This window comes from Saccoglossus kowalevskii, chromosome 3 (assembly GCF_978046115.1).
Source record: "Saccoglossus kowalevskii chromosome 3, keSacKowa6.1, whole genome shotgun sequence".
Classification (NCBI taxonomy): domain Eukaryota; kingdom Metazoa; phylum Hemichordata; class Enteropneusta; family Harrimaniidae; genus Saccoglossus; species Saccoglossus kowalevskii.
The window spans coordinates 28,722,931-28,780,506 of NC_140643.1; the positions used below are offsets into that span (position 1 = coordinate 28,722,931).

The 57,576-nt window shown below is 38.9% G+C and overlaps 2 protein-coding genes across 4 annotated transcripts; both read left to right on the plus strand.

Moving 5' to 3' along the window:
• Positions 1-10,886: 10,886 nt before the first annotated feature.
• Positions 10,887-39,846, plus strand: LOC102807779 (uncharacterized). The gene is made up of 6 exons (XM_078013316.2): positions 10,887-11,103; positions 31,727-31,840; positions 34,630-34,770; positions 37,097-37,252; positions 37,956-38,165; positions 38,266-39,846. Exons 1-6 carry the CDS (start codon positions 11,004-11,006, stop codon positions 38,577-38,579), a joined length of 1,035 nt encoding a protein of 344 aa, XP_077869442.2. The 5' UTR covers positions 10,887-11,003; the 3' UTR covers positions 38,580-39,846.
• A 7,076-nt stretch (positions 39,847-46,922) lies between these two features.
• LOC102807669 (uncharacterized) lies at positions 46,923-56,002 on the plus strand. 3 transcript variants are annotated; one of them, XM_085496553.1, is made up of 6 exons: positions 46,923-47,180; positions 48,851-48,957; positions 49,292-49,420; positions 52,302-52,424; positions 54,394-54,594; positions 54,963-56,002. In XM_085496553.1, the coding sequence occupies exons 2-6, from the start codon at positions 48,891-48,893 to the stop codon at positions 55,364-55,366; spliced, it is 924 nt and encodes a 307-aa protein (XP_085352679.1). In that variant the 5' UTR covers positions 46,923-47,180; positions 48,851-48,890; the 3' UTR covers positions 55,367-56,002. The 3 variants fall into 3 exon arrangements, with proteins under 3 accessions (XP_085352679.1, XP_006822551.1, XP_085352680.1); XM_006822488.3 differs by having other exon boundaries at positions 48,866-48,957; XM_085496554.1 differs by lacking the exon at positions 46,923-47,180 and adding an exon at positions 47,714-47,783.
• Positions 56,003-57,576: the final 1,574 nt, after the last annotated feature.

The following is a 57,576-nucleotide window of genomic DNA, read 5'->3' on the forward strand; positions in this document are numbered from 1 at the left end:
CTATGATTGGCTGTACTGCACGGTACAACGCCGGTATTTGTGTTCACCGATGTGAGATTGGGTAATCTTTGTGAATTCGTTTCAGATAGTATCAAATTGTTGCATACAAGCCAATTAATTCGAAATTAATCGAGATAAATATAAATGTCGGAAGAGATCGAGTCTCGTCACACTGTTTATTGATATATCGAAATGCATATATGTTTCACAACATAAAAGAGCGTGTTCTACCAGTTTTTATGCAAGTGGTTGTCGTGTGGTGTCTGGCTGTGTGATGGTGGTGGTGGTTTTCATATTTGCTATGCTCTTAGCATGTATGCTTTTCTTTCAGATTTCATATTTACGTACTATTTATGGGACTCTCCTAGCTTTCGCATTTATTGGGCGGCCTCATGGTGCACTACATAATCTGACGGTTTTTAGTGTTCTTAACAATGCTTAGTCTGCGTAAATGGAATACAATCCAAGCGTTAAATTTTGTGAATAATATAGATGTTTACGTTAGTTTAGTGTGTAATTCGAGTAATTTTTTGCTAATTTTATGTTTATGCTAATTTAGTTTGGCTAAGGTGCAAGGTTCGACATTGGAGTGGGATTCTTCCTTGGCTAATACAAATCATGACATATAAGTGCTGTTGCAACCCAGATTTCATGGAGTACGCATCTAACATCTACTGCGGCCGGTTGAAAGTGCGGTGTACATAATGACAGTATTTAACTAAGGCTTTCAATGGACGTCATTGGTATTTAATTATTACAGGAAACGTGTTTTTTTTCTGTTTACATTTATTAACAAGCTGGTGAATCATTCTCAAGAAAAATAAAAGCATTACACCTTCCCCTTCCTGCGTAAGGGGTCTCCCAATTGAAATCAGGGGTCGATGCATTTGCCAGTTATTGGAATATTGTACGCACATATACGAAAGAACACATTTCTATTCATCTTCTTTCTTCTTTTTCTTGGCAATTTTAGTATAATAATTTTTACCCTTCCTCCACATAAATATCGTCCTCCGAATCCTGCAAGCCCCCTAAAATAAACCGCGTGTTTGTACGGCAGTTTTGGCGAGAGGCAGACCTAGACTGATAGCCGTTTTATAGTCGATTGGTCATTTGCCTCGTACTTTACTCATCCAAGAGTACATCCTTCAAGGAACACTGTAAGTAGATATGCTGTAATGCTCGTGAAAAGCTGGTCATCAGTCTGGCATATTTGCTACCTATACATATAGGGTTATCCGGTCATTATAATAATTATGATAAAGCACTACGCGCACTCCAACCTCTTAGTCGCGATAATCACACCTGAATCCTAGCTAGATTGGCTATTTTACTTGTACGTTCAGCAGACATCGATGATACATCGTTTTTTACTGTACTTTTAATTCCACCTACGTTTTAGATCAAGATGTAATCTTGTAGCGAATGCTGATTATTTTGCTATAGATAAAAAAAAGTTACTAAATCAACATCCGATAACGATGTATTGGTAAATGGACCAGCATTCAAACACAATTTGTACATTTCGATTCAATGAAACGTGATCGGAATCTTTGTATATATATTCATGCCATTTAACCGGAGGGCGCAGATTATTTTTTGGAACACGACTCAGTGTTCAACGTTTTCATTTTGTTTCAGTGAGAAATATGCATCCCTTCTTTAAATGAGAAAATGTCATTTTCAGCATTGAGAAAGTTGTGTAATTTATCAGTGAAAAGATTATGTCTTTCCCATCAGAGAGACACCCAAGTCATGTCTACCAATGAGCAAGCTATGTCTTATCTGTTAATTAGAAAGATAGTTCAAGTTCATCACCGAGAAAGCTGTGCCATTTCCATGCATAAAAACTGATGTCATTTCTATCAATGATGTAATTTGTAATTTCGATGATTGAAAAAACTAGGTGAAGTTTATCAGTGATAAAGCTGTATCTATAAATAAATAGCTGTTATTTCTGTCAACAGTAATGAGACAGCTATGTCTTCTGTCAGTGAGATATCAACGCCACTACTATTATTGAGTAAGCTGTGTCATTTCTATCCTTGAGTAAGCTATGTCATTTCTATCCTTGGGTAAGCTATGCCATTTCTATCCTTGGGTAAGCTATGCCATTTCTATCATTGAATAAGCTATGCCATTTCTATCCTTGAATAAGCTATGCCATTTCTATCATTGAATAAGCTATGCCATTTCTATCATTGAATAAGCTATGCCATTTCTATCCTTGGGTAAGCTATGCCATTTCTATCCTTGAGTAAGCTATGTCATTTCTATCCTTGAGTAAGCTATGCCATTTCTATCATTGAGTAAGCTATATCATTTCTATACTTGAATAAGCTATGTCATTTCTATCCTTGAGTAAGCTATGTCATTTCTATCCTTGCGTAAGCTATGTCATTTCTATCCTTGAATAAGCTATGCCATTTCTATCCTTGAATAAGCTATGCCATTTCTATCCTTGGGTAAGCTATGCCATTTCTATCCTTGAGTAAGCTATGTCATTTCTATCTTTGAGTAAGCTATGCCATTTCTATCATTGAGTAAGCTATATCATTTCTATACTTGAATAAGCTATGTCATTTCTATCCTTGAATAAGCTATGCCATTTCTATCCTTGAATAAGCTATGCCATTTCTATCCTTGGGTAAGCTATGCCATTTCTATCGTTGAATAAGCTATGCCATTTCTATCCTTGAATAAGCTATGTCATTTCTATCCTTGAGTAAGCTATGCCATTTCTATCCTTGAGTAAGCTATGCCATTTCTATCCTTGAATAAGCTATGCCATTTCTATCGTTGAGTAAGCTGTGTCATTTCTATCCTTGAGTAAGCTATGTCATTTCTATCCTTGAATAAGCTATGCCATTTCTATCCTTGAATAAGCTATGCCATTTCTATCCTTGAATAAGCTATGCCATTTCTATCCTTGGGTAAGCTATGCCATTTCTATCCTTGAGTAAGCTATGTCATTTCTATCGTTGAATAAGCTATGTCATTTCTATCGTTGAATAAGCTGTGTCATTTCTATCCTTGAATAAGCTATGTCATTTCTATCGTTGAGTAAGCTATGTCATTTCTATCATTGAATAAGCTATGCCATTTCTATCCTTGGGTAAGCTATGCCATTTCTATCGTTGAATAAGCTATGCCATTTCTATCATTGAATAAGCTATGCCATTTCTATCGTTGAATAAGCTATGCCATTTCTATCCTTGAGTAAGCTATGCCATTTCTATCCTTGGGTAAGCTATGTCATTTCTATCCTTGAGTAAGCTATGCCATTTCTATCATTGAGTAAGCTATATCATTTCTATACTTGAATAAGCTATGTCATTTCTATCCTTGAATAAGCTATGCCATTTCTATCCTTGAATAAGCTATGCCATTTCTATCCTTGGGTAAGCTATGCCATTTCTATCCTTGAGTAAGCTATGTCATTTCTATACTTGAGTAAGCTATGCCATTTCTATCATTGAGTAAGCTATATCATTTCTATACTTGAATAAGCTATGTCATTTCTATCCTTGAATAAGCTATGCCATTTCTATCCTTGAATAAGCTATGCCATTTCTATCCTTGGGTAAGCTATGCCATTTCTATCGTTGAATAAGCTATGCCATTTCTATCCTTGAATAAGCTATGCCATTTCTATCCTTGAGTAGGCTATGTCATTTCTATCCTTGAGTAAGCTATGTCATTTCTATCCTTGAGTAAGCTATGCCATTTCTATCCTTGAATAAGCTATGCCATTTCTATCCTTGAATAAGCTATGCCATTTCTATCCTTGAGTAAGCTATGCCATTTCTATCCTTGAATAAGCTATGCCATTTCTATCATTGAGTAAGCTATGCCATTTCTATCCTTGAATAAGCTATGCCATTTCTATCGTTGAGTAAGCTGTGTCATTTCTATCCTTGAGTAAGCTATGTCATTTCTATCCTTGAATAAGCTATGCCATTTCTATCCTTGAATAAGCTATGCCATTTCTATCCTTGAATAAGCTATGCCATTTCTATCGTTGAGTAAGCTGTGTCATTTCTATCCTTGAGTAAGCTATGTCATTTCTATCCTTGAATAAGCTATGCCATTTCTATCCTTGAATAAGCTATGCCATTTCTATCCTTGAATAAGCTATGCCATTTCTATCCTTGGGTAAGCAATGCCATTTCTATCCTTGAGTAAGCTATGTCATTTCTATCCTTGAGTAAGCTATGTCATTTCTATCCTTGAGTAAGCTATGCCATTTCTATCCTTGAGTAAGCTATGTCATTTCTATCATTAAGTAAGCTAAGCCATTTCTATCATTGAGTAAGCTATGCCATTTCTATTCTTGAGTAAGCTATGCCATTTCTATAATTGAGTAAGCTGTGTCATTTCTATCCTTGAGTAAGCTGTGTCATTTCTATCCTTGAGTAAGCTATGCCATTTCTATCCTTAAGTAAGCTATGCCATTTCTATCATTGAGTAAGCTATGTCATTTCTATCATTGAGTAAGCTATGTCATTTCTATCATTGAGTAAGCTATGTCATTTCTATCCTTGAATAAGCTATGTCATTTCTATCATTGAGTAAGCTATGCCATTTCTATCCTTGAATAAGCTATGCCATTTCTATCCTTGAGTAAGCTATGCCATTTCTATCCTTGAATAAGCTATGCCATTTCTATCCTTGGGTAAGCTATGCCATTTCTATCATTGAGTAAGCTATGTCATTTCTATCATTGAGTAAGCTGTGTCATTTCTATCCTTGGGTAAGCTATGCCATTTCTATCATTGAGTAAGCTGTGTCATTTCTATCCTTGAGTAAGCTATGTCATTTCTATCCTTGCGTAAGCTATGTCATTTCTATCCTTGAGTAAGCTATGCCATTTCTATCCTTGAGTAAGCTGTGTCATTTCTATCCTTGAGTAAGCTATGCCATTTCTATCATTGAGTAAGCTATGTCATTTCTAACCTTGAGTAAGCCATGTCATTCCTATCCTTGCGTAAGCTGTGTCATTTCTATCCTTGAGTAAGCTATGCCATTTCTATCCTTGAGTAAGCTGTGTCATTTCTATCCTTGAGTAAGCTATGCCATTTCTATCCTTGAGTAAGCTGTGTCATTTCTATCCTTGAGTAAGCTATGCCATTTCTATCATTGAGTAAGCTATGTCATTTCTAACCTTGAGTAAGCCATGTCATTCCTATCCTTGAGTAAGCTGTGTCATTTCTATCCTTGAGTAAGCTATGCCATTTCTATCCCTGAATAAGCTATGTCATTTCTATCTTTGAGTAAGCTATGTATGTCCTTCCTTTCTATCATTGAGTAAGCTGTGTCATTTCTATCCTTGGGTAAGCTATGTCATTTCTATCCTTGAGTAAGCTGTGTCATTTCTATCCTTGGGTAAGCTATGTCATTTCTATCAATGAGTAAGCTATGTCATTTCTATCATTGAGTAAGCTATGCCATTTCTATACTTGAGTAAGCTATGTCATTTCTATCATTGAGTAAGCTATGCCATTTCTATCCTTGAGTAAGCTATGTCATTTCTATCATTGAGAAGCTATGCCATTTCTATCATTGAGTAAGCTATGTCATTTCTATCATTGAGTAAGCTGTGTCATTTCTATCCTTGAGTAAGCTATGTCATTTCTATCTTTGAGTAAGCTATGTCATTTCTATCCTTGAATAAGCTATGCCATTTCTATCCTTGAGTAAGCTATGTCATTTCTATCCTTGAGTAAGCTATGTCATTTCTATCATTGAGTAAGTTATGTCATTTCTATCCTTGAATAAGCTATGCCATTTCTATCCTTGAGTAAGCTATGTCATTTCTATCCTTGAGTAAGCTATGTCATTTCTATCATTGAGTAAGCTGTGTCATTTCTATCCTCGAGTAAGCTATGTCATTTCTATCCTTGAATAAGCTATGCCATTTCTATCCTTGAGTAAGCTGTGTCATTTCTATCCTTGAGTAAGCTATGTCATTTCTATCGTTGAGTAAGCTATGTCATTTCTATCGTTGACTAAGCTATGTCATTTCTATCATTGAGTAAGCTATGCCATTTCTATCCTTGGGTAAGCTATGTCATTTCTATCCTTGAGTAAGCTGTGTCATTTCTATCCTTGAGTAAGCAATTTAATTTCTATCCTTGAGTAAGCTATGCCATTTCTATCCTTGGGTAAGCTACGCCATTTCTATCCTTGAGTATGCTATGCCATTTCTATCCTTGAATAAGCTATGCCATTTCTATCCTTGGGTGAGCTATGTCATTTCTATCCTTGAGTAAGCTATGTCATTTCTATCCTTGAGTAAGCTATGCCATTTCTATCCTTGAGTAAGCTATGTCATTTCTATCCTTGAGTAAGCTATGTCATTTCTATCATTGAGTAAGCTATGCCATTTCTATCCTTGAGTAAGCTATGCCATTTCTATCCTTGGGTAAGCTATGCCATTTCAATCTTTGAGTAAGCTATGCCATTTCTATCCTTGAGTAAGTTATGTCATTTCTATCATTGAGTAAGCTATGCCATTTCTATCCTTGAGTAAGCTATGCCATTTCTATCATTGAGTAAGCTATGTCATTTCTATCATTGAGTAAGCTATGCTATTTCTATCCTTGAGTAAGTTATGTCATTACTTTCATTGAGTAAGCTATGCCATTTCTATCCTTGAGTAAGCTATGCCATTTCTATCATTGAGTAAGCTATGCCATTTCTATCCTTGAGTAAGCTATGCCATTTCTATCCTTGAGTAAGCTATGCCATTTCTATCATTGAGTAAGCTATGTCATTTCCATCGTTGAGTAAGCTATGTCATTTCTATCCTTGAGTAAGCTATGTCATTTCTATCATTGAGTAAGCCATGTCATTTCTATCATTGAGTATGCTATGTCATTTCTATCGTTGAGTAAGCTATGCCATTTCTATCATTGAGTAAGCTATGCCATTTCTATCCTTGGGTAAGCTATGCCATTTCAATCTTTGAGTAAGCTATGTCATTTCTACCATTGAATAAGCTATGTCATTTCTATCCTTGAGTAAGCTATGCCATTTCTATCCTTGAGTAAGCTATGTCATTTCTATCGTTGAGTAAACTATGCCATTTCTATCCCTGGGTAAGCTATGCCATTTCAATCTTTGAGTAAGCTATGTCATTTCTATCATTGAGTAAGCTATGTCATTTCTATCCTTGAGTAAGCTATGTCATTTCTATCATTGAGTAAGCTATGTCATTTCTATCATTGAGTAAGCTATGTCATTTCTAGCCTTGAGTAAGCTATGTCATTTCTATCCTTGAGTAAGCTATGTCATTTCTATCTTTGAGTAAGCTGTGTCATTTCTATTCTTGAGTAAGCTATGTCATTTCTATCGTTGAGTAAGCCATTTAATTTCTATCCTTGGGTAAGCTATGTCATTTCTATCCTTGGGTAAGCTATGCCATTTCTATCCTTGGGTAAGCTATGCCATTTCTGTCCTTGAGTAAGCTATGTCATTTCTATCATTGAGTAAGCTATGTCATTTCTATCATTGAGTAAGCTATGCCATTTCATATCCTTGGGTAAGCTATGTCATTTCTATCATTGAGTAAGCTATGCCATTTCTATCCTTGAGTAAGCTATGTCATTTCTATCCTTGGGTAAGCTATGTCATTTCTATCATTGAGTAAGCTGTGTCATTTCTATCCTTGAGTAAGTTATGCCATTTCTATCCTTGAGTAAGTTATGCCATTTCTATCCTTGGGTAAGCTATGCCATTTCTATCGTTGAGTAAGCTATGCCATTTCTATCCTTGGGTAAGCTATGCCATTTCTATCGTTGAGTAAGCTATGCCATTTCTATCCTTGGGTAAGCTATGCCATTTCTATCATTGAGTAAGCTATGTCATTTCTATCCTCGAGTAAGCTATGTCATTTCTATCGTTGAGTAAGCTATGCCATTTCTATCCTTGGGTAAGCTATGTCATTTCTATCATTGAGTAAGCTATGTCATTTCTATCCTTGAGTAAGCTATGTCATTTCTATCCTTGGGTAAGCTATGTCATTTCTATCATTGAGTAAGCTATGTCATTTCTATCATTGAGTAAGCTATGTCATTTCTATCATTGGGTAAGCTATGTCATTTCTATCATTGAGTAAGCTATGTCATTTCTATCCTTGAGTAAGCTATGTCATTTCTATCATTGAGTAAGCTATGCCATTTCTATCCTTGAGTAAGCTGTGCCATTTCTATCCTTGAGTAAGCTATGTCATTTCTATCCTTGAGTAAGCTATATCATTTCTATCATTGAGTAAGCTATGTCATTTCTATCATTGAGTAAGCTATGTCATTTCTATGATTGAGTAAGCTATGTCATTTCTATCATTGAGTAAGCCATGTCATTTCTATCATTGAGTAAGCTATGTCATTTCTATCCTTGAGTAAGCTATGTCATTTCTATCATTGAGTAAGCTATGTCATTTCTATCATTGAGTAAGCTATGTCATTTCTATCCTTGAGTAAGCTATGTCATTTCTATCATTGAGTAAGCTATGTCATTTCTATCCTTGAGTAAACTGTGTGATTTCTATCCTTGAGTAAGCTAAGTCATTTCTATCCTTGAGTAAGCTATGTCATTTCTATCCTTGAGTAAGCTATATCATTTCTATCATTGAGTAAGCTATGTCATTTCTATCATTGAGTAAGCTATGTCATTTCTATCATTGAGTAAGCCATGTCATTTCTATCATTGAGTAAGCTATGTCATTTCTATCATTGAGTAAGCTATGTCATTTCTATCCTTGAGTAAGCTATGTCATTTCTATCCTTGAGTAAGCAATGTAATTTCTACCTTTGAGTAAGCTATGTCATTTCTATCTTTGAGTAAGCTATGCCATTTCTATCATTGAGAAAGCTATGCCATGTTTATCAGTGTGAAAGCTATCATTTCAATGAAAACGTAAGCTGTCATTCGTATTAATGAGACAACTATGCCGTTTTTAATATCATTAAGGCTGTATTTACTGTCAGTGAGAATGCTGAGTGGTGTATATAATTCAGAAAACTGAGACATCACAATCAAAGCGAAAGCACAGTCAGTGAGTAATTTCGATCAGTTAAATATTTGTTATATCTATTAATGCGAAACCTGTCAGAGAGAAAGCTGTATTATTTTCATCAATGAGATTGCTACGTAATTTCGATCAGTGAGGAAGTCATGCCAGTTAAATCAATGAGAGCCACGTCACTTCTATCAGAGAGAAAGCTGTTTCAATTCTACCAATGGCAAAGTTATGCCATTTATATCACAAAGTTGTTTTATTTCTGTCAATGAGAATCGTGTAATGTCGATCGGTGACAAAGTTATGTAATGTCTATCAATGATACGTATGTGTATTAGCGTCACCGCATCTAAACAGCGTGGAAATGAAACCATCATGGAATTATTCATAGTCCGGGGCAATGTCTGTCGTTTTGCAAAAATAATGACTAAACTCTGTGTATATCGGGTCAGGCATAGTATTAATATAACACGCATACTTTGATGTGAAATGTGTGTAACATAAATAATTAACCATTATACTAAATGTCAAGTGGCTAAATTATGTCTGTTGTGTATGCCTATGGCATATACCTAAATGTACTAATCAGTAACTCAGATTGCATAGTAAGTATATGTACAGTAATACTTTTTTAGAACTGTTTTGGAATACATATTAGAATTGTTTAGTTACTAACGAGTAATTCAATCATCAATAATTTGACATGTTATATCCATACAGGCAATATTACTAATAATGACATTTCATACGACATTGATATATTTATGACACACACTGGGATGAGTAATTCTAAATATTCAGCGAACAACCGTATTATGGCGTGTTTATTTGTCAGTGTTTATTTATTTCTTAGTTTGATAAAATGAGAATTGTTCATATCGTACATGGTTGTGTTCACCTGCAGTTAATGAATAATTTTTATGAAGTACGATATACTGAGAAGTTTACATGTCACACGTGGCAGACGATCAGGCGTATTTGATGAACAATTTGTATGATGTGTGAATATTGTCGTGCGAGAATATCATACTTGACATGCATTTAGCTATATTTGACGATTAATTTGAATGCAGTGTGATGTATTGTCGAATGTACATAATGAACACTCAGACAGTCGCCGGAGAATTGCCACCTGTGCAGCTAGGCGTTCATACTTGTGAATGTTCTCGTGTTATACGCCGTTGTACATATATAGTGTCAGCAAATGCAAATGTGGACACGAGCAGTGTCTTGTTAAAATGAGAAATTCTCTGTTTATATTACCAATACAAAGAAGCGTTGTCTTAGATTTCATCTGATGTATCAAATTCTGACGCTAATATTTCGCAGCGTGTTTTACTCAAACATCGCTATCAAAAGCTAATATTTATTTTGCAACAATATTAATTTGATATATGAAGCCATATAGAGTACGATGAAAAACGTGGCACATCCACTGCACTCTCTCTCTCTCTCTCTTTCTTTCTCAACTATTTTGCAGTCGTCACACGAAGTGCATTCAAAATGTGTACACAGCAAACATGAATTATATATTTTTTAAGAAAATGAGTATTTCAGTGTTAATGACTGACGAATATACTCTGCTGTGTAGATACGATCAGACTATTATTTCGAGAGATTATGCCAGCACTTTCTATGTGACTTTTTTGCACCTTAGTCGTAACATGATTGCAGAGATGTAATCCATCTCGAACAAGGTACGTCGCAACGACCCCCGTGACCGGCCTTTAACTTTAATAGTAATTATGCACGTAATCCCCTCTTTCTGCGCTGCAAGATACTTCATATTACAGCTGGTAATACTAAATGTTCAAATGTTCTTCTTTTTTTTTCCACAGGCAAATTAGCCCTGGAATCAGCATAATTTAACAAGGTCGGCGGTCATGTGACGAGGGATGGACGTATCCATGCACGTTGGAACTGACATTCTAGTATTTCTCACAGCAAATAACTCGTCTTTGTACATGACTTGATTTCATATATGGATATAGTTTATGCGTTTGCAGGCGACTCCATGTTTGCCAGTTTATGTATTTGGCTGCTGTTTATAGCCACCGGCATCTCATTTGTGTACACTCAAGGTAAAGCAATTCTTATTTATTCAGTTTATTGATTATTGTGCGGGGAAAATCGATAGTATGAGAAATCGATGGTTTGTGAATTAAGTAGTTAATATATACTAGTTCAGTGTTTGACATTATCCAACAACATATCAACGTGTCATTTTTATAGTGAAATACTAGATAATTTTAGAATATTTTCCCCAAAATCTATTTTGAGTGATTCATAGTAAAACAAATGCTCATTTGTCAAGAGTATAATTCAACTTTACACTAGCAAACTATTATGGGCAGATTTTTAAAAAGATAATATTTTTCTCAGATACAAAATCTCAAAGATTCTATGGTGAGTGTTTACCTTTGTCATTATTGAACTGGCAAACGCCGGGTATATCATAAACATTGTCATTATTATTCCAGTCATCCCGAGTACTATCACTGCATACTTGACATTATTGAACGAAGGTCTCCATGTATATCAATGTAAATCTAATTTGTTCATTGACCAGATCATCACTAATTTTCATCACTGCAACTTGTCATTATAACAGCAAACATCGTAAGCTCCCCGATTGCAGACGTATACCCATGATACAAATGAGATGAACCAGCTACCAGGAACGATTACTCCACATTTCTATTTGGAATTCATTTAGTGTTAATCTGCTATACAGACATAGTTGCTGGTCAAAGACCCCTCTCCACCTTTATTTCCAAACATGACCATTCACAATTAAAGCAATAATAAATACTTTCACACATATCAAATGTTTTAAATGACTACACATATGATAATAACTTGTTTGGTTGAAACTAACTCGTTAATTTCAATTAGTTCACACACTATATTCAATACGTAAAGCAAAGCATTAACAATAGGATTTAACTCAATACGTCTGTTACACCAAGAACCAACGTGGTTTTAAACTCAGCCAGCAATGTAGTAGATATCATAACCAGCAGTCCTACCCATGAAAGGAATTATGGCTGTAACAAAGTTGCTTTGTTAGCTTTACTGATTGGTGGCCTGCAAATTGATAGTATGTGGAATCCACTGAGACACATTTGCCAAAACTCTATCTACATTATAACCCTAGTTCCGATGCCATTACTTGCAATGAGCGTTACACAAACCAACTAAATATAGTAAAAATGTGGTACCTTAAACGTACTACTATCAGTTCATACAACATTCAGGTAGTACATTACCATAAATATACCTACCTATGTCATTGCATTTTAAATTCATAAAATGAACAAGTTATCGTGTATTTTGAAAACAATGTATTCATTGATATTCTGGCCATTGCTCACATAATCGACATTTGTATTTATGTAGTGGGCGAACTATATGATCTTTTCTAGGGAGCTCTAATGCCCCGCAGGTGAAAGTGCAAATAATCAACTTGCATGACTGCATTTAACAATTAGAAGTTGTATACAATTATGAGAAATATATATGAATATATGTAACATCTTGATTAATAATTAGTAAGTACTATCGTTTGTAAAAATGGAAGAATAATCAAGTGAGTTATTCATAGACGTCTGTGAAAGTCAGTCTACTTCACGAATATTACTGTCCAAAACTTACCACCAGCCTGCACCCCGTCTGTGAGAGGTATTCTACTTCACGAATACAACTGTCCAAACCTTACCACCGCATGCACCCCATCTGTGAGAGTTAATCTACTTCACGAATATAACTGTGTCCAAACCTTACCACCAGCCTGCACCCCGTCTGTGAGAGTTAGTCTACTTCACGAAAAAAACTGTCCAAACCTTACCACCAGCCTGCACCCCGTCTGTGAGAGTTAGTCTACTTCACGAATATAACTCTGTCCAAACCTTACTAACAGCCTGCACCCCGTCTGCGAGAGTTAATCTACTTCACGAATATAACTGTCCAAACCTTACCACCAGCCTGCACCCCGTCTGTGAGAGGTAATCTACTTCACGAATACAACTATCCAAACCTTACCACCAGCATGCACCCCGTCTGTGAGAGTTAATCTACTTCACGAATATAACTGTACAAACTTTACCACCAGTCTGCACCCCGTCTGTGAGAGTTAATTTACTTCACGAATATAACTGTTCAAACCTTACCACCAGCCTGCACCCCATCTGTGAGAGGTAATCTACTTCACGAATACAACTGTCCAAACCTTACTACCAGCCTGCACCCCGTCTGTGAGAGTCAGGCTACTTCACGAATATATCTGTCCAAACCTTACCATCAGCCTCCACCCCGTCTGTGATGGTTAGTCTACTTCACGAAAAAAACTGTCCAAACCTTATCACCAGCATGCACCCCGTCTGTGAGAGTCAGTCTACTTCACGAATATATCTGTTCAAATCTTACCACCAGCCTGCACCCCGTCTGTGAGAGTTAATCTACTTCACGAATATAACTGTCCAAAACTTACCACCAGCATGCAACCCGTCTGTGAGAGCCAGTCTACTTCACAAATATAACTGTCCAAACTTTACCATCAGCCTGCACCCCGTCTGTGAGAGTCAGTCTACTTCACGAATATAACTGTCCAAACCTTACCACCAGCCTGCACCCCATCTGTGAGAGTCAGTCTACGTCACGAATATAACTGTTCAAACCTTACCACCAGCATGCACTACAGCTGTGGGAGTCAGTCTGATTCACAAATATAACTGTCCAAACTTTACCATCAGCATGCACCACGTCTGTGAGAGTCAGTCTACTTCACAAATATAACTGTTCAAACCTTACCACCAGCCTGCACCCCGTCTGTGGGAGTAAGTCTACTTCAGGAATATAACTGTCCAAACCTTACCATCAGCCTGCACCACGTTTTAGAGAGTCAGTCTGCTTCACGAATGTAACTGTCCAAACCTTGCCATCAGCCTGCACCATCTCTGTGAGAGCCAGTCTGCTTCACGAATATAACTGTCCAAACCTTGCCATCAGCCTCCACCCCATCTGTGAGAGTCAGTCTACTTCACGAATATAACTGTCCAAACCTTACCACCAGCATGCACTACGTCTGTGAGAGTCAGTCTGCTTCACGAATATAACTGTCCAAACCTTACCACCAGCCTGCAACCCATCTGTGAGAGTCAGTCTACGTCACGAATATAACTCTTCAAACCTTACCACCAGCCTGCACCCCATCTGTGAGAGGTAATCTACTTCACGAATACAACTGTCCAAACCTTACTACCATCCTGCACCCCGTCTGTGAGAGTCAGGCTACTTCAAGAATATATCTGTCCAAACCTTACCATCAGCCTCCACCCCGTCTGTGATGGTTAGTCTACTTCACGAAAAAAACTGTCCAAACCTTATCACCAGCATGCACCCCGTCTGTGAGAGTCAGTCTACTTCACGAATATATCTGTTCAAATCTTACCACCAGCCTGCACCCCGTCTGTGAGAGTTAATCTACTTCACGAATATAACTGTCCAAAACTTACCACCAGCATGCAACCCATCTGTGAGAGCCAGTCTACTTCACAAATATAACTGTCCAAACTTTACCATCAGCCTGCACCCCGTCTGTGAGAGTCAGTCTACTTCACGAATATAACTGTCCAAACCTTACCACCAGCCTGCACCCCATCTGTGAGAGTCAGTCTACGTCACGAATATAACTGTCCAAACCTTACCACCAGCATGCACTACAGCTGTGGGAGTCAGTCTACTTCACAAATATAGCTGTTCAAACCTTACCATCAGCCTGCACCACGTTTTAGAGAGTCAGTCTGCTTCACGAATGTAACTGTCCAAACCTTGCCATCAGCCTGCACCATCTCTGTGAGAGCCAGTCTGCTTCACGAATATAACTGTCCAAACCTTGCCATCAGCCTCCACCCCATCTGTGAGAGTCAGTCTACTTCACGAATATAACTGTCCAAACCTTACCACCAGCATGCACTACGTCTGTGAGAGTCAGTCTGCTTCACGAATATAACTGTCCAAACCTTACCACCAGCCTGCAACCCGTCTGTGAGAGTCAGTCTACGTCACGAATATAACTGTTCACACCTTACCACCAGCCTGCACCCCATCTGTGAGAGGTAATCTACTTCACGAATACAACTGTCCAAACCTTACTACCATCCTGCACCCCGTCTGTGAGAGTCAGGCTACTTCACGAATATATCTGTCCAAACCTTACCATCAGCCTCCACCCCGTCTGTGATGGTTAGTCTACTTCACGAAAAAAACTGTCCAAACCTTATCACCAGCATGCACCCCGTCTGTGAGAGTCAGTCTACTTCACGAATATATCTGTTCAAATCTTACCACCAGCCTGCACCCCGTCTGTGAGAGTTAATCTACTTCACGAATATAACTGTCCAAAACTTACCACCAGCATGCAACCCGTCTGTGAGAGCCAGTCTACTTCACAAATATAACTGTCCAAACTTTACCATCAGCCTGCACCCCGTCTGTGAGAGTCAGTCTACTTCACGAATATAACTGTCCAAACCTTACCACCAGCCTGCACCCCATCTGTGAGAGTCAGTCTACGTCACGAATATAACTGTCCAAACCTTACCACCAGCATGCACTACAGCTGTGGGAGTCAGTCTACTTCACAAATATAACTGTTCAAACCTTACCACCAGCCTGCACCCCGTCTGTGGGAGTAAGTCTACTTCAGGAATATAACTGTCCAAACCTTACCATCAGCCTGCACCACGTTTTAGAGAGTCAGTCTGCTTCACGAATGTAACTGTCCAAACCTTGCCATCAGCCTGCACCATCTCTGTGAGAGCCAGTCTGCTTCACGAATATAACTGTCCAAACCTTGCCACCAGCCTCCACCCCATCTGTGAGAGTCAGTCTACTTCACGAATATAACTGTCCAAACCTTACCATCAGCCTGCACCACGTTTTAGAGAGTCAGTCTGCTTCACGAATGTAACTGTCCAAACCTTGCCATCAGCCTGCACCATCTCTGTGAGAGCCAGTCTGCTTCACGAATATAACTGTCCAAACCTTGCCACCAGCCTCCACCCCATCTGTGAGAGTCAGTCTACTTCACGAATATAACTGTCCAAACCTTACCACCAGCATGCACTATGTCTGTGAGAGTCAGTCTGCTTCACGAATATAACTGTCCAAACCTTACCACCAGCCTGCAACCCATCTGTGAGAGTCAGTCTACGTCATGAATATAACTGTCCAAACCTTACCACCAGCCTGCACCCCGTCTGTGAGAGTCAGTCTGCTTCATGAATGTAACTGTCCAAACCTTACCACCAGCATACACTCCGTCTGTGTGAGTCAGTCTACTTCACAAATATAACCGTCCAAACCTTGCCATCAGCCTGCACCACGTCTTTGAGAGTCAATCTACTTCACAAATACAACTGTCCAAACTTTACCATCAGCCTGCACCACGTTTGTGAGAGTCAGTCTACTTCACAAATATAACTGTCCAAACCTTACCACCAGCCTGCACCCCATCTGTGAGAGTCAGTCTACGTCACGAATATAACTGTCCAAACCTTACCACCAGCATGCACTACAGCTGTGGGAGTCAGTCTGATTCACAAATATAACTGTCCAAACTTTACCATCAGCATGCACCACGTCTGTGAGAGTCAGTCTACTTCACAAATATAACTGTTCAAATCTTACCACCAGCCTGCACCCCGTCTGTGGGAGTAAGTCTACTTCAGGAATATAACTGTCCAAACCTTACCATCAGCCTGCACCACGTTTTAGAGAGTCAGTCTGCTTCACGAATGTAACTGTCCAAACCTTGCTATCAGCCTGCACCATCTCTGTGAGAGCCAGTCTGCTTCACGAATATAACTGTCCAAACCTTGCCATCAGCCTCCACCCCGTCTGTGAGAGTCAGTCTTCTTCACGAATATAACTGTCCAAACCTTACCACCAGCATGCACTACGTCTGTGAGAGTCAGTCTGCTTCACGAATATAACTGTCCAAACCTTACCACCAGCCTGCAACCCGTCTGTGAGAGTCAGTCTACGTCACGAATATAACTGTCCAAACCTTACCACCAGCCTGCACCCCGTCTGTGAGAGTCAGTCTGCTTCATGAATGTAACTGTCCAAACCTTACCATCAGCCTCCACCTCGTCTGTGAGAGTCAGTCTGCTTCATGAATGTAACTGTCCAAAACTTACCACCAGCGTACACCCCGTCTGTGAGAGCCAGTCTACTTCACAAATATAACTGTCCAAACTTTACCATCAGCCTGCACCCCGTCTGTGAGAGTCAGTCTACTTCACGAATATAACTGTCCAAACCTTACCACCAGCCTGCACCCCATCTGTGAGAGTCAGTCTACGTCACGAATATAACTGTCCAAACCTTACCACCAGCATGCACTACAGCTGTGGGAGTCAGTCTACTTCACAAATATAACTGTTCAAACCTTACCACCAGACTGCACCACGTCTGTGGGAGTAAGTCTACTTCAGGAATATAACTGTCCAAACCTTACCATCAGCCTGCACCACGTTTTAGAGAGTCAGTCTGCTTCACGAATGTAACTGTCCAAACCTTGCCATCAGCCTGCACCATCTCTGTGAGAGCCAGTCTGCTTCACGAATATAACTGTCCAAACCTTGCCATCAGCCTCAACCCCATCTGTGAGAGTCAGTCTACTTCACGAATATAACTGTCCAAACCTTACCACCAGCATGCACTACGTCTGTGAGAGTCAGTCTGCTTCACGAATATAACTGTCCAAACCTTACCACCAGCCTGCAACCCATCTGTGAGAGTCAGTCTACGTCACGAATATAACTGTCCAAACCTTACCACCAGCCTGCACCCCGTCTGTGAGAGTCAGTCTGCTTCATGAATGTAACTGTCCAAACCTTACCACCAGCATACACCCTGTCTGTGTGAGTCAGTCTACTTCACAAATATAACCGTCCAAACCTTGCCATCAGCCTGCACCACGTCTTTGAGAGTCAATCTACTTCACAAATACAACTGTCCAAACTTTACCATCAGCCTGCACTACGTTTGTGAGAGTCAGTCTACTTCACAAATATAACTGTCCAAACCTTACCACCAGCCTGCACCCCATCTGTGAGAGTCAGTCTACGTCACGAATATAACTGTCCAAACCTTACCACCAGCATGCACTACAGCTGTGGGAGTCAGTCTGATTCACAAATATAACTGTCCGAACTTTACCACCAGCATGCACTACAGCTGTGGGAGTCAGTCTACTTCACAAATATAACTGTTCAAACCTTACCACCAGCCTGCACCACGTCTGTGGGAGTAAGTCTACTTCAGGAATATAACTGTCCAAACCTTACCATCAGCCTGCACCACGTTTTAGAGAGTCAGTCTGCTTCACGAATGTAACTGTCCAAACCTTGCTATCAGCCTGCACCATCTCTGTGAGAGCCAGTCTGCTTCACGAATATAACTGTCCAAACCTTGCCATCAGCCTCCACCCCGTCTGTGAGAGTCAGTCTTCTTCACGAATATAACTGTCCAAACATTACCACCAGCATGCACTACGTCTGTGAGAGTCAGTCTGCTTCACGAATATAACTGTCCAAACCTTACCACTAGCCTGCAACCCGTCTGTGAGAGTCAATCTACGTCACGAATATAACTGTCCAAACCTTACCACCAGCCTGCACCCCGTCTGTGAGAGTCAGTCTGCTTCATGAATGTAACTGTCCAATCCTTACCATCAGCCTCCACCTCGTCTGTGAGAGTCAGTCTGCTTCATGAATGTAACTGTCCAAAACTTACAACCAGCGTACACCCCGTCTGTGTGAGTCAGTCTACTTCACAAATATAACTGTCCAAACTTTACCATCAGCCTGCACCACGTTTTAGAGAGTCAGTTTGCTTCACGAATATAACTGTCCAAAACTTACCACCAGCGTACACCCCGTCTGTGTGAGTCAGTCTACGTCACGAATATAACTGTCCAAACCTTACCACCAGCCTGCACCCCGTCTGTGAGAGTCAGTCTGCTTCATGAATGTAACTGTCCAAACCTTACCACCAGCATACACCCCGTCTGTGTGAGTCAGTCTACTTCACAAATATAACCGTCCAAACCTTGCCATCAGCCTGCACCACGTCTTTGAGAGTCAATCTACTTCACAAATACAACTGTCCAAACTTTACCATCAGCCTGCACCACGTTTGTGAGAGTCAGTCTACTTCACAAATATAACTGTCCAAACCTTACCACCAGCCTGCACCCCATCTGTGAGAGTCAGTCTACGTCACGAATATAACTGTCCAAACCTTACCACCAGCATGCACTACAGCTGTGGGAGTCAGTCTGATTCACAAATATAACTGTCCAAACTTTACCATCAGCATGCACCACGTCTGTGAGAGTCAGTCTACTTCACAAATATAACTGTTCAAATCTTACCACCAGCCTGCACCCCGTCTGTGGGAGTAAGTCTACTTCAGGAATATAACTGTCCAAACCTTACCATCAGCCTGCACCACGTTTTAGAGAGTCAGTCTGCTTCACGAATGTAACTGTCCAAACCTTGCTATCAGCCTGCACCATCTCTGTGAGAGCCAGTCTGCTTCACGAATATAACTGTCCAAACCTTGCCATCAGCTTCCACCCCGTCTGTGAGAGTCAGTCTTCTTCACGAATATAACTGTCCAAACCTTACCACCAGCATGCACTACGTCTGTGAGAGTCAGTCTGCTTCACGAATATAACTGTCCAAACCTTACCACCAGCCTGCAACCCGTCTGTGAGAGTCAGTCTACGTCACGAATATAACTGTCCAAACGTTACCATCAGCATGCACCCCGTCTGTGAGAGTCAGTCTATGTCACGAATATAACTGTCCAAACCTTACCACCAGCATGCACTACAGCTGTGGGAGTCAGTCTGATTCACAAATATAACTGTCCAAACTTTACCATCAGCATGCACCACATCTGTGAGAGTCAGTCTACTTCACAAATATAACTGTTCAAATCTTACCACCAGCCTGCACCCCGTCTGTGGGAGTAAGTCTACTTCAGGAATATAACTGTCCAAACCTTACCATCAGCCTGCACCACGTTTTAGAGAGTCAGTCTGCTTCACGAATGTAACTGTCCAAACCTTGCTATCAGCCTGCACCATCTCTGTGAGAGCCAGTCTGCTTCACGAATATAACTGTCAAAACTTTGCCATCAGCCTGCACCACGTCTGTGAGAGTCAGTCTACTTCACGAATATAACTGTCCAAATGTTACCACCAGCCTGCACCCCATCTGTGAGAGTCAGTCTACGTCACGAATATAACTGTCCAAACTTTACCATCAGCATGCACCCCGTCTGTGAGAGCCAGTCTACTTCACAAATATAACTGTCCAAACTTTACCATCAGTCTGCACCACGTTTGTGAGAGTCAGTCTACTTCACAAATATAACTGTCCAAACCTTACCACCAGCCTGCACCCCGTTTGTGAGAGTCAGTCTATGTCACGAATATAACTGTCCAAACCTTACCATCAGCATGCACCCCGTCTGTGAGAGTCAGTCTATGTCACGAATATAACAGTCCAAACATTACCACCAGCCTGCACCCCGTCTGTGAGAGTCGGTCTATGTCACGAATATAACTGTCCAAACCTTACCATCAGCCTGCACCCCGTCTGTGAGAGTCAGTCTGCTTCATGAATGTAACTGTCCAAACCTTACCACCAGCATACACCCTGTCTGTGTGAGTCAGTCTACTTCACAAATATAACCGTCCAAACCTTGCCATCAGCCTGCACCACGTCTTTGAGAGTCAATCTACTTCACAAATACAACTGTCCAAACTTTACCATCAGCCTGATCCACGTTTGTGAGAGTCAGTCTACTTCACAAATATAACTGTCCAAACCTTACCACCAGCCTGCACCCCATCTGTGAGAGTCAGTCTACGTCACGAATATAACTGTCCAAACCTTACCACCAGCATGCACTACAGCTGTGGGAGTCAGTCTGATTCACAAATATAACTGTCCAAACTTTACCACCAGCATGCACTACAGCTGTGGGAGTCAGTCTACTTCACAAATATAACTGTTCAAACCTTACCACCAGCCTGCACCACGTCTGTGGGAGTAAGTCTACTTCAGGAATATAACTGTCCAAACCTTACCATCAGCCTGCACCACGTTTTAGAGAGTCAGTCTGCTTCACGAATGTAACTGTCCAAACCTTGCTATCAGCCTGCACCATCTCTGTGAGAGCCAGTCTGCTTCACGAATATAACTGTCCAAACCTTGCCATCAGCCTCCACCCCGTCTGTGAGAATCAGTCTTCTTCACGAATATAACTGTCCAAACATTACCACCAGCATGCACTACGTCTGTGAGAGTCAGTCTGCTTCACGAATATAACTGTCCAAACCTTACCACCAGCCTGCAACCCGTCTGTGAGAGTCAATCTACGTCACGAATATAACTGTCCAAACCTTACCACCAGCCTGCACCCCGTCTGTGAGAGTCAGTCTGCTTCATGAATGTAACTGTCCAATCCTTACCATCAGCCTCCACCTCGTCTGTGAGAGTCAGTCTGCTTCATGAATATAACTGTCCAAACCTTGCCATCAGCCTCCACCCCGTCTGTGAGAGTCAGTCTTCTTCACGAATATAACTGTCCAAACATTACCACCAGCATGCACTACGTCTGTGAGAGTCAGTCTGCTTCACGAATATAACTGTCCAAACCTTACCACCAGCCTGCAACCCGTCTGTGAGAGTCAATCTACGTCACGAATATAACTGTCCAAACCTTACCACCAGCCTGCACCCCGTCTGTGAGAGTCAGTCTGCTTCATGAATGTAACTGTACAATCCTTACCATCAGCCTCCACCTCGTCTGTGAGAGTCAGTCTGCTTCATGAATGTAACTGTCCAAAACTTACAACCAGCGTACACCCCGTCTGTGTGAGTCAGTCTACTTCACAAATATAACTGTCCAAACTTTACCATCAGCCTGCACCACGTTTTAGAGAGTCAGTTTGCTTCACGAATATAACTGTCCAAAACTTACCACCAGCGTACACCCCGTCTGTGTGAGTCAGTCTACGTCACGAATATAACTGTCCAAACCTTACCACCAGTCTGCACCCCGTCTGTGAGAGTCAGTCTGCTTCATGAATGTAACTGTCCAAACCTTACCACCAGCATACACCCCGTCTGTGTGAGTCAGTCTACTTCACAAATATAACCGTCCAAACCTTGCCATCAGCCTGCACCACGTCTTTGAGAGTCAATCTACTTCACAAATACAACTGTCCAAACTTTACCATCAGCCTGCACCACGTTTGTGAGAGTCAGTCTACTTCACAAATATAACTGTCCAAACCTTACCACCAGCCTGCACCCCATCTGTGAGAGTCAGTCTACGTCACGAATATAACTGTCCAAACCTTACCACCAGCATGCACTACAGCTGTGGGAGTCAGTCTGATTCACAAATATAACTGTCCAAACTTTACCATCAGCATGCACCACGTCTGTGAGAGTCAGTCTACTTCACAAATATAACTGTTCAAATCTTACCACCAGCCTGCACCCCGTCTGTGGGAGTAAGTCTACTTCAGGAATATAACTGTCCAAACCTTACCATCAGCCTGCACCACGTTTTAGAGAGTCAGTCTGCTTCACGAATGTAACTGTCCAAACCTTGCTATCAGCCTGCACCATCTCTGTGAGAGCCAGTCTGCTTCACGAATATAACTGTCCAAACCTTGCCATCAGCTTCCACCCCGTCTGTGAGAGTCAGTCTACTTCACGAATATAACTGTCCAAACCTTACCACCAGCCTGCACCCCATCTGTGAGAGTCAGTCTACGTCACGAATATAACTGTTCAAACCTTACCACCAGCATGCACTACAGCTGTGGGAGTCAGTCTGATTCACAAATATAACTGTCCAAACTTTACCATCAGCATGCACCACGTCTGTGAGAGTCAGTCTACTTCACAAATATAACTGTTCAAACCTTACCACCAGCCTGCACCCCGTCTGTGGGAGTAAGTCTACTTCAGGAATATAACTGTCCAAACCTTACCATCAGCCTGCACCACGTTTTAGAGAGTCAGTCTGCTTCACGAATGTAACTGTCCAAACCTTGCCATCAGCCTGCACCATCTCTGTGAGAGCCAGTCTGCTTCACGAATATAACTGTCCAAACCTTGCCATCAGCCTCCACCCCATCTGTGAGAGTCAGTCTACTTCACGAATATAACTGTCCAAACCTTACCACCAGCATGCACTACGTCTGTGAGAGTCAGTCTGCTTCACGAATATAACTGTCCAAACCTTACCACCAGCCTGCAACCCATCTGTGAGAGTCAGTCTACGTCACGAATATAACTCTTCAAACCTTACCACCAGCCTGCACCCCATCTGTGAGAGGTAATCTACTTCACGAATATAACTGTCCAAACCTTACCACCAGCATGCACTACGTCTGTGAGAGTCAGTCTGCTTCACGAATATAACTGTCCAAACCTTACCACCAGCCTGCAACCCGTCTGTGAGAGTCAGTCTACGTCACGAATATAACTGTCCAAACCTTACCATCAGCATGCACCCCGTCTGTGAGAGTCAGTCTATGTCACGAATATAACTGTCCAAACCTTACCACCAGCATGCACTACAGCTGTGGGAGTCAGTCTGATTCACAAATATAACTGTCCAAACTTTACCATCAGCATGCACCACGTCTGTGAGAGTCAGTCTACTTCACAAATATAACTGTTCAAATCTTACCACCAGCCTGCACCCCGTCTGTGGGAGTAAGTCTACTTCAGGAATATAACTGTCCAAACCTTACCATCAGCCTGCACCACGTTTTAGAGAGTCAGTCTGCTTCACGAATGTAACTGTCCAAACCTTGCTATCAGCCTGCACCATCTCTGTGAGAGCCAGTCTGCTTCACGAATATAACTGTCAAAACTTTGCCATCAGCCTGCACCACGTCTGTGAGAGTCAGTCTACTTCACGAATATAACTGTCCAAATGTTACCACCAGCCTGCACCCCATATGTGAGAGTCAGTCTACGTCACGAATATAACTGTCCAAACTTTACCATCAGCATGCACCCCGTCTGTGAGAGCCAGTCTACTTCACAAATATAACTGTCCAAACTTTACCATCAGTCTGCACCACGTTTGTGAGAGTCAGTCTACTTCACAAATATAACTGTCCAAACCTTACCACCAGCCTGCACCCCGTTTGTGAGAGTCAGTCTATGTCACGAATATAACTGTCCAAACCTTACCATCAGCATGCACCCCGTCTGTGAGAGTCAGTCTATGTCACGAATATAACTGTCCAAACATTACCACCAGCCTGCACCCCGTCTGTGAGAGTCGGTCTATGTCACGAATATAACTGTCCAAACCTTACCATCAGCATGCACTACGTCTGTGAGAGTCAGTCTGCTTCACGAATATAACTGTCCAAACCTTACCACCAGCCTGCAACCCGTCTGTGAGAGTCAGTCTACGTCACGAATATAACTGTCCAAACCTTACCACCAGCCTGCACCCCGTCTGTGAGAGTCAGTCTGCTTCATGAATGTAACTGTCCAAACCTTACCATCAGCCTCCACCTCGTCTGTGAGAGTCAGTCTGCTTCACGAATATAACTGTCCAAACCTTACCACCAGCCTGCAACCCGTCTGTGAGAGTCAGTCTACTTCACAAATACAACTGTCCAAACTTTACCATCAGCCTGCACCACGTTTGTGAGAGTCAGTCTACTTCACAAATATAACTGTCCAAACCTTACCACCAGCCTGCACCCCATCTGTGAGAGTCAGTCTACGTCACGAATATAACTGTCCAAACCTTACCACCAGCATGCACTACAGCCTTGGGAGTCAGTCTGATTCACAAATATAACTGTCCAAACTTTACCATCAGCATGCACCACGTCTGTGAGAGTCAGTCTACTTCACAAATATAACTGTTCAAATCTTACCACCAGCCTGCACCCCGTCTGTGGGAGTAAGTCTACTTCAGGAATATAACTGTCCAAACCTTACCATCAGCCTGCACCACGTTTTAGAGAGTCAGTCTGCTTCACGAATGTAACTGTCCAAACCTTGCTATCAGCCTGCACCATCTCTGTGAGAGCCAGTCTGCTTCACGAATATAACTGTCCAAACCTTGCCATCAGCCTCCACCCCGTCTGTGAGAGTCAGTCTTCTTCACGAATATAACTGTCCAAACCTTACCACCAGCATGCACTACATCTGTGAGAGTCAGTCTGCTTCACGAATATAACTGTCCAAACCTTACCACCAGCCTGCAACCCGTCTGTGAGAGTCAGTCTACGTCACGAATATAACTGTCCAAACCTTACCACCAGCCTGCACCCCGTCTGTGAGAGTCAGTCTGCTTCATGAATGTAACTGTCCAAACCTTACTCTCAGCCTCCACCTCGTCTGTGAGAGTCAGTCTGCTTCATGAATGTAACTGTCCAAAACTTACCACCAGCGTACACCCCGTCTGTGTGAGTCAGTCTACTTCACAAATATAACTGTCCAAACTTTACCATCAGCCTGCACCACGTTTTAGAGAGTCAGTTTGCTTCACGAATATAGCTGTCCAAACCTTACCACCAGCATGCACTACGTCTGTGAGAGTCAGTCTGCTTCACGAATATAACTGTCCAAACCTTACCACCAGCCTGCAACCCATCTGTGAGAGTCAGTCTACGTCACGAATATAACTGTCCAAACCTTACCACCAGCCTGCACCCCGTCTGTGAGAGTCAGACTGCTTCATGAATGTAACTGTCCAAACCTTACCACCAGCATACACCCCGTCTGTGTGAGTCAGTCTACTTCACAAATATAACCGTCCAAACCTTGCCATCAGCCTGCACCACGTCTTTGAGAGTCAATCTACTTCACAAATACAACTGTTCAAACTTTACCATCAGCCTGCACCACGTTTGTGAGAGTCAGTCTACTTCACAAATATAACTGTCCAAACCTTACCACCAGCCTGCACCCCATCTGTGAGAGTCAGTCTACGTCACGAATATAACTGTCCAAACCTTACCACCAGCATGCACTACAGCTGTGGGAGTCAGTCTGATTCACAAATATAACTGTCCAAACTTTACCATCAGCATGCACCACGTCTGTGAGAGTCAGTCTACTTCACAAATATAACTGTTCAAATCTTACCACCAGCCTGCACCCCGTCTGTGGGAGTAAGTCTACTTCAGGAATATAACTGTCCAAACCTTACCATCAGCCTGCACCACGTTTTAGAGAGTCAGTCTGCTTCACGAATGTAACTGTCCAAACCTTGCTATCAGCCTGCACCATCTCTGTGAGAGCCAGTCTGCTTCACGAATATAACTGTCCAAACCTTGCCATCAGCCTCCACCCCGTCTGTGAGAGTCAGTCTTCTTCACGAATATAACTGTCCAAACCTTACCACCAGCATGCACTACGTCTGTGAGAGTCAGTCTGCTTCACGAATATAACTGTCCAAACCTTACCACCAGCCTGCAACCCGTCTGTGAGAGTCAGTCTACGTCACAAATATAACTGTCCAAACCTTACCACCAGCCTGCACCCCATCTGTGAGAGTCAGTCTGCTTCATGAATGTAACTGTCCAAACCTTACCATCAGCCTCCACCTCGTCCGTGAGAGTCAGTCTGCTTCATGAATGTAACTGTCCAAAACTTACCACCAGCGTACACCCCGTCTGTGTGAGTCAGTCTACTTCACAAATATAACTGTCCAAACTTTACCATCAGCCTGCACCATGTTTTAGAGAGTCAGTTTGCTTCACGAGTATAACTGTCCAAACCGTACCACCAGCCTGCACCCCGTCTGTGAGAGTCAGTCTGCTTCACGAATATAACTGTCAAAACTTTGCCATCAGCCTGCACCACGTCTGTGAGAGTCAGTCTACTTCACGAATATAACTGTCCAAATGTTACCACCAGCCTGCACCCCATCTGTGAGAGTCAGTCTACGTCACGAATATAACTGTCCAAACTTTACCATCAGCATGCACCCCGTCTGTGAGAGCCAGTCTACTTCACAAATATAACTGTCCAAACTTTACCATCAGTCTGCACCACGTTTGTGAGAGTCAGTCTACTTCACAAATATAACTGTCCAAACCTTACCACCAGCCTGCACCCCGTTTGTGAGAGTCAGTCTATGTCACGAATATAACTGTCCAAACCTTACCATCAGCATGCACCCCGTCTGTGAGAGTCAGTCTATGTCACGAATATAACTGTCCAAACCTTACCATCAGCATGCACCCCGTCTGTGAGAGTCAGTCTATGTCACGAATATAACTGTCCAAACATTACCACCAGCCTGCACCCCGTCTGTGAGAGTCGGTCTATGTCACGAATATAACTGTCCAAACCTTACCACCAGCCTGCACCCCGTCTGTGAGAGTCAGTCAACGTCACGAATATAACTGTCCAAACCTTACCACCAGCCTACACCCCGTCTGTGGGAGTTAGTCTACTTCACGAATATAACTATCCAAACCTTACCACCAGCCTGCACCCCGTCTGTGAGAGTCAGTCTACGTCACGAATATAACTGTCCAAACCTTACCACCAGCATGCACCACGTCTGTGAGGGTCAGTCTACTTCACAAATATAACTGTCCAAACCTTACCACCAGCCTGCACCCCATCTGTGAGAGTCAGTCTACATCACAAATATAACTGTCCAAACCTTACCACCAGCCTGCACCCCGTCTGTGAGAGTCAGTCTACTTCACAAATATAACTGTCCAAACCTTACCACCAGCCTGCACCCCATCTGTGAGAGTCAGTCTACATCACAAATATAACTGTCCAAACCTTACCACCAGCCTGCACCCCGTCTGTGAGAGTCAGTCTACTTCACAAATATAACTGTCCAAACCTTACCACCAGCCTACACACCGTCTGTGGGAGTTAGTCTACTTCACGAATATAACTATCCAAACCTTACCACCAGCATACACCCCGTCTGTGTGAGTCAGTCTACTTCACAAATATAACTGTCCATACTTTACCATCAGCCTGCACCACGTTTGTGAGAGTCAGTCAGCTTCTCAATATAATTGTCCAAACCTTACCACCAGTCTGTACCACGTCTGTGAGAGTCAGTCTACTTCACGAATATAAACGTCCAAACCTTACCACAAGCATGCACCACCTCTGTGAGAGTCAGTCTACTTCACGAATATAACTGTCCAAACTTTACCACCAGCCTGCACCACGTCTGTGAGACTCTCTAAATCATTGCCACCTGACATTTCAAACACTGTCATTATATTCCAGGTGACCCCTCTAATGTTTCAGATGACTTTCGAAAGCATTACCAGTTGATATTCGATATCAATACTTTTCGACTGTCACTATTCAATGTGCGTATGTTTGACTTTACCACACCATATGTAGGTGACTATTCACAACCTTTCCAGTTTTTACTTTTCTAACCACAATTACCAATCCACAGTTTTAACTTACCAATTATTTTAGCAGTTTATGCACCACAGCTAATACACAGCTTTTTACGTCCTTACTCATCATCTCACTACAACTTTAGCAGTCAATACAGCTACTGTGCTAGTTGACACTCACCTGCCTTGATAATCAATGGCTTTGCTGTTCGATTCCTTACTGTCGAAACCCTTGTATTCAATGCCCAAACGTCTTGATAGTCAACCTTGTCAGTTAAAGTTGAACAACCTAACTAGTCGACACTCAACAGCTTTGCTAGTTGAAGTGCAACAGCTTTGCGAGTCGATACTCCACAGCATTGTTAGACAATACTCAACAACCTTGCCAGTCAGTGCTCAATTTTCTTGCTAGTCGATGCCCAATGACTTTGCTAGTTGATGCTCAATAGCCATGGCAGTCAACACTCAACAGCTAGTTGAAGTTCAACAGTGGCCTTGCTAGTCAATGCTGAGTGGCATACATTGGCGGATTTAGAGGGAGCCGAGGGGGCCGCGGCCCCCCTATTTTTAACAACCAACAGGGCTTCGCGCCATCAGCGCTCGCTAACTTGGCCTTCGGCCAACTTATCGCCCCCCCCCCCCATTCCAGAATCCTAGATCTGCCCCTGGCATTGCTAGTCAACACTCGACAGTCTTGCTAGTCAACACTCAACAGCCTTGCTAGTCGATGTTCAGTGTTGACACTCAACAGTCCTGATAGTCGACAGTTGACATTATAAGTTCAACAATCTTGCTAATCAATCCTTAATGTCAATCAATGCTCATTATTATTGGGGTGAGTTTATGTCATTACAATGTCCTGCCATTTGATAGTGATTGGTGCTTCTGGCTCATCCTGCCTATCTTTGATCTGGTGGATGAAAGTTCACGGATAATGACCTCATGACACTTAATCAATAATTATTTAGCTCGACGAAAGTTTTAGAATTACCGATATGACACTAAATGGCAATTGTAATGTTTGATCCCGACAGTCATTATTGCGCAGCGTTATTAGTCAGCGCATTTGAGAAATTACAAATGGGTATATAACAACTGATAATTGAATGGAAATGATAGTCCATAGTTTTTTACTAATTTGAATTCAATATCAACACAATTTTTTTGAATTCACATCTGTCCACCAATGTGGGCATATATATGACTTTTCTATGTATTAGTTTTCTGACAAGGCAGTGCTGATTCGGTATATAATAATTTGTCCAGTCATTATCATTCACGGAACTGATGACTAGTCGTATTTATAAATATTTATATGATAAGACTATTATCGGAGCTAGTGTGCTTAAAGTCCATCGCTAATTGGTTTCAAATCAATCAAGCCATTTATTACAACTTTGATATCGTATTTGTACTCAATAATTATTTTTTATTACTCAACGCTACAGCAATGCCGGTCCCTTGGTAATAATACACATATTTAGTAGTGAATGTTTTTACTGCCATGAAAGGTCACATGTAGGCTCTATGACTACGACAACAAGAATATTAAATAGAACAGTATTTGAAATCGTTATTATGGCGATGTGACTCTATGAAATATGTTCTTGCAGCTTAGCTTATTTTTATTTGACACAGTCTTTACATTCGGGGACAGGTGCAAACTGGCTTGATGGTAAGCTCAATCGTTTTAACTGTTCGAAATGCAGAAAATATTATTCCCATGGGCAAAACTAAATCACGCAGGTGTAAATCTTGTTCCGAATCGTTGACAACTCAATTTTCAGAATCGTGACGTCTGGGTTGTCATTCCAATTTGTGAAGCTGTATCATGTGTATCGGCGATTGCTCGTCTTCGTACGATTGTTAAAGCGGCCAATTATTTAATGAGTTATCTGGGTCTCACTATAGATTCACCTACGTGACTAGGGTATAATCGCGCTACTCTCGAATAATAATACCATCAGCAAATGTCTTACATTATCCTCCAGGTTATGATATTCAGTTAGTTCATACATATAATCCATGATTATAATTTATCTTCCTATTTTGAAGTACGTCGGTGTGAGACATTGGTACGAGTTCACGAGCCTGCCAGTCTGGCACCGATTTTAATCAGAGAAATGCTCTAAATGCGATTGAAATTAATCACAGTGGAAATGGCATTTACATAGTATTGTATAGTATCACCGCTTCTGTATTTATAATGATGGAGATTACATTATTTAACGTTTCGAATGAATATATGTATATTTTTATTCTCATTCAACAAATCGACTCATACGTTACAGTTATTTCGTGAAATAGTGTGGTCACTGCTTGTAAGTTGTTATACAGATCATGGTTTATACAGTCTTTATAACTGAGATTATGCGCATGCTCATAACATCTGTCCGGTCATTGGATAACTCGTCGGAAGATGAACAAGACGTGTAATAGTGACTTTACTAATTCCTAAGCCTTTCTTTGAGATTATGGTATATTTGTATGCGACCCGGCGTGCATTAAATAACGTGCATCTGACAATATAGGCTTCCTCGTCTTATTTGAATCATATGTTCTATTGCATAGTTACATACATGCATCACCAGCGTGTTATTTTTAACCTAGCAAAATTCGAATTGACTTGTTTATTGATCGAGTACATTTCAGCTTTCTGTTTCCGACAGGTGCAAATACATATACATTACTGCGCTTTTCTGTCAATCTTTTCCCTTAGTCAATGCGTCGAAATGTTTTTTTTTTTTTTTTCAATTTGGGTTTGTCATAATAACCATAAATATACTGGGTATGTATTTGTTTTTATTCCCTGTAAATATCTCATCGTTGTCACAATGCCATTTTAACATGCGTGCATGGTACACATTAAGCTCTCGGTATTTATTGTATTGAACCATCTCTGTGATCACTTTAGTGTTGCTCAGATGGTAGGCGAATCGCTTCATAGTCTCATTTGCAATGTCCACCGTCAGATATATCAGCTTAGTATTATACTGTACCGTACACATTCAGTACTCTAATTCCCTACCGAGCAGACAATGGACTTGTTATCAAATTGATCAGTGTACATGCATTGCATTAATAAATATATCTATTACATACGTAATACGTCACTGATGGAGTATACGTTATCATGTTTGGATGAGTACAATTCATTGCTTAGGTGTTGAAGTGGATAGGTAATCGGAAACGTTCCAGGTTGATATCTGATCTACATTATGTGTGTATTTCAGATTACTTGATAAGCTGGGATCCATGTGGCGGTTGTTTGCATGGAGGAACCTGTATAGAGTTTGCACGTAAATGTCTCTGCATTCCCAGTTACTATGGTGACCTGTGCGATAAAAGTAAGTGACCTTAATTTATATTATTATACATCTCTCACCGTAACTTCATTGGTTACAGCGTGCCGTAATTTTGCGGTATTTTACGGGGTATTTTCATCCTACCATATTAGGAAATGCTAATTCCAAATATGGAATGATTACGCGCGTAAGCGTCCTCTAATAATAAAAACAAACATGGCTGTCACGGGTTTGACCGGAGTCCATACAAAGAAGTTCGCTGATTCTGTTCTAAACTTTTTAGATTTCGGCATTCCCATGATGTATCCTTGGTAGGAAAAGATGTATAATAATAAGGTTATTACGAAGATACCTCAAAGTATGCTCTCAGACAGTACGCTGTCGCATCAACCTCCGCTGCGCTACGTCTTCGTGCATACTTTGAGGTATCTTCGTAGTAATCTTATATTATTATCTTAGGTATTATGTAACGTATCTTTATCATAGTTGTAGCTATGACGTAATAGTTATAGACCGTGGGTTCCACATCTGCATAACATTGAATTAAAAATAATAAGCCATTATGTGTTATGAACATAAATGAACTCATTACTGCGTATATATTGTCGACTGAATCAATTGTCAACGATCAACATTAAATTCGACTGGACGCTGTATGCACCGCAACCATTGAGATTCTTCCCAATGCTTGCACGTCGTTTAGCTGTACACCCATTAAACATTACTACAATGAATACATATGTTAACATCGACTGAATGTCACGCTAGTACTGATATAGTAATGAGATTTAATTCTGAAACATGTTGAAGATGTTACATCTCGTCAGTAAGAACAAAGTGAACATTGTCTGCATAGAAACATGAGTATATAAACACGTGATTGACGTGCCTAATTATTCCCTTGAAATCAGAACATGCAGGTGAGTTCGAGCAGTCAGCATAGGTGTATGGTTACAGTAATTAGAATTAATTTTGCAAAGACCGCAGTTCATGACATCTGTTCTCAATCTTTGTTAAGCAAGTAGTCGACCTTGGAGAGTATTTTTGCATTGAGTCTTTGATGAAAGCTATTGCGTGATTGCCCGACTAAATATGCTGTCATTTCGTCTAGCAAGAAACTTAAACACTTAGAATGAGTGTTAGTCCATTTGAAAATTGTATGTCATTTCCCCCAAATACATTCAATAATAGGGGTCTATGTAATTACAAGCCGGAAATGAAATGAATGACATATTAGTGTGTTTCAAGAAAATAAATTGTAATCTGATCATCGTACTTTCATAGTAAAATATGTCATTTCCGCCAGAATATCACTTTAGTTAATTTAGCTACAATGTCATTTCGCTAATTCAAGATGTGGTTAATTTAAGATTCAGATTATATTACTTACATATTTTGGCTAGTGTATTACAGTGTGTCTTCATGTATGTTTATAAACATATCAACAGTTGACAATTGCACAAATCAGCTAAAGATGTTAATAATTTACTAATTGTTGAATACATAAATGTTTCATTGTGTTTATACATGCATATTAATATTTTATTACTAATATTCATTGCAACATATATTTAGCCATTTACTCTTAATTGCGTACCAATAATTCTAGCATATGTTATGTATCTACAAATCATATCGTTTAAACAATATTTTAAGTCCAAATGTTTTATGTATGTTACGATGCTGTAGACACGTTTCTATAATAGAGCAGTGGTCTTATTCCGTGAAACAAGTATGCTGGCCTTAAAGCAAACTAGTACACAACAGCAATTACGACGAAATTACTTTCAAATTACGAATATGAACATTTTTGTGAGTGCCATTTCGAATGATGTAGAAATTAAAGACAACTGACAACACATGATAAGAAACTTTGGTGCACGGGTTTTGAAGTTGAATTTATTGACATGTTTTAACTTTAAAATGCAGAGCAGATTTCCAGCCAACAATTACTGTCGCTATCGTATTCGTCTAACGGGGGTTAATCCGCATTTTGCAGATTTTGCAAATGTTATTCCATACATGAGTGACGATCGCAGGGGCTACAGTAAATGTCATACAGCAGTAGTTATAACCCCGCGGTCAGAAATAACAAACTGTTCGTACGTGCCTACCACACCAATATGTATAAGCAGCCGTTGTATTGATGTACTCGACGATCCTAGACTTGGAACGCTTGAATGAATATACGTCAACATCAATTTTGAGTTGAGTTTATATTCACGAGTAAACTTGAAATTTACCGACATCCCAGTTTCACGGAATATTAACGCGTCGTGATTGTGAAATTGGACATCAGTGAAGGCGGCACACGAGGGGGGGCGATCGCCCCTCCAATACAAGCTGAAACCTTCAAAATGCAGGAAAAGCGTTTCAGAGCGTCTATATTTCATTTTTTTAAGGGGGAGCATGCCCCCGGACCCCCTTGTAAAGTCGCGCTTTCGGCGCAAGGTTGGTGAGCAGGTCTCACCCCCTCATGCAAAATTACGTGTAGCCGCCTCTGAGTAGTAAATACTCATGTAAATTATTTTTTGCTTTGAAATTTGTGTAATGTGATGTTTCGTGAATGTGGTTTCACAACTTCCCCCCTTGCTATATACAATTCATATACACACCAGCTGACTTACTCATGAACAGAGTATAATAACGAGTGAAATAATTGGTGTTTGGTACATGCTTACAATTAGTAATACCATGATAATTACCATATACACGGTTAGACCACAATACACCAAAAAAAACGCTTTATACTGGACTTTAATATTATATAATCCCGATGTGACTTTATTTTACTTTAAATATAGATAATTATTACAATGCTATTTTTTCAGGAAATCCCTGTCCTTCATACCCAATTGGTTCTCCGGATCCAAACAACGAATGTGGCGGTTGTAAGAATGGTGGGGTGTGTTTTGAGACCATTGGTATGTGTATTTGCCACGAAAGCTTCTTCGGCGAACACTGCGAAGGATGTAAGTACAACATTGCATGCTCTTCACGCGCCGGAGTCGTTGAGCTGCTCACGTTCAAATGTTGTGTAAACACACAATGTATTCTGATTACGTAGCTTTATCGAACACAGCGCCGCGACGACTGACAGAACCGTGACTAATTCTGCCACAATTCTGTCATGACTAAGCAGAAATGGTCATATGTTCATTGTTGTTTCGTTTCCATAATGAGAAAATGAATGACGGTTTCGTCACTGTTATGAAAATAACTCAATTCTACAACTGTAATTGGTTGAGAGACGTGGGAAACTATGCAACGAATAAGATGCTGTGATTTCTACTTCCGAAATATATTACACAGTATCATGAGCACAATACCAGTACTACTTGGTTGATCTTAAAAGCAATAAATAACGACTAAGCCAACATTTTCAAAACTCTTAAAATACAATACACTTCGTTACTGAGGTGGGAATAGATTATCGATTTTTTTATCGCGAGAAATAAGCTAGAATGGAAAATATATAACTGAGTGAGGCGCTCAATTTCTGTCGAAGCACCTCTGTTACACGTGGTTACATAAAACAATCGACTTGTTCCAACGACTTACGATGTACGTGATCGTACCTACGCGGGTACATCGTAACGGTACTCATAATGTCGATACATTGAAAGGGACATTATAAGAGAGGAGTTGAACCTTAGCATCTTCACTGAAAAAATACAATGTCAATACTCTACGTCAATTAGCAAACACTCTGACAACATACTTGGACTTCCTGGAAACTAACCATGAGTTGATGCCAGGTGTTTCAAAAAGAGTGGGCACATCCTGCAGAGCTGAGGCGCCCGCCACATACATCTATCATTCATTTATGCTGATTTGTCCACCGCAAATTAGTCAATTATCAAATTGACCAGTGATAACCCGGATTAGATTGCTGCATATTTTATATATATATAAAATCCTTGCCTATGTTAAGAATATTACTCTTCTCGAAAAGTAATAAAAGATAATGGGGAATTATCAGAATGCAGGGATGCCAAATTTAAACTATAATTCTTAATGGACTTCTAGTCTCGTTCATTTTTATGTTCGTGGTTGCGATAACAAAATCTGCAACATGTTTTTTGTAGCCGTACACACTAATAAATTCGCACTTAAATCTAATATCTGTCATTGCAATTTATTCTTATTGTCGGTGAAATGTTTGACTCGTTGTAATCTTTATCATGACGCATTGTAGTGCATTCATCAGGACACAACCCTGCATCTCCGTGTCATATATGTTTTCACATAAACAATTGTATTTTTTGAGAACAAATCACATATCGTATTAAACATTTAAGTTCCATTTCCACTTAGTATAATCTGCAGAAAACCTCTCACTGAACCCTGTGGCCAACATAGTACAGTTCACGAGCAATCTAATCCAACAGGACCCTGAAATCGATTTAGAAGGCTTTTAAACTAGAGTGTCCTTGTGAAAATTATGTTTGATTATTTGATTAGGCATCTCGATCTTTTAGTACAGGTTAATTTCAATGTTTCGGGATCTGTTATCAAAGCAATATTTTTTCTGATTGTCATAATCATCAGAAGATTTTTCCTGTGTATAATACAATTTGGAAGTACAACTTAGGCACCCCCTGTTTAGCTACTGATTACGTGGTTTTGCATAGGTACTTAGCAACGACGGCTTTGTGTTCAAACGTCGACATTACAGTTCCAGGAAAGTGGTAGTAGAAATGAATACCTGTCCAGTCTACTTAGCAAAAATGAACAGTGAACCATGTTACCATGCACATTTCATACACCAAGCAATAAAAATGGATAGTATGTATGAACATATATTGCATCGAGAATTTAAGCGGAAATTGGATTGTGATAATTACCAAAATTGAACTTTGCGTCCCCCATGACCATTTCTTTAATGGACTAAGTATTGCAACGGACGGTACATGAATCACTCATCAGGCATGTGTGTTGAAATATATAATGTTCAACTACAAATGGCGATATATTCACGTATTTGCTGTCTACCTTCGAGCAAAACGTTTTTTTTTTTTGGTCAATTCGAAGTCTGAATTTTGCGTATATTATTTGAATTTGGCAAGTTGCACAACACAGGAAAATAATCCATTTGGTTTATTGACACTATTTTTAATCTCGGCTAACACAAAACGTAAAATCCTCTATTCACTACTGTAACATGTTGAATGGCCTGAAGATACTCATGTAAAGAGATTGCATTGAACAACATGAAAGGGGTCAGATAATTACATATAATGTCGTTATTCCAATGGGTTTTTCTTCATTTTCAATTCTGTATTTTGTCATTCCCAGCCTATGTAACCTCAGCAGTCAAGACGGTAAAGCACGAGGGTTGCAAGCGATACTGTGAAACAGATGAACAATGTCTGAATGGAGGGCGTTGCCAGGAGACGGCCAAATGTCAATGTAACGAGGGATACTTTGGCAAGAACTGCGAGTTAAGAGAAGGTAAGAGTTATCTTTGAGAGTGATACAAGTTGTCGCTATTTTGTTTACAGAGCGCGTTTTCTCATAATTTCCGTAGTACATATAATTTGAATGAATTACACAATTCCCATGTCTATTCTGTGTTCTTTAGTTATATCGCAGATGGTTGTCAAAATTTGTTTCAGTTTTCTAACGGGTCAATTGATCTGACCTCCTCTAGCAAATCGTGACTATTCGCTGACTACATTCATAACTGGGTTTACGTGAGAAGAATTGCAATAATAGACAATTTAAGTAAAGGCGTGTGAATAATTCGGTTTTAGCTTCTTTCTAAATAGTTTACTTATTTGTACAGTGTGGTCGGCCACCGTGGATCACTGATTAGTATATTTAGTATTTTATGTTATTATTCTATTAGGCAACGTTTGTTAATTATTATTCACAATATTATTACTATCGTGTTTAACAGCATTATTGATATTATTCCCAATGTTGCTGTCACAGGAGTACATGAACCTTGTTATATAGTACAAATAACATAATCACATTAATTCCTAATGTAATCAGGGCGAAGAAGACTTTATTAGAACCCTTGTCAACGAGCAATGAATAATGGGAACAAAACTAAACAGTTTTAAATAAGGCCGCAGGGGGCGCTCTTTACCGAAAATTATATACACAGCTTGTGTATGTGCATTCATTTTTGTTTATCTCATTCGACTAGAATGGTGGAAAGATTCTGAAGAACCGCCCGATACGGACACGGTGGGCGTCATATTGGCTTCTGTGCCCGCTGTCCTGATCACGACTGTCATACTGCCCGCCGCAGCTTGCTTCTACTGCGTCGTTCTTCGAAGAAGCACGAACAGCGGTTCGGTTATCAACGAAGACATTACGGAAAATTCCGAAGATGACATAATCAATGTCGATGCAGGTATGCCTTGGAATTTGTGTATTTTAATTTTCAACTCGATAGCTATTAATTACAGATCGGAAATTCATTGTTATGTGTCGATTTTATACCTTTTTTTCAGCAAATTTCTCAAGACATTCCTTCACCGAATTTGATGAAGGGGAGATAAACGAAAGTACCCGAATAGCCGAAGGAATGCCACCTATGTACGGCAGCCAATCAGACGGGAATGCAACGGAGTCGCATCTACGTATTGGCGATGATGTTACACATACGATTCAACGTGTCAATATGATGGCATCGCCGCCCTCTTACGATAGGGTGAACGTTTCACCTCCCGAATACGGCGGTGAAACGGATTTACCTCCTCCTTACCAGAGCCGAATAAACACACCCTCGTCGGATATCACTCCGCCGCCGCCATACGAAGAGTGAATTACGGCTGACAAGATCAGTAATTGATCAGACTGTGTGCTGAATTTAGTCATGCGCATTACAGCCCGTGATACGCGATTATCAAGAGAATACCACGTAACTGGGTGTACTGTTTCTAGAAAATGTTCAATATGTTGACAGTATATCGCGAAATTCGTTGTGAAAGAAAAATAACTATATGATATTCTTTGGTACTGCTACGTACTCCAAGAGTTGCGGTAAAGGGTGTGGTGGGGTAACTTTTTCACATCTTTTTTTTTTTACAAAGTCATAATACCAGTGATGCAATTTTCCATGTTAGAGTGATCATCTCTATAGTCACAATTATAAGTCACTAAAAGGAAACCCCTCACAAATTAAACTGCGGTAGTCGTGTGATTCTCAACATCTAAGTCAGTGACTGTCGTGTCCATATTTTACGAACTCAAGATGAAAATAAAGTTTACCTTGAGCCGACGAGAGTGATTTCTTCATCCGTCTGTCTGTCTCGCAGAAGGCTTTTGAACACTCCCACCATTGTATTGTTAGAAGGAGACTAACAGATCTTGAATTTTTATACATGATCGAGCAATATATATATAAAATATTCCATTCTGATATTTAATCTGTATTTCAGTGGATGTATTACAATGCGCTTGCCGGTGCTTATTGCCGAGTATCCAGCAATTTCAACTACTTCAGACGCATGTCATGGACAGTAATATCCTCGGCATGTATTCAACAAGACATCATGTGGTTTAGAATTCTACTTAGTTATTCTACTTTGTTCGAGCTACGTTTCCTGTGTTGTTTTAATTAGATACTTATTAGCCATATCTCGTCTGAATATCACACCATTATCGCTGACTAATTGTAGCGTGGGGAGATAGGACTGACATATGCCCAAAGGTCTTTCAGAGATCCCGCGTGTATTCTCTGTTCTTGCAAAAAGACGATTACTGCAAATAAAAGAAAAAAAAAACATGTCTCAAAACCCAACAATGCATATAGAACGAGTCACATTGCAGGGAGTGCATTTAATGTTAAATTCAATGTCATTATTTCTGCTAGGTACACTGAGCACTCACGAGATTAAATCAGTCCTACTGATAAATATTCGTTTAGCAAACAAATAACGTACCGAGTGCGCAATTAGAAAGTTCTTGAATAGTGAACAAAAATGGTTACTCGTTTGATATCTATTCATGTAGAACGGACTTTGTTTTAGTCTTATTGTATGATACATGTACACCTCGATTACAGGACAATAAATAACTATTTACTGGTATGCAGAGTGTACGTTTCTGCAGATGTGTCGGGAGTAAGTAATTTACTTAACACAATGTCTCTGAAGGTATAAAACGAGTAATGTTTCAGACAACATTACGTATATATATAGTACAGGGTACAGGAAATTTACATATATAGTACAGGGTACTGGAAATATGCATATATACTACAGGGTACTGGAAATATGCATATATACTACAGGGTACTGGAAATTTACATATATATAGTACAGGGTACTGGAAATTTACATATATAGTACAGGGTACTGGAAATATGCATATATACTACAGGGTACTGGAAATATGCATATATACTACAGGGTACTGGAAATTTACATATATATAGTACAGGGTACTGGAAATTTACGTATATAGTACAGGGTACTGGAAATATGCATATATACTACAGGGTACTGGAAATTTACATATATAGTATAGGGTACTGGAAATATGCATATAAAGTACAGGATACTGGAAATTTACGTATATAGTACAGGGTACTGGAAATATGCATATATACTACAGGGTACTGGAAATTTACATATATAGTATAGGGTACTGGAAATATGCATATAAAGTACAGGATACTGGAAATTTACGTATATAGTACAGGGTACTGGAAATATGCATATATACTACAGGGTACTGGAAATTTACATATATATAGTACAAGGTACTGGAAATATGCATATATAGTACAGGGTACTGGGAATTTACAAATATAGTACAGGGTACTGGAAATATGCATATATACTACAGGGTACTGGAAATATGCATATATACTACAGGGTACTGGAAATTTACATATATATATATACTACAGGGTACTGGAAATTTACGTATATAGTACTCGGTACTGGAAATATGCCTATATACTACAGGGTACTGGAAATTTACATATATAGTACAGGGTACTGGAAATATGCATATATACTACAGGGTACTGGAAATATTCATATATATTACAGGGTACTGGAAATTTACATATATATAGTACAGGGTACTGGAAATTTACGTATATAGTACAGGGTACTGGAAATATGCATATATACTACAGGGTACTGGAAATTTACATATATAGTATAGGGTACTGGAAAAATGCATATAAAGTACAGGATACTGGAAATTTACGTATATAGTACAGGGTACTGGAAATATGCATATATACTACAGGGTACTGGAAATTTACATATATAGTATAGGGTACTGGAAATATGCATATAAAGTACAAGATACTGGAAATTTACGTATATAATACAGGGTACTGGAAATATGCATATATACTACAGGGTACTGGAAATTTACATATATATAGTACAAGGTACTGGAAATATGCATATATAGTACAGGGTACTGGGAATTTACAAATATAGTACAGGGTACTGGCAATATGCATATATACTACAGAGTACTGAAAATGTACATATATATAGTACAGGGTACAGGAAATTTACATATATAGTAAAGGGTACTGGAAATTTACATATATAGTAAAGGGTACTGGAAATTTACATATACAGTACAGAGTACTAGAAATTTACATATATACTACAGGGTACTGGAAATATGCATATATAGTACAGAGTACTGAAAATTTACATATATATAGTACAAGGTACAGGAAATTTACGTTTATAGTACAGGGTACTGGGAATTGTCATATATAGTACAGGGTACTGAACATTTACATATGTAGTATAGGGTACTGGAAATTTACATATATAGTACAGGGTAATGGAAATTTACATATATTGTACAGGGTACTGGAATTATGCACATATACTACAGGGTACTGGAAATTTACATATATAGTACAGGGTACTGGAAATTTACATATATAGTACAGGGTACTGGTAGTATGCTTATATACTACAGGGTACTGGAAATTTACATATAAAGTACAGGGTAGTGGGAATTTACATATCTAATACACATACACTCTTAGAATGCCGTGGAAATTTCAATTAATCAGCGCTAGCTGCGTACACGGTGAGACGATTACGGTCGAACCGACCAATATAATCGTTGTGTTCGATGATTATCTCCCGGTTACAAATATTCACATAGAACAGAACTCGACTCAAGTGATGCGAGATACCTTGTAGCGGAAACAATGTTACAGCCGTTCGACCTGTTCGCAAATTAGTGGTGATATTTTTAATATGCGCTAATCTGATTGATTGATAGGGCTATGAAGTGTGTTAATAAATATTATTGCACTATAGTTAGAATGGGAGAACCGTTTTACTCAAAATTGTGATTTAACGAGAGGAACTCAATTAACTAAATACAAATTACCGACATGTTAAGCACAATTACTGCAAATAAATCACTACCAATTTTAATACTGCAGTTAAATTTGGGAGTACATGGCGATCAATTTTCTTACAAATGAGTCAAAATACTACATATTGTTCTTCACTACAAAATTACGGGCAATCAAGCTTAACCTCTACTACACTTCCATATTTTCATCGTAGCCTTTTGTAATAATGTGATAAATTTGAGGCACGTAACAGGATTGCAAAGACACCGTTTTAGATGTATCTAAAAGTGTCCAAAATAGTGAATGTAAAACATATATACATGACAACACTAAACACAAGATTCGATCTCCATCACAGTGTACATTTCCCAACTAATATGCTATGCCAGGGTATACAGTATAAAATTCATACAGAGCTGTTTTAAAAAGACATAATCATCTCTTTTAGAATAATAAATCAGGATATGTCAACAGAACGATTTAAACAGCGTTTGGGGGGAAAACCTGCTCATGTGAACAAATATGGTAACCATGCAAATAAGTTCAGACCACGTGTCTGATTGATAGACCGTAGATTGATAGTTGGCGAGTGTCACGATTATTTGCAAATATATATATGTCAATATCTTCCTCTCATTGATTTGACAATGTATTACAGTATGTGTACCTGTCCTCTAGTTGTTGTCTGTTACTTGCAGTCACTATTGGAATGGTCAATTTCCATGTCGATTACATATCTTATTTTAATGATCCATGTATAAATTATTTTCCGGCATCCCAGAAATTAAGAAACACTACGCAAATACAACACTCACATTTTGATCAAAACGCCCACCTCCTCCGCACAGTCCATTTGTTTTAATCCTGTGCACAAACATCTCATCTTTTCGAAGGCATGCTTCCTGGTCGTGAAAAGAATGGCCTGGCGCCATTACATCTTCCAAAGTAAATAAAGCCACATTGTCAGTGATGTCATGAATATACTTTATATTATGTAAATATTATAAGTTTCGTCACACATATATACTGACGAAGTAAAACTTTTCAGAAATACCATCAATAATTCTGACTCTACATTAAGATTTACAAAGCTAAATTAAAAGAATATAATATTACAAGCCTCACTGTAAACGTGCGACTATTCTTTGCAACTGTAAAAGTGGTGGCGGTATGATTGAACGTGACTCACAAGACCTCTGAATCATTCTTACAATCAAATTAGTTGAACTGCCCGTATTATTGCATCGGTTTCAAAGCCGGGCCGAAATACTTGGTTTGATTAAACGAACATGCAGGCAATTTTAACAGTTTCGCTTGCCTGATTAGTTTGTTTTAGTCGCTCTTCAAACGGCAACTGAGTTATTGTACCTAAATCTCGTTGTCATGTATACTATATATCCAGTTTCTATGCACATGCGGATCTCTCTCTTTCGTATAACGCTTCTTGACGTTTTTTTTGTTTATCCATAAATGCCGTAAAAACAATTTGTTTTACTCTCACGTGATTTGCAAAGTTATTTTGCCATCACCATCACGTGTCTTTCGTATTTTAAACTACCTCGCCGTCGTATAAATTCACAGAATTTTTCTTTTATCCCTCGGTGCATTGACTTTTCGAACAACATTTACAACTCTGATAATGTAGATATTTTTTCAAACAAACCAAGATGGCCTAAGACAAAGAATAAATTATAGAGAATTTGATAGGCATCAAGTTCACAAATAATACATTAGGCAGAGCGAAAATTTACTCGATTTGAAGGAAAATTTTTGGTACTAATATCTAATAAAGCAGCGGTACTTGTAACCAAGGCTTTTAGTCTTTATAATGTGTGGTATTGCAGAAAATGAATAATAAACTATAATTGTATAAAACAAAGTTATTGCTCTGCCGGGTACTTGTAATATATATAAATTACCTGATATATATGTATATATGTATCTTTCTATTTTTATTTCTTAAGACAAATCATTCTATATTGTATTCAACATAGACGAGTGATAGCCATTTTGCGTGAGTGTCACTGAAACCAATCTTGGTACTTGATGTCTTTATAAGAATTGAGGTTAAGGTAACCCAATTATTCGAGTCGGTTTACTCACTTAAAATAATGAAACTGTAAATTGATGGTATACTGTCAAAGCAATATAAATTTAACATTCAATGTGACCAAAAATTTCAAAATATTTAAAATAAATTACACTTATGGATTGTCAATTGAAGCCCTGTGAGTTCTATTTTTTAGTGGTGTTAAGTGCTAATCAAACTCAAATTGTGTAATTTAGTCATATAAATCCAAAGGGGTCGAAACAATATCCTGTTCCGTTCACAGAATCGATTCTATACATCTGTAACGGTAACTTGCAAATGAATGTATTACATTGAATGTATTACCTGGTCATTGAATCTGAATAGTATATCAATATATAGCACCCAAAGGACACGAGAACGTGTTACAAAAATGATACTACAACCAACGTGATGGACTTACTACATTCAGTTGACATAGACAAATCAACGATAGCCGATTGACGGACGAAAACATCAATTACTGCATGTAGCGAGCGATAGTGATGACGCCGATCGTAAGTTACACTCACTTTATCTTACTCACCACAGCGCGGTAAGTGTAACTACATTTGTTTGAAGTGACGCCGCAATTTCCATGAAAACATCTGCTTTATTTGTATGTTCGTCTCTCGGGTGCTCAAACATGTATATTGAAGTGGATTTCATTTTTGTGTTTATAATTAGGAAGCAGGATGCAGAGCAAAAACAATGTGTTCCAATGGTGAATGTTTAGTACGAACAGTAGCGTGGTAAGAATACACATTTGGAAGAATCGACAACATTTTGATTTATTTAAAATAATATGCTGACAAATGTGCCAGTGGTTACCTCATGCTACCAGAGGGAAACAACTACAACAAAAATACACAAAGCACTGCGCATCATTGTGTATACAAATTCACTGCCAGAATCGAACTTTCAACCAAATCAACTCGCTTTGCTCGTGGATTAAGTGCCCGTTAGCTACTGGGCAATGAGAGACAACACTATGGTATAACAAGGACACTGAGTCCCTGACACACAACGCTCTTATACAGTCGAAAGCAATAATTCAATGTTTGTGATAATGTCACTAGTCCCGTGGATGTGTGACGCTTGTTTTCACATAATATCATTGCGCAGTAGGAGTAACGTCAATATGTATAAACTACGTCTGAATACATATGTAACTTAAATGGTTATATCTTCTTCCGATTGGGGACTTTTAATCTCGTCTTTTATGTTGTGATTCCCGGTGATTGCTATATATTTGGGAAAGGGCTACGAGTGCATTGTTATCAGTACATGTAGCCTTTTTAAGAATCAAGCAGGAATACGCCTCCATCAAATGTAATAGTATAGACAAAATTAACTTTGACAGATTAGAAGCAGTTTAGAGAAGCAGTTTATGTTATGTAATTATGCTGATTTATGCGGTAAATTTAATCTACCTTCTTTATTTCGTTTCAAAACTTGTTATGCGCATTTTGACTGTCAATCAAATATTAACTTTTATATAACTGGACGTAATTAAATTAAAGGTGGCGTGCCATGTATTTCCGTGCAAAGAATGTAAGCAATGTCCCATGTGTTAGTATATGAAGCAATTGACAGTTGTAGAAATAATTCTTGGGGAAATTTTGAAGAATGTTTCCTTTAGGAGGTGAGAGTCCATTCCACGCCAATTGAAAACATTGCGATTTTAGGTGAAATTTTAATTTATTGAAATCTTCATATCATGAGAACTGTGTATTATATCTGGCTAAACTTAAAAAAACATACTGTCCTATCACAAATTAAAAGTTAATAGGAAAACTAGACAGTTGGTGTTTACCGTCTTTTTTCGCAATGATCTTTGTATGTACAGACTTTGTCCGAGCGTAATGCTGGTGTGTTCACTTTCATGTAATATTACGTAGCTACAGTCAGACGTTTATAGCTAAACAATATGGCTTATAATTACTGCTTTGTAGCAGTTGTGTAATTTATATTGATAGGTCATTATGAAATTTCAAACATGATTAACTACAAACCACGGCATATGAACTTGTTTTAATATAATTCCGTATATAATGCACTCATTCATTTGTTCGGAGTCCGCTTTCAAAAAAATACTGTACTAACCAGAGAAAGGGACAATACAAGATAAATTATCCCAAACAATGACAGCGATAATATGCAAGGTGTGACTATATTTCTATCTAATCCATGTAATCTAGCATCATGTTGACGACATGTAATGAACAGTGATGATGACGTTAAATGATAACACCGAGAGTGTCTGTAGAAACTTAATCTTAACATAGACAAACATTTCTTAACCGTATTTTTTTTTATTTTCAGACATTGCAGCTGTGTTCACTGGTGCTAAAAAATTACTTGTTGCATACATAGTGTCAATAAATTTATACTGTGATATATGCAGGATGCTGTCATATTAAATTTTCATTAATACATATATATTTATAAAGCGCGTTCGTAATGTTCAGTGTTAGTTCGGGTGTATTGCTAATCTGATTTGTAGGGTCAAGTAATAAATAACTGTCATCTGGTGACAGAGGTAAACGTTACATTCGCTTGCCTTGTATTTGTATGTTCACGTATCGTTCTTTCTTCGGTGAGCAACACTTTAGCATACCTTATTAGGGGACCCTTGTGTACACTGATTACAAAAGTGCATGTAAATTAGTCACGTGGTGTGATTGTGTGACGCTACGGTGGTTTCAATGTGAATATCCAAATCGGATTACGACTATTAACACACTATTGGCTTATGTTTGTGTCGACGATAACGTGATGATATACAGACAGGAACTAGTAAATTGTCGTGTGTGTACGTAAACTGACCCATGGATCGCTCGTCTATTATACATGCATACCCAGACGTTGTTCTATGAGCCTGTGTACGAGACTGTGTTGCCCGAACATATCAGGGACGGGGGTCGTCAACGCCGTTCGTTCTGGGATACAGTGACACTTGTTTCCAGTGCCTTATTTCTCTCTGTTCAATGATATCGGTAAGTTGTGATGTGTCAAACGTTCTATGCAATTATTTAATGTATTATAGTATGAATTAGTACACGCATTACGTGAGTGGGCTGGTGTGAAATAAACATCGGATGTAAACATGGTTGTGTTGGTTTCTAGCTTGTACATTTCAACGATATTTATCGATAATCAAATAGCGGCCCATCCCAGATCATATAGTAAGTCAGCAAGGCTGTAATAAGCACGTTTCGACGCGCCAGTAAACTGATGGCTGGTAGTTAAACATGCAGCATGACCCTCCGCCATCGTACGATGATTAAAAACCCCAATGCGCCTGTCAAATGTACAATCATATTAAAAGCCCGTACGTGTGTAGTGTTATAAGTTATTGTTTGTATACAGTCATACATTAACGTACTAGTATACCGTGACTGTTTATGCCAAATGCATACAACGGTTAGTACGTACGTCACATTAAATTACACCATATCCTGAATGTGTCCTCTTCCCGTATTTAAGTTACATACTACGTCAAAATCACTTGTACATTCAGTTATGCAATTCTCAGTATATCGGCGCTTGCGGTCTTAATTATCGTGACGGATTGTTCACGGCGTCAGTGAACGAGTCAGGTAACTCTCTATACTCTAATCCTCCCCCATGAACTGATTATATTCCATGTTATCGCTCATTATATAAATAACGCGTATAGTGTGTACAGTATTGAGGACAGCCCTTATAGTGTATCGAATTGCTGTAGGAAAATGTCCTTGCCCGCTGAATAAATAAATATACGTTGTAAATAATATAAACTCAGTTGGCGAGGCTATAATTTTAATATCATTTCCAAACGACACTCTGCTTGTAGAATAGAATTCGTCGTGTCAGCACAATTAGGTCAATGCCGGGTTTGATTGGAGTATCGCGTACAGTAGAGCATGCGCATAACGTGCTAATTAACTATATAGCCCTTACTATCAGTAATTACACTGTAATTCTTATTGTGATTTAGCCAGAAATAATGTAAACCTTTAACATCATTTTGCAAATTTTTTTTTGGGGGGGGGGTGTCTGGGATGATTGGAGAAGGCAATCAGTTACCATGTTCGGTACCTTTATCACGTTGTAATGCTGTGTAAGGCCAACCGGAAGCACGCAAATTCACGTAAATCTCTGCAAATAACTGCGGCATCCGGCAGTTCACAACTCCATTGTGTATTCTAAGCATGCACTTGTCTAACCTAATATACTTCATACTACATAATATACATAGTGCATGATAAAACATATTCGATATACACACGTAGACATGCTGCGGATTCCCTCGTCTATGATAACGTACGCTTTGCAGGGCAATCTCATTTGATAAGCTGGCAATGTGTGATATAACTGTACAGTGCAATTTGTTTTCATTCAAGTGAAGCGATCAAGAGGCAATCGACCCGGAAACACAAGTAGTCTCAATTAGGATATATTGGTGTGAATTGTCTCGACTTGATAGAGGTGGATCTCGCATATCGTGATATTCATTGCCATAAATGTATTCTCCATCACACTAACTATTGACATAGCTTTCTTGTTCCTGGTTATTGACACGGAACGCATATAGTAAGGTTATATTGTGTATCAAACGTTCATTAATTTCACAACGTTAACACGGTTGCTCATGCATATTCTCGTTCATTTCATCTTGTGACAGTGTCATCAATTTCAGGTGATCCGTATCTGCGATAGTTGCCATGGTGACGGATTCTTGCCATATCATCGTTCTCCTGACACATTGTCTGTTCGCACGAGCTGTGATAAGTAAGTTTTTATAATTTTTTTTTTATTATTTCCATCATTTTATATGAACACCTAACATATGATTAATTATATATTATGAGAACTGTGGGAAATAATTAGCCTTTATGAGCTGCAATTACCGCTTACATTGATTCAATAATTATACCTTTAAGGTCGTATATTCTAAAAACACATCCGTCCAAATGATTTTCCTGTACCTGCCTTTGAATACAATATATCTAATTTTAAAATCATGCAGTGCCACGTGACTTTTGTCAAATGAGATATGTTTCGCGGCACTGATGTTCATGAGTGAAACACTAAAAGTGGATTTTTATTGCCTTACTATGAATAGGTTCCAACAGCACAAGCGGTATCCCGATATTTGACTGTGCGGTTGATGGCGGTTGTCTAAATGGAGGAACTTGTGTGTACCTTGTGTGTCTGTGTCAGAATAATTTCCGGGGAGATCGTTGTGAATTCAGTGAGTAATTTTTCACGTTATTTCTTTTCATCGTGGTACCCGTAGAGAATTTGCTTTTTGAGTGACACGTCGTATATGTTGAACCGATACATTCACACTGTCTAATAAGCTTGGTATGAATGATTCATAGTTCGCAGTTAAATTGTGAAAGTTTTCAACGCCGCGTGGTAGTAACACGATACAGGAACTGAAAATATGTACACTTTTATCATCTGAATGTGTGTACTGTATAATAACTTGAACGGAATGAATATTGTTTTTATATAAATGTAATCATAAACTTTCGTAAATAAATTACTGCATACAATAACATGTCAGGCACGTGGACTCCAGAAACAAAATGAAACTTCTAGTAGGTTTGTAGGTTCTTACATTATCGACCAGACCATTCTTTCATATGCCCATTCTGTCGCGGATGTGTACTTATCTTAAAACTGACATCACTCATTTGATTTGTTTAATCCGATTGAATTTGAAGCAAAATAATGCCATTATCTTACATACTAGTGAAATGTCAGTTAATGTCTGTAGGCATCAGTGACAAAATAAGTAATGTTGTTAAAAATGACAAATTGATTGATTTATATATCAAATATCGTTCCAGTTGAGAGAGACTTCAGATTAAATAGGTATGGTTAACAACAATAGAAGCATCATGATATAGTCAAATAATTATCAGGATACTATCAGTTAATTTCCTTTTGGTTACGTAAAATATTATATTTTGGTTCTAATCGATGAAAGATCACTGATTTATTTGTATGGGTAACATTTTGTTAATTTAAAAAACTTATATAATTAAAGAAGAGTGTTCTTGGTGAGTGGTTAGGTTTCGTTATAAAACAGAAGGGGTGGGCAGACAAATCAGAAATTTGAACCACAAATTTACCCCTTCTCTCAAATTTATGCTTTTAAAATGTGCCCCCTCCAATACACACACTCATTTAGGATGTACAAAGAAATATTAGTAACGAGATATTTTTAAAACGCCACAGCCGTGTTGGTAAGCAAACATACATGTATTTTACACGCGTTGTATACGTTGCTATAGGTCCCATATCGAACACGATGACCTATGACCTTTTCAAGCTAACAAACCATAATAGCAACTAATATACACTGTTCGTGTTCTCAAAGTTGTATACAGGTGACTAGATCATGTGACTTGAAATAGGTCTTGTCATTTGACAGTGTCACTTGAGTCACATTCTGAATCGCTACTGTCAATTTCTTTGTGCCCCATAACATCAGCAAATGTCATTCATCATTTGTGTCACTTTGGCGATATTTTATACTCGCTACTGTAGCTCTACTAATATATGCTTCTACAATGTTCTGTTTTAATATCATTTTCTTACTATCAATCAATATGTGATGCAAAAAATAAGTTGTGAAGTATTAAACACTGCAGTGTAAAGTGGTCGTCGCAGATTATCAACAATGTACTCTGGGATATCACCAGCCACGGTGGTTATTTTGCAAACAGTGCAATCTTTGACAAAATCTGAGAAAAAGGTGTTCGTGTATCAACAACTGTTACATTTGATTGATACATTTTCTCACAGACTAATTTTAGACCTTTTAAAAAGTGAAATCATAAGGTACATTGACACAGACATCACAATCATTAACAATGTATCGCTTCAATCTGATATACTTTGTTTTACTTATTTTTTCATTTGTCCCAGTTCACATTTGTTAATTGAAAATTGGATTCTTATGGGATTCGGGCAAACAGCAGGTGTATGCACTGGATAAAATAATCAGTAATTGCGTTTGGAATATTAATAGACAAATTAGGTTACATCAAAAGCGCATTATCTATGGAACGAACTCAAGGTCCCGCCAGGTCATAAACAATTAATCAATAAAGATGTATTATATATTTCGTTTAAAATAAATAAATAAATAAATAAATAAATAAATAAATAAATAAATAAATAAATAAATAAATAAATAAATAAATAAATAAATAAATAAATAAATAAATAAATAAATAAATAAATAAATAAATAAATAAATAAATAAATAAATAAATAAATAAATAAATAAATAAATAAATAAATATTAGATCTAAAAAATCAATTAATTAGATGTTTCATGTCTAGTGTCCCAAGGCAGCGTTCTTGGTATGCATGACTCAGTACTTCTTGTGTAATCAGCAATTGATGTTAGATAATGATAGCAAGCCCTAGACTGGGATAAATCATTTGACGTGTATGTACGAATGTGGATTTATAGACTCGAATCCGAAACTCCACTTTAAATAAATTGAATTAGAGCTGCCACTCTAATGTGTTGCTTGTTTTGGCGACTTGCTTGTATTCCCCTAAAACAAAATGTTTATTCCGGGAAGGTATACTAACAATACACGTTACCATTCACAATGATGCAGTATGTTGGCGTGACTAACGTAGTATCTCATTTTTATTACTTCACTACTTATTACTACGGCAATCGATATAGGTTTTCCCCATTGATACCTAAACTAAAACTCCGAAATTAGTTGTTTCCATAATGTTGTAAACAATTAAACAATTAGGGTTAGGTATGATTTGTCGATTTGAGGGACATCATAACGGAGTTTATGTATATTTTTATTCCTGTGCAAAATGTAGTATTAACACTGATTCATGTCCCCGAAGTAATAACACCGCGTGTCATCGCAATGTATATTGGGTATTCGAGAAACGATGAATAAACGCATGTGCATATTATAAGCTGTGCTTCATTACGCAATCCCTGTCACATCAATTATAACATCAATTAGTGGTTTCCGTATTATGGTACATACAGAGATGGCGGTTAGATGTTATAACGATGATTTCAAGTGGGGCTACGTTGTAATGAATTTGCATGCTGATTACTTTCTTTTTTGCAGGTACCTTGTTGCCAAACTGTGCGAATGACTCTGATTGTAATTTTCAAGGATCTTGTGTAGATGGATTCTGCCAGTGCGATGTGGGTTACCATGGAAACTTTTGTCAACACTACGAATATCACGGTAATCATATGACCTTTGCTCTCTCTTCGTCGTTTACTTGACGGACTAAACAGTTGTAAAACAGATGTTTACATTCCATGTTGCTATGACGTCATGAAGTCTCATAGGTTACTATAGCCATGTTTATAGGATTGAGGTTGTTTTGGTTGAAATTGTGGTGACATTGTTTCAATCATTTTATTTTATTTTGTTTGTTTGTTGGTTTACCGTATCATATTTCAAGAACCCGAGACATTCTGGTCAACCCGGAACTTTACATATATGACCGAAAAATGAACAATGCAGTCATCAAAATCAGAAATAATGTCATGAAGTAAGGAAACATGAAAAACAAATTTGGCAAACAATTCAAAACGATTCAAAATCTGAGATATTGTCAAAACACAAATAAATACGAAAGAATGAAATTAAAAACAATATTCCGAGATATTGTCATAAAATGAACCCTCTGCGAGAAGAGCTGGACTTGCGTGATACTATACAGGATGAAGAGCAAAATGAAAAGTTGACGACGACGGAAAATCAATAATAAGATTAAATCCGCTTAACCTTGCTAACCTTCCCAGGCGATATCCCAAATGAATGTGTCAGTAGACGGCGGCTGACTATGAGGCATGTGCACAAACAACTGCACAATGTTTGTTTTGATGCATTGCGAGCCGTAAATTGCCTCAAGCACGTCAACAAAACAACTAAAAAGAGGATATATCATTGTTTCCTTGGTTACTGTACGATACATTGTTCCCACAATGGTATTCAATTACCGTACATACATGAGAAATGTGTTATGCCCGTTGTTGAGCCCCTCGGGTGTCAGAGTACAGAAAGCTACAAATCGTGTTATGCTCGCAGTAGACAACAGGGAACATGTCAGTGTCAGCCTGGGGCAAGCCATCTATATTTCAAATGGACGCAGTATAATATATCACGGTGAAATATCCGTCTGAACAATGTCAAATGAGTATATATGTAAATATACCGTGTATTGGCAGATGTGTAATTACATGTAGTTTTTACATTGCAGTGATCAATCATGTCGCCCTACTGTGTGCATTATGTAACTATGTAATGTATGTAACTGATATGTACTACATTTTGCAATATGATGCAAAAGATGCAATGTGTACGAGAACATGTAATATTCAGTATTATTATACATCTGTGACCGTAACGCCATAAGTTACAGCGTGCCGTAATTTTGCGGTATCTTACGGGGTATTTTCATCCTACCATAAAAGGAAATGCGAATTCTAAATATGGAATTATTACGCGCGTAAGCGTCCTCTAGACGCTGCGCGTCGGTCGATACTATACTACCGATAACTTTATATTATTGTATGACACGGTATTTTGACAGATATTTTCGACTATGCTTTTTCATCGGCTAAAATCGCTGTTCCTGTAGCGCTCATCTGGGTAATCGTTCGATGAAACAATACGACTACGCATGCGCACTAGCTATTTTGGGTACGCACAATAGCAATCACTGGACATGCGTATTAGAGATTTTTCATCTGGCAAACACTGTTGTGTCTCCTGTAAACGCAACATTTTTAGTTTATGGTAAATCATAATCTGATTTGATGTAGAGCATTGATTCAGAAGCATACAATATCGGACAAGATTATTAAAAAATATATTCCGCCCATATAGCGTCTTTAAAGTCTCAATATAAAATTACATACGACTACATCTGGTATTGCAGAATTTATTTGCATCTTATTACAACACAACGCCGTGGTAACGAGCGTCACTAAGGGCAGTAAATCAAGAATCGGACAAATAAAATATATAGATAACAGACTCCCAGTCGTGTTGCTTGCTCGGTTAATATGACGGAATCCGGTGAACATTTTTATATGGGCCGGATACAGATTTGGCAATTCGTGTTGTCATGGGAATGCTGGCCGTTTATTTCATACATTGAACATGGAATTGATTGTTCATCAATTGTGTTTTTTTTTTTCAGATATCAGCTCAAATTGGTCTGACGTTGAAGTGGATTACGACAACTATACCTCACGAGTGATAGTAGTAGCAGCAGTTGTATCAACGTTATCGCTCATCGGAGTGTGTCTTTGTTGTGTGTGCGTTGCAATGAAAAGCCAACCACGGGGAGATCGTCCTCCGAACACAGTTGTCACAGAGGGAGAACGAAGAAATGTACCGAGTATGTTTAATATTTACACCTATAAGTCCATTTTTTAATTGGGTGCCTGTTGTTGGAATGAGTGCTCTCTGTATTACAATCCATCGGACGTTCTTATTTGTCGTCATGGGGTCTATTGCAGTGGCTCAATGACGAGATACTACTTAGAGAAGCATACATGTCAATTCTAAATACAGCGTGCGTGTCCATAACTGTACTGCAAGAATTACTATAGGTTTGACACTAAGACTAATTATTACGGTAGAAATTGAGCCAAAACTAAATTATTTTCATCATCTACTTTTTTGTTCAAGTCAATAAACACTCAAAACAATGGCTTTTTCGAGATGTTTCAATTTTGTAACTTTGGTTTGTTTTGTCATTTTCAGGGTACGCATATCGGCCATCGTGGTATGGGCCATTTGAAAACCGCCGTCTTTCCAGCATATCTGATTCATTGGTGCTTCCAGACGGTCGACGAGTTCATATACCGAGTTACCCAGACGGGAACAGTAATGATGGAGATTCCTACTCGCTCTCGCAATATCGACCGAATCCCGACCAGCCGCCGGATTATAGCAGACTGTCCCTGCACCGTCAGAACAGCGCGGCTAGCAGTGTGCCGGAAACACCGCCGCCAACGTACGAGGCTGCCTTGAATCTACGATTCAAATTCAAGGACGGGGATATTTCTCAAATTCAACCACTCGAAGAGGTGCCTGAAGATGATGAAGTGTTTTTACCTTCAGACGCCTCCCGCGAGATTAGGACGAGAGTTGAAACTGATGTATGATGACGTCGTATATACGGTAGTCGATCAACACATATTTTGTGAAAACAACTATGACCTCCCTGTGAATGTGTCATAAAAGGTACGTGTGGGTACTCTGCCCTGGCATTACAGCTCTATTTCTTCATAACGACGGCAAGATATGAGGTTTTATTATTATCGCACTATAGAATATACCAACAAGTGAATACAAACAAATATCAATATCAGTGTGGGAAACCGGGGATTTAAATTTTGGATAAACAATATCGAGATGCTCTAATCTACTGAAGGCATATTATTGCAAATTGCTGCTTGTTGCTGTGATTGTACATGGTTGCTCGTATAATAAGTCATAGATATGTATGTCCAATCTGATTGTGCGTTATCACGTGTCGGGTATGTTTCCATCTTGCGATGTACGTCTGGGGTATATACGTTCACACAAGACCGGGTAAGGGTAATAGGGACATAAATTATATGAAAATTCATGTTTTTATTGCGATATTACACGATAAATAACGGTGTATCTTGTTATTGTATTACCCTAATAGTTGCTCCTGATCCGTTGGATGTATTAGAATGTGTCTCTGTGCAACACTGAACATCGCTGATATAAATATGATTGTTAATTTTGTAATAAAGCACTTTTTCATTTTATTTTAATATATTTTTTTGGACTTAATGTTTATATTTTTACAGAAAAATCAATAATAAAATTGTCGTATTATATTCATGACAAATATCAGTCATATGTTGTGTAAAATCTGCCAGAACACTTAACATATGGAATGTTAGACATTTGGAATTCATGACGTGGAAACTCCCAAATACACTTTTATGTCTTCGTGTTGCCTCGTCATTCTAATGCCTGACATACATATTTATGGCGTATTGCCATCCAGTGCCACAACAGTTCACATATACGTGATGGGCCAACGTGTCGCTCCTAATCTGTCTTGTTAAAGCGGTAGGGTCGTCGCCTGCGCACGCGCGGGAATTGAGTTTCAAACGAGGATAACAACACACAGGCTCGTGGGTAGACGCTTGTTTGTAAACAATGACACGCTATGGCCATCTGACGCATGCGCAGGTGACGACTCACCTGCTTTAATACAATTATTTATGTCATTGGGTGCGCATTTTCACGTCTAATTTATCCACCCATTTTATTGTGGAACGCTACTCAGAGGAACAAAATCTGTATTTTTTTTCGTTTTTACATTCGACATTTCATATTACAAGAAATGAAATAAAAATATGTTATCACCGTATTCAGTTCAGAGAAATGTGCTGTACATGTTCTGCCATGTCATGCATAGACACAAAATCATACAGACGTCATCACGTTCGAAACGTAATCCTGTGTCTTACAAACAAGCACTTTACTGAAACATCACATTCCGTATTTGGTTTATTGTGTTAACTTTAACAGACTCGGGAGCCTTGTCCCAGTTTGCTTGGCACTACCATTAATACTAAAAGCAATACGGTGTTTTTCTGGTAAACTGCTTATAGGACATAATCCAAGTTGACCAATGAGATCATGCATTTCGTGTCATGTGACATTTCATGGCTTGGTCAAGCGAATCACCATTTAATTAGTGGAAATTGAGAGACACGAGAGAAATGACTCGACTGGGACACTACTTTGAAGCTAGTCGTCAGATCCAGCTTAGAACAAAACATACAAGATTACAAATATACAAGTCAGAAAAAAATTGTGTGGTTATCGAAAATGATGGAGGACTTTTCAAGCCATGTATTCATGGCTACCATTAGAAATAGTATGTGAAACAGTTCATCCATATTACAAACATTACGAATTTAATATTAATAATTTAATGTATTTATCACTTTTCAGGGTAAAAATATTACCTTTATATAAAATATTCCCGCGAAACCATGTATTACATTTAATTTTTTTATATAAAAGTTGAACAGCCATTGGGAACTCGAAAGTCAGGAACTGAAAAACTGATGAAAGTTTCTTATGTTTCCATGGTAACAATGCCAAATACGACGTTATAAAACCATGATATAAATATTCGTATTATCCAGGTGTACAAGTTTTGTCGTTGGGCTTTGTTTTGCATTTGAGTGTCATGCCGTGCGATTATCTTAACGATCTGCATTAACATCATAATCAGAATAGCAATTAACTAGGTAATTATTAGATAAGCAACATAAATTCCGATGTTGGGAGAGTAAATTGCGTTTAGAAGTGTAATCCC

What these genes read in the sequence shown, in the direction of transcription:
- LOC102807779 (XM_078013316.2), top strand. Translation starts at nt 11,004, where the DNA reads ATGGATATAGTTTATGCGTTTGCAGGCGACTCCATGTTTGCCAGTTTA. An exon ending in CGGCGAACACTGCGAAGGAT is followed by an intron (nt 34,771 to 37,096) that starts GTAAGTACAACA and finishes TGTCATTCCCAG; the next exon opens with CCTATGTAACCTCAGCAGTC. An exon ending in GAACTGCGAGTTAAGAGAAG is followed by an intron (nt 37,253 to 37,955) that starts GTAAGAGTTATC and finishes TCATTCGACTAG; the next exon opens with AATGGTGGAAAGATTCTGAA.
- LOC102807669 (XM_085496553.1), top strand. Translation starts at nt 48,891, where the DNA reads ATGGTGACGGATTCTTGCCATATCATCGTTCTCCTGACACATTGTCTG. An exon ending in GTTCGCACGAGCTGTGATAA is followed by an intron (nt 48,958 to 49,291) that starts GTAAGTTTTTAT and finishes TACTATGAATAG; the next exon opens with GTTCCAACAGCACAAGCGGT. An exon ending in TCAACACTACGAATATCACG is followed by an intron (nt 52,425 to 54,393) that starts GTAATCATATGA and finishes TTTTTTTTTCAG; the next exon opens with ATATCAGCTCAAATTGGTCT.